The 72089-nt window shown below is 29.9% G+C and overlaps 2 protein-coding genes across 2 annotated transcripts in view; both read right to left on the bottom strand.

The window, feature by feature from the left end:
* Positions 1–24276: 24276 nt before the first annotated feature.
* Positions 24277–66536, bottom strand: LOC113375358 (thyroid transcription factor 1-like). The gene is made up of 3 exons (XM_026615294.1): positions 66528–66536; positions 25718–25804; positions 24277–24684 (listed from the first exon to the last, which is right to left on the bottom strand). Exons 1-3 carry the CDS (start codon positions 66534–66536, stop codon positions 24277–24279), a joined length of 504 nt encoding a protein of 167 aa, XP_026471079.1.
* A 4971-nt stretch (positions 66537–71507) lies between these two features.
* The window catches only part of LOC113375357 (thyroid transcription factor 1-like), a 17721-nt gene continuing 17139 nt past the window's right edge, over positions 71508–72089 (bottom strand). Inside the window, exon 4 of the mRNA XM_026615293.1 lies at positions 71508–72089. This exon is cut by the window's right edge and continues 119 nt beyond it. The gene's annotated coding sequence lies outside the window, so the exon portion shown is untranslated.

Here is a 72089-nt window from a genome sequence, read left to right as displayed (position 1 = left end):
TTCCAATAACTAATAAAGAAACAAATGTTTTAGTGCTGATATTTATGTCAAGTACATTCAGAATAAAAATGATACATTTCAATAGATTTTGTCAAAAAAAATTCTCAGTTTAACCAGTTCAACATATGATTCATTTTTAAACTTTAAAATTAAAATAGAGGGTAGGGTTGCTCAAGTCATACCCTCTAAAGAAATAATGCTATAATATTTGGACCTTTAATATTAAAAAAAGCGTTTATTGAATCTATTTTAGTTGGCTCTTCCTTTTTTACTATATAAAATTAATTTTTCACTATATAGATTTCAGTCAGAGATCAATTTTCTCTAGTTATTAGTTTCCAAGTTGAACATTATTTGAAAGAATACCTAAAATAGAAAAATAATTTCAGAAGGTAACGAATGTACTTACAAAATTATTAAGTCTCTGGAAGCTAAGAATAGATTTGGAACTGTTCATGAAAACAGCCGTTTTGACTAAAAAAAATTGAAATATTGTATTTAACCATTATTTATTTGTATCCAGAATATGATATATTTATATTCAATTATGATTTGTATTCAACACAAAAATCCATAAAACGCTCTTTACTAACCCGGTATGAGTAAGGAATTTTGCATAGGTACGACTTAAGTAGCAAAGTTTAAAGTTTGAAATTAAAACTTCCGGCATAACTTGAAATATGTTTCCGACATAAATATACTTGAACAATCATCAAATAAATATTATAAATACATCTTAGTATGAAGAAAAAATCTGCATTGGCGGGGCCCATATCAAAATTTTTTTGGGGGCCCCCTCGGGTATGCCAGAATTTTCCCATAAAAATCTTCACTTATCATCAATATTCATCCGAAATTTCTACAAACAATTCAAATTCAATACATATACATATTTATTAATTCATTTATAGCTTATGATGACTATATATTTTTTGATAAAGTTTCTGTGAACAATAATGATCTAATGCTGTATCCTGTATCGTCGAAGTATTTAACTTCTCGAAGGAAAAGTTAATATTTTTGCCAGAAAATGTTTTTTTACAACGATAAGCCGAGCCGATTCCTTAAAATTTTCATCCTCATTTCCAAATCATAAACCGTTTGGAATATATCGCCCAGACAGTTTTTTAGCAATTAAGTAGTTGTTGAAATTAAATTGACGATTTTGATAAATCTTTCCATGATCATAACTATCATAGATACTAAAATATTATGAGCCTGTGATAAGACATTATGTTTAAAAATTCTTAAAAAATTGTAATAAATCTGAATTCTTATTAATTGGGTTGACTATTCACATATATCGGGAAGTACAGAGTTTCCTAAGGCTTACACCTGATTAGCTAATTTTTTATCAGTTTTATATTTGAAAACATCTTTCAGTCTCTTTGCGGTTACAACTGGGTAAAGTATGCAAAAATTGCTTCGGAAAAATTGTGTGAAAAACTATTGAATTCGTTAGCAATATAAATAAATATTTAATTTCATATTTTAAACATATTTTTAGAGAGTTTACAATTGGTTATAAAAATTACAAGGAGATGATTTTACTGTATTTAGACGAAAGTTTCACGGAGACAGGTGTTTTGCTAAATGACTTTTCATGATTATTTTGACTTTTGTTATTTGTGAAATAAAATAAAAATTTGTAAGATTCTACTAACTTTTGCGCAAGTTTGGGGCCACCGTGCCCCGTGGCAGAAAAAATAAAACTCTTTGAAATAATATAATAATAATTTTACATTTCTCGCGTTCTTCTTTATTGACATTAAATTTGATTGAACAAAGTTTTCACGATTAATTAGCTTTTTGATGAAACATTTTTTATATTATTTTTATTTGCTTACGGACGTTGGGGCCCTCCTTGGCTCGGGAGCCCCGTATTTTTGATACGGCTGATACGGTGGTAGTTACGCCCCTGAAGTCATATTTATTTCCATAGATGTCTTGCAGCTGAGTCCAAAATATTAGTAGAAATGTAACAAATTACTTACTTTTATAGGAGAGGTCTATAGTATTTTTTTTACCAAAAACTCATCAGTACGATCTCCAACTGATTTCTTTCGAGCAGTTTTTAAATGTTCATATTTATTTTTTAAAAACGAATACAAGATTTTTTTTGTAAAATGTAGACTAAATTTTTTGCAATTTTACTCTGAAAAAGACTCGGCCGATCCTCTCGCAAAACTAAACTCGATTATCGAGTTTTATCGATTAGCTTTAAAAATTTTAAAATTGGTTTAGCCGTTCTTGAGAAAACATGAACGTAATGTCATATTTTGGATTCGATATCAATAAATTTAGAATGACTTAACAAGTTAAGAAACATAAAATTAGCAAGTCGGATTATATTATATGGCGAAAACGTAAATTTCTCCTTCGGGATGTTGCTGAATCGTGTATTACGGGAAACTGGCAACATAAAAATGAGAAGACTCTGATGTAAGGGCCAATCTTACAATTAGATAGACATGAATATAACTAACAACAAATGGTAGTGACAGGAATATTAATTAATAATAACATTAGTGACAATAGTGAAAAGAGTTACTAATTAATAATAACATTACGTAGCGTACATTTGAAAAGTAATAACTTTATTTATATATTTATAACGAATGGATAAACAACTATTGAGTTGTTTTTCCAACATGTCACTATAGTATACAATGTCCCTTTACGGCTGACAATTGTAAATTCTACAAATTTACTAAATGTTCTTAACTGGACAGTTGTAAATAAAATAGAAAATAAATTAATTAAAAAACATGAAGTATTTTTAATACTATGATTTGAAAATATTTATATTTAGAGGTTAATAGGTTAATACAACGCAGGGTTTGAACTCGGAAAATTGTAGTTGCAATGCCTAGACTCTAACGCTTACGCCACGTACTCTCCACAATGACGTAATATGATAGGTAATTTTAAAATTTAATCACTCAAATTCTTTTAACTGGATTGTTTAATAGTATATTTGATATTCAGTATACATAAGTAAATACTTTTTTTGGTCATCTAAGGACCAAATCATCAAATTAGAAGCATGAACCAGATGAATCGATCACGCTTGATCAAAGCCAGTCGATGTAAACCGATTAAACCACTGAATTATACAATCTATCTTGTAACCGTGTAAATATAATATGGTGTTTCGTTTTTTAATTATATTAATTTATTTAATGATATTATAATCAAGTTCAATGGTTTTGGTTCATTAACTATCAATAACATAGTCTTCTAATGAAATAGGAACTATCAAAACATATTTATTAAAGAAATATGCAACTTATTACAAGAACCTAGTACTGAAGGTAATCAGAAACTGAAAAACTAATTTTAAGATGGCAGTTCTCAAATAAATCGGTCCTCTTGCTCTTAGGGATATCAGCACATGAAGCCTGATCCCAAAGTGAACAAATTATACATCGTAATTCACCTTCGCAGGGCTTAGAGCGGAAAAAAAGTTTTACTATAAATGCAAGTCTATTGTTCTTACCGGTGGATTTTTTGTTCTGTTTAGAGGTAGTTAGAGTAAAAAATTAAAAGTCAATTACGTTTGATGGGTTTTAATTACCTTTTTTCTTGGTCTTAAATGAACTACCCTGTAGTGCTTGCGCAACAGTACTATGTTATTTTGTCCATTTTCTAACCATGTCATTTTGTCCGAAAATGAACAAAAATAAATAAATAATCAAAAATCCATAAAATATTTGAGTATTGCAATAAAATTGATCGAGGTCAGTAGTACTGCCATAAGTTCATTGATTTTAAAAAATTTTTACATGTCCCCAAAAAATATGAAAAAACACCTTCATAATAACCTTTTGATGGCGCGATCTATAATTGAACTGGTTATTGCAACTGTGACAATGATGATCAACTTCTGACCGAATTGTGATTATGGCATTTTTAATGCTATACAGTCGCAGAAACGTTAGTAAAACTAGTCAATTTTTAAATAAGACTACTGTGTCCATATATGCACATTTTTTGATTCATTTTTGTCGTATTTCCCTTATATATGACAAAATCTGACATCATGCAGCAGTGATGTCCATTTTTATTTAAAAATATAGATTAAAAATATGTTTCCAATTGAAAATATGCCTATTTTAAGCACTGCTGTCTGAAATGGCAATGGGAAATCTCTCACACTATTCTTCCCTAAATCGAGTTGGAGTTGGAACTCAGCTCACGAACCTGACAAAAGGCTTAACATAAAGATTAAGAAAAACTTAGTTTCTATAAATATTCTTTGCCAATTACAATATCTAATGTTTATTAACTAATTTCCCATTTTTGTCTTTTTAATTATCCCGTTGTAATAAAAACAGGTAAACCGAGCAAGCGTTTCTCAGATTTAAAAATCGTCAACGAATATTTTAATAACGCAGTACGAGAGTTAAATTATTCTGCATAAAACAATTTCTGATTTGATTTTGCATACAGTCGAAAGGTATTCTATTCGTTGAAAGTTTCAGCTTGAAGCACTCGCATCGCATGATATCAACCTGCGGATACCCATGGGAGACCCTCTACATTGCGGGGCGTAGCGCTTTCGCCGGGCGGAGCTAAAATAATACAACGATCGCGTCGAAATGTTCTTAGCGAGTATTCCAATCTGGACGCCCGCCAACAATAATACAGTGAGCAGTGACGTATAAATATGTATTAAGCTTTTGGAAGCAATAATAGGGGATTAGAAGCGGTTTAAATAGCGTTTAATTATAATCTGAGTTTAACCTGCACTTGGTTCACGTGCGAGCACTGTAATAACGCACGTGTGCGTATAAGGTGCGTGCTACGGCAGGGGCGCACGATCTGAAGGACGCTAAATTAGAACGGCCCGTAGCAATAAGTCGATAGTTTGTCTAATGCAATAAGGATTAGTACATTCGAAACGTTTCTGCCTTTGTATCCCTTTTATAGGATTCACCTGATACCTGTGACGGTACGTCTAATTGCAAATATTTTGCGATTACATGCTTCACATTAATTTGATCATGTGCCATCGACATTTCTAATAAATCGACGGATTCGAACCCCCTTGCACACTGAGGGTTTTCAATAATCTTTATGAAAGAACAATTTGCAAGAAATCTATGATTGAATTCTTTAGAATTTTTATCATTTTAAACATGCATGAATAATTATTTTCCTAAAATTCAGATTTTTTTGAAATCTTAATATTATGAAAATTTTGAGTAGGGTAGGGCGGGGCACAAAAATCCAATTTGACTTTGAAGAAGTAGCTATGTTGTGAAAGCCAAACACAACAAATAACACATATCAAACACACAACTATCTGACTATGTTCAGTAAAACTCACAGTTAAGTCATCATTTTAGAAATGTTTTTGTGCTGTTTTTTGATTTCTATTATACCCCATAGGTGGCGTAAATTGGAACAGCCAGGGGGCAAACAGGTACAATGTCTTATTTTAATATTAAATGGATTTTACAAAATAATAGCTACATTATTCAACCAATATAAAATATAAATTTTATGGGTGCATTTTTTACCGAGATAACATTGTAAATAACCTTGATCTGGTATTTGTCAGAAATATTCATGAGCAGAGTTGAAATAACTATTTATTTGATCATATCTTGTTAAGTTGTTTTTTTTTACTTAATTTACTTTTTTATTTACTATTTTTTATTATATACACTTTTGTCCGGGTACAGGCTTAGTTGGTCATTTTTAACCCACCCACGTGTAAGATTTTATATAGGTTATATAAAAAAAAGATGAAAATAACTTAAAATTAATAATACATCTTAAAAAAACAATTAAATAACGTATACTTAAAAATTAAATCAAGGTCTCGTAAACTAAAGAACAGTGCTTATAACCAAAACAAATAACAACGAGAGAAAAATACTTTTTGTTTTTGTTAAGAATCAAGTCGATGGCTGGTTATACATTTTTTTCCCTCTACTTTCAAATATTAAAGTTAAAAAATTCTTAACTTTACTGGTTTTTGAGATATCGGTGGTGGACCTTTTTACTCGCGGTCCTTTAAGCCCCGCTCTACACTATAGCAAAAATTTATATTGTCGCATGCAAATAAATGTTTGTTTAAAAAATTAACAATAAATAATTAAAATAGTAATTAATTTCAAACGAAATTTTCACAAATTCTTAATTTTCTCAACTTTCTCTATATGACCAAAAATTGCATAATCTAAATTGTTTTTAAATTCATTGTGAAACTTACTTAAAAGATACCTTCATCCCCAAACAAATTGTAAATATCATGCATGCTTATTTTCAATAGATTTTGGATACAGCAGCTTTATTTGTCCGAATTATATACTCTGAAATTAGAATTGTTTAATAATTAAATTGGTTATTAATTAAAACTGAAGTGATGGTCTTTTCACATATTCATTTTAAATAACTTTCATTTAATGGGAATCATGAAACGAAATATCATTTTTTCAATTATTTTACATTTATAAGATAGAGCGATAGCGTAACATTAGAAATTAAAACGATCCACTATTTTGCGACGGCAAACTGAAATAAAACATTTCTTCATTGTTATATTTAATAAGTAGTCTTAGATTAAATACACATACAATTTTAGAATATAATATAAAATCATACGATGCAATTGGTATACTTTTCATAACTGCATATACTATTATGTCTTTTTAGTATGAAATGCAAATACTTTATAATATATTATGAAAAAATCATGCTAAACTTTTTGAAATTGCAATTATTTAATAATTGATAAAACCTCATAACATTTAAAAAATAGCAATTCTCAATAATATGCAACCATTTTGCAACATACTCTATTTGAAATATTTATTTGAAAACGGGAGCGATGTTCCATTGCACATTTTATATATTTTTTAGAGGTAAAGAAGAATTTTAAATGTTTTCAAATAAATTATTATAAATACAGTAACTTGCATTATTCGTATTTTGCAGACAAAATATCAAAATTTAAAAATTGGATGACACAATTTAAATATGTTTGTATGAAAATAAATAAGCAAAACTTAATCAACCGCAATTAAAATGAAGGATCTTATTTAATATTTATAAGAATTATATAAACTGAATTGCAAAGTTAAAATTATTTATTTGAAGTGTATAAGTGAGCTAGCGTACTAGTTCGAGCGTTAACATACTAGTTGGAATTAAAATTGAAATCCTAATCATTTTCGATATAAGAAATGAAAAAAAAAATATTTTCGATTTTTCGACAATTACCATAACTTACCCAACGGAAAGTAAAAAAATTGCAAAAATTATAACTATCATTGTAAAAGTAGTTGTACCAACTCATATTTTATATAAGCTGTTGGAGAAAACATGCTTCCACAATAGAGCATTCCATATTGTAATTCTGAATAACATAATGAGAAGTACCTAATATTAGAAACCAATATATACTTTCAGCCGTCTGTTCTTAGCTTATTGATTTATTGAATGCAAATGACATTAGAGAGAATGTTGAGAACGATGTTTAGTTTAAAACAATTAATTTACACTCACGAGACAAAAAGATGCATAAGATGGACAGACTGACAAAAGATCGGCAACAACAGTCCCGTTGGGGATTCCTTTGTTAACGGAATCTTAAAAATGACAGTTCACCATTTATCTGCTCTTTCGATCTCGACGTAATGAACGTGATTATTGTTTGATACTCACACGCCCGTACCTCGGCGTCGTTGTTTTGATTTTGTTTCACAAACGCAGGTCGTTTCTACGCAGTAGGTAAATCACCTACCTACTGGGTAGAATGAAAAGCAAAAAAACATATCAAATAAAGACCTCATTCCCGAAGTAATCAGAAATAAGCGAAACTCGAAATCAAAATGAAATATCTAACATAAACACATCACACGTCACGACGTCACCACGTCACCGCGTCAGCATGTGAGGCCGATGCCAGTCCGCCACCTGACACAATGCCTCTCTCGCGTGCTTATTTATTTAGGACTTAGGTCACTCGTGAGTCGTCACTGGCTGCTGCGTGCATTCGAGAGATGAAATATGTATTTATTATTTTTAAATTTCGAGGGACAACTGTTAAACACACAAACTATCACAATGGCTGGCGTTCATCTCAATTCAAATAAATGCACGCACACGCACACAGCACCAACGAACATTACACACGCACTCACACACCGCACCTACATGGACAATTGAAATATTCTGTTATTTATGAGCCGAACTCATTAAATCTACTAAACCTCACACTTTGGCAGAGCAACCAATTTCAAAAAATCGGTCGCAAAAGCAACGAAAACAATTTTCAATTTTAATCGTTGTTGAATTGATTTTGCAGACTAAAATTAAACTAAGCAATATATTAAAGTATGTATTATGTTATTAATTTTACATACACACACATATATATGTAGGGAAAATGCGGGCAAAATGATATATACGGACAAAATGACACAGTGGCCTTACTCAAAAATTGGATAATTTTTTCAATGTTTTCGCTACTGTACACCATGAAAAAAGGTATAATAATAATTCTGTCAGATGTTGAGCGCCATTTATTGCAATTATCAGGTTTTCGATGAAACTTTTATTATTTATTCATTTTTGATCAGTTTCGGACAGAATGACATATTTGTACAATGGACAAAAAGATATTTTGCAAGCACTAGAGGGTAGTTGATTCAGGCCAAAAAAAAATGAAACAAGTTCTAAAAAAAACGCAAAGGATCTACCGGCAAAAAAGAGACTTGCATTTATTGCAAAAACTTCTTTTCCATTTCGGAGTCTAACGAAGGCTTGTTGCTACATGTGCTGATGTCCCAAAAATGACGAAACGATTTATTTGTGAACTGCCATCTTAAAAATTTGCATCTTAGTAGGTTATTAGATAATATGCCATTTTGCCCGTACTAATAGACAAAATGGTTTTTGTAACTGGTTGCATTTTTCTTTAACACACTTTGTGCGGGCTGGGTACTGGTACTCGATATTAGTATTTTCAGTTAACTGCGGGTGCGGGTATTTGCGGGTACTCGGTCGGACACGTTAGATGCGAAGAGCGAACGAATGTACTTACTGTGAGCGGTTGCAAATCAAATTTTTACAGGTTTTAAAGTTTTTTTTATTTATTTTGTCGAAGAAATTATTATGTAATAACAACTAAATATATATTCGATATATAGGATTGTTTTCCTTTAGAAATATTAATGTTATTTATAAAAGTATCATTAACAAAATGAAATTCAGATGCATGAACAAGTTTTTATATTCATTGTAGCGTATTGTGTATGTTTATTTTTCATTAAATTTTTATATTTATTAGTTAATTAGTTTTTTGTAAATATTCTGATATTCTAAATTGTTTTACCGGACTATTTATTTGTATTTGATAATTTACTAAAAATTTTTTGTTACGCTTTCAGACCCCGCTACGGAGGTCTGTTATGGCGATTTGCCATCCGACGAAAGTGTTATTATAGTTCCTTCTTAATTAAAAGCTTATGTTGCTGGTAATTAATGAACCAAAGATGAGTAAAAATAATTGAGACTGGATATAATATCATTAAATAAATAAATATCATTAAAAACAAAATACCTAGTCATTTTGTACTCACTTTTCCTATATATAACATGAGAACCAACCTAAACGTATTTAAAAAAAATCTGATACAGAAGCGTGACAAAGCAATATATTGTTAAGATAATTGTTACATTCAATACGCAAAACAAATTCAAAAGATTCAAATTTAATAGAATAGTAAGAAAAATTTATAATCATAAGTAAAATAAAGTTTTTGTTTTGAATGTTTTTTGAAATTTCTTATTTAATTAACATATTCTCTATCTACGTTCAATAAATAAGTTTTGCATAAAATAAAGGCCTAATTCAATATCCTATCATCTAATAAAATATCTCAAGTGCAGACTTTAAAATTCTGTTTACAAGCAATATTTGGCAATGTAATACAAATAGAACTTTTTGAATGGCACATTTAATTTTATTATAGTACGAGATATTAAAAATTATATGAAAAAATACGGTTTACGCCAATGTACTAATTTTTAACAATCCTATGCATCAATAAAATTCATAAAAAATAGAGATCTTGGGTCTTGAGCACATCGCGCGTTTGACTTTAGATCACATATTAAAATTTCCAATAAATTTGCTTTATTTTCTGTTATTATTGCTATCACAAAACTAAAATTCGACAAATGTAATGTTTAAATTCTCTAGAATTATTGAATGTGAAAAACAGATTTAAGTCTAAAATATGACTGAAAATATATTAAAGTTCTGGAAGACAAAATTTTATTGATAACAAAAATTTTAAGCAGTTTGTAACACACTCAAACTTGTAAACATATTTTATACTTTAATCGAAAAATTAAAACAAAAATTTTTATATAACTTTTAAATAAAAAAATAAAATTTCTCATAAACACTAAAACCATTGCTCCATGGGGTTAACGTTTTTTTTTTTGATAATGTTTAGAAACTTAAGATTCCTATGAGAGTAATTTATGGTAAAATTTTTATTGATGCAGCGATGTCTGAAAGGACTACTTTTACTTGGTAACATATTTCTATAGTTTCCATTAAAAACTGATGTCACTTGACATCAGGCTGTCGGAGGCGGGTATCGATCCTGGATCTCTTGATTGAAATCCCATAGTTTTAAATTACTAAACCGAGGGGAACTCATTGAGGTCAAAAAGCAGATTGTATATTATCTTATAAAATTTAAATAAGGTTTTACATAATCTGACTAATGGATGTTTGAATCTAAAAAACAATACGCATATCGTGTCGATTGTCGTTTACCAACCTTTATCAATAATTGTCTATCGCAATATTTTTCGTTCCGTGTTCCGTTGTGAAATCAAGGATCAGGAAGCACGCACCCGGGCTACACCCCCGTTTATTGTCAATTTGTGAACATAAAGGGAGCTAGAAGTAGTTAAGAACTCGCAAAGTGTGCCGGTGACAGACGACCATCGCACCCGCAAACACTGACCGACACTCACTCTAATCGATCCCATCTCGCAAGATTGCTCTACTTAGATATAACCGACGAGCTTTTTTCCCGGTGTGAATGCATATTGGGAATTTTTGACATACCTACTGAAAATATAAAAGATAGATAATTTGTTATAAAATAAAGTAGCGATATAGATTAAGTTTTAAATTAATTATGAAAAAGCTTATTGACGACGCATAAAAAATTCTGGCAATTGACACGAAAGTTAAGGTGTTTTTATTAAAAAATAAAAAAATGCGGCAATGTAACGGTTTATGTGCAGAATTATTTTTGCATTTATTTTTAGATATTTAAAAAAACCCAATTTATAATCTCTCAACAACCAATGACTTAGATGATGTGCGGGTAAAACTTTCAGAAAATATTTTTTTAAGACAATTTTATGAAGACTGTTAGCAATTCATATATTGCTATTATTGCTATAAATGAAAAATATATTTATACATTTTTTATTGTAAAGACTTCATAAATACTTGAAATGACTTTATAATTTATACGAGTAGTGCACAATTTGAACACAAATTAATAAACACGCAAACCATAACCATAAATAGGCTACATAGGAGACAGAAAAAAATATTATGAAAATTATTTCAATAAATTAAATTAAGTTTAACTTTATTAAAGTCAGTCATTTCTTCTGGTTTCTTCTTTAACGACGATTTGATTCGGATGGCAATCCATTTTTATTAACTTCCCGTAGGGGTAAGTTATAGTAATCGCAAAAAATCCAAAATGAAAATTTTTATATATCTTTACGTTTCAGAGGTTTCTGAATATTTTAGCATACCTTAGAAAAAATGGATGTATGTGTGTGTGTGTGTGTGTGCGTGTATGTATGTGTGTGCGGATACAAATTTTCGTCGACGATTTCGGGAACACGGATGAATCAATTTGAATAATTCAAAAAACATTTGATTCGTATTGATAAGGAGACGTGCTGATTAGATTTTGGCGGAGGCAGGTCTAGCCGTTCCGAAGATATGGGGCAAAAGGTGCCAAAAACGGTACCTCAGTTTTTAAGAGAACGGAGCGTCCGATTTTAATGATTCAAAAAACATTTTACTTTTATTGACAAGATGAAGAATTCATCAAATTTTCATGAAGGCAGGTCTAGCAGTTTCGGAGATCTAATGCACATCAAATTATCAGATATTTTATAGAGATTTTAACAATAAGTATAAATTTTGTTTACATTCCTATGAGTTCCGTACCAATGTTTATCCTTTAGACAGCGACGCGGCGCTTACGCACTTTATATTTTGTCTCTATGCAGTTAAAGCAGTACGATTGCTTTGAAAAAAAGTTCAGATCTTCCAAAATATGTCAAAATAAAGAAAACATTTTTTTGTAAATCAAAGTAATTTTTTGTCCAATTCATAGTTTCTCAAAAATCTTATTTTTTCGAAGTAATTTTTTTTCAAAAATGTTAATCGTTTTTAAAAAAATAACAATTTTTGGTACGGAAAGTTCCAGCAATTTGCCTTAAGGCACGATGCCTTAATTGCCTTAAGACAGAATTCCACTTACAGCTAGTTTGTTGTTATACTTGACGACGTCCACGACGAAGTTAAGATGATTTATTATAAACGTACTGCTACCACGCTTCAAAATGAAATCACTATTGATTTGTTGCAATATATCCACGGTTGGGGAGCGCCTATTAATCACGTGAGCGAGTTTTTAAGGATTTTTGGAAACCACCCCCCTCCCCCTTGGTGATATTCAAAATTCCCCCGCCTCCGCCATCAAACATCACGTGTATTTTTAGTTACGTAATAAAACTGTAAAATTTTTGATTTTTTGTTGAAAATGTTTGATTTTTTTTTAAAATCAGTTAAAAGATAAATACACGTGTTATCTTACAACCCCCTAAAAACCACACCTGATTAATGGACGCCCCCTTAGATATGGTATGTCCATAAGAAATTGTAACTTATAACTTTATAGAGAATTCGCTTTGGCAATATCATTATTATGGGAAGTTACATCAAAATTCCAGAAAAGGAAACCAGAAACTTCTCCTGGTTAGACTTCGTCCAACGAGTCAATTGTATCATTCACTTTCAACTGGAATTATTTAAATATAGAGAAAATCTGTAGTTTCTATGTTTATTTACGATCCAATTATGAACTCAGGTATTTCATTGGTGGTAATTAAAAATAAATAGACGGATAATTGTTGTTGTTGATTTGATTGTATAGAGCCAAAAATAGTAAAATACAAAATCAATCATTCAATGAATGCTGATGTAAAAACAAATATAAGCCAAATTCTTTAGCCTGTAGTCAATGATATTGAAATAAAAAACTGAAATACATAAAATAAAAAATATAAATAGAAGTTAAATTCGTATACTGAGAGTTTCACATAACACTACTTTAAAAAAATAAAAGCTTGCTTTTATGACGTAATATAGCACTATTCACGATCAGTGCAGTGGCATTTCAAGTAGGTACTAAATAGCAAATATTTCATGCTATAAGAAACAAGAAAGTTTTATATTATGTATAATTTACGAGTATAGCACTATATAAGTACTTGCATAATACTTGATATTCCAACATACACATTTTTTATAACTTATATACATATTTGTATTCATAATAAGCATATTTCAACAAAACATATTTGAGATTCAAGGTTGTAGTAGAAGAAATGAGACACTATCACTTTGCGTCGTCCAATTTTTTGCATGTATTATAAAAACATTAGTAGAATTTTTTTATTCAATTATTCAATTATTTGCGGACAAAATCGGAAGTATATGTAGTTCGAAGATTCTAAACCATTGATTTATTTTCTAGAAATCGCTATCTTTATTAGTGCATCCTATCTTTGCTAAAACAAAGAGACAAAGAAAATAGACAAAAACTATTAATTAATGAAGAAGCGTATGTATTGGTTACTATTTTAAATTAAAATCTTGTAGCATATTTAAAAAAATCCATGAACTACGAGTATTTCAATTGCTCAGAACTTCATTTTGTCTTATTCAAATAAAAGGTTGTAGAGATTTATAATATCTCATTTCCAAGTTACATTTAACGAGGATAAGCTTTCAAATTATATTGATTATTACATTGTGTTCGGGATTACATTTAATATTTCAATAAATCAAGCGTATTAAAACAAATAGCATTTTTTACATCCGATTATGCATCGGGATCAGCCTAGTTACTAATCCTTGATGTGGAACAAATGCAAATACGGTAGCAGCAACCACTTATAGTATGCACTTGAGTGCTTTTGCCGAGCCAGCATGTCGAGCTGGTGTAATGGCTCACATTTAACTAACATGATACGTCTATATCAGAATTAAGGGACAGTAGATTAATTATTTCGAGTAAAAAAAAACTATGACATAGTTATTAATAATTAGCTACGGAAACTGACCTCTATCAAGTAAATTGATCACATTATGAACAAATACTGAAATGTAATGGATACTAGATCTAAACCAATAGGCGTTTTCTAATTATTTTATGCGAAAATTAATCACGTTGTATAAACTAGTCGAAGACAAACTAGTGAGAGGGTGTATGGCATCGTGCCTCAAGGCAAATTGCTGGAATTTCCCGTACCGTAACGAAATGTTCGAGGAATACTGAATGTTTTCAAATAGATTATTATAAATATTGTAACATTGTCTAATATTTATAAGAATTATATAAACCGAATTGCAAAGTTGAAATTATTTGTTTAAAGTATATTATAACTATAGTCAGAATTAAAAATAAAATTTGAATTATTTTCAATATACTAAAAAAATTTTTTTGAAAAAAAAAAGAAAAAAAAGTTGAGACAAAAATATATTTTTTTAAAATCAATTATTTTGTTAAGACAAGCAAAAAGTTCTTTGAATCATCCAAATCGGACGCTTAGTTCTCTCAAAAACTGCAATTTTTTACATATTTAGCTCCGTATCTTCGAAATGGCTGGGCCTGCCTTTGCCAAAGACTAATAAACACTTCTCCCAATCAATACTAATTGATCATTCAAATCGGATACTCAGTTCTCTCAAAAAGTCGATTTCTATTTTCTGAACTCTTTGCTTCGTATCTCCGAAACGGCTGGACTTGCTTTTGCCAAAAACTAATCAGCTCTTCTCCCTATCAATAGGAATCGAATGTTTTTTGAACCATTCTAATCGGTTGATCCGTGCGCCCGAAAACGTGACTGGAAATTTGTATCCATACATGCACACACACACACACATTCATTTTTTCTGAGGTATGCCAAAATGTTCAGAAACTTTCAAAACGTCGAGAAATGTAAAAAATTTTAATTCCAATTTTCGGCCCATTACAATAACTTACCCTACGGGAAGTTAAAAAGTTCAGAATTTCCAAAATATGTCAAAAAAAGAAAAAAGTACTTCCCGTACTAAAAAAAAGTAATTTTGTGTCAAATTAGTTTCTCAAAAATCTAACTTTTTTAAGTAAAATGTTAATCGTTTTTAAAAAATAATAATTTTTGGTACGGGAAGTTCCAGCAATTTGCCTTAAGGCACAATGCCATGCGCTCCACTAGTTTGAAAAAAATCGGTACGAAGAGTTCCAGAAATTTGCTTTAAGTTTGCATCAACCACCCTTTCTCATGTGGAGTACCTTTAAGTAAACTTTATTTCTGCAAGCATGTGCGATTGATTCGAAAATCACAGAATCAATTAGTCTTTTTACCAATACAAATTTCACTTCATCAGCTTCCAACGTTTAACGATTATGAAACAGCTTTTCGCATGACCTTTCGGCTCTAACCAGTAAACAGTAAAAACAAAGCCTGAACGAAATGTATCTACCGTTTAATAGAGTCGGTCTCGGTGTCGCATATAAATATGGCTTATATGGTTCCGAATGTGTGGAGTGTGTACGAGCATGTGTGTGTAATTAAAATAATTATGCAAATAATAAATCACGATGTAAGTGGGCATAGGTCGGCGCATGAAGCGCGAAGAATCGAGCGGTGACCGAGGTCGAGATGTGCGGACAATGTTTGTGATTTCTCTCTGCGTTTCGTTTCGGTGCCGGCCTGTCATAGGCAGACAATAAAACCTATTGACAGGGGTGCAGCCGTACGCAGACCGATCGCATTGCGAAAATACCCATATATTTTATTGGGAACACACACTTTCCACTAAAACATAGTAATTGAACTTATTTTACGGACCGCTCGGTGACTACACGTATGCATATAATAAACTCTATTTAAATACAGTCATTCATAATTGACATTAGAAAACAGTAACTATTTTTATCATTTTAATTAACTTCTCGTCGAGTAAATTATAGTAATCGAAAAAAATCGAAAATGAAAATTTGTATATATCTTTACGTTTCAAAGGTTTCCGAACATTTTGGCATAACTTACAATTAGAAAAAATGAATGTGTGTGTATGTGTATGTGTGCATAAATGTGCGGATACAATTTCTTGTCGACGACTTCGGGAACACGGATCAACCGATTTGAATGATTCAAAACACATTTGATTCCTATTGATGAGGAGACGTGCTTATTAATTTTTGGCAGATTGTTAAGATATGGGGCAAAAAGAGCCAAAAATTGTTAATCTGTTTTTGAGAAAACGGAACGTTTGATTTCAATAATTCAAATACCATTTTACTTGTATTGACAAAGTAAAGAACTGATGAAATTTTTGTAAAGGCAGGTTTAGCGGTTTCGGAGATCGAATGAAAATAGTAAAAAATTACAATAATTTACCCTACGGGAAGTTGAAAATACCTTTTGACGATCAAAAATGATTATTAGACATATGCACATCAAATTATCTGATATGTTATCGAGATTTTAATAACAAGTACAAATTTTGTTAATATTTCTATTGGTTCTGTACCAATGTTTATCCGTTTGACTGCGACGCGGCGCTCACGCGCTTCTATATTTCTTCTGTAAAATATAAACGCGGCATGATTGCTTTAAAAAAAGGTTTATAATTTAAAAAAAATGTTATATAAAAAACAAATTTTATATACAAACAATTTTATATACAAAGATATATACAAACAAATCTTTTCTGTAAGACGCGATGTTCTTCCCCCTGGTATGCTTCTTTTGTGCTCAGCCTTAAATTACAAAGGTACGAATAAATATATTTAAATGATCCTAAATACCTGGATAATTTAATTAATATAACGACATGCTAGATTTCAGTGTATGTAGGCCGTTTAATTGTTCTTTGAAAATTTAACCCCATCGGCCAATACATTTAAGCAAGCGCGTCAAACATTAGCAACAACCAGACGAGATACTGGATTATAATACATATATACAATAACATAATTAATATTTAATTAATGAAATAGTTTTTAAATGAATATATATTTTAAGCGTTATACATTTAGTTAGTAGCCGGATTTTTTTTTATCAGAATTACGTCTTTTTCATTGTATAAATACCATTGTATAAAATTCTGCATAATTTTCTTCATAATCAATTTTAGGTAAGATTGTTTTTAGTGATATATAAAATTTCTTTGGTTCATCTTTTATAAATATAATTTTAGTTGTGTTATAATTAAAACAAGTATCAAAAATAAGATTTATTTAAAAAAAAATCGGGACAAAAATGGGGTAATGTATGGTTTCACCTTATGTTAGTTAATAGTTAATATATATATATATATATATATATATATATATGTGTGTGTGTGTGTGTGTATGTGTAGAATAGGGTGGGACTTAAAGGTCTACGGGTAAAAAAGTTCACCACCAATATCTCAAGTAAACTTAAGAATTTCTTAATAAAAGTATTTGAAAGTAGATGGAGAAAGATGTATATATATATATATATATATATATATATATATATATACCATATATATACTGTGTGTATGAACATGTGCATATACAAATGCAACTTGAAGTAGAATTATATAGTAATAATCCTAGAATTATGTTTCACTCAGATACTTTAGTTGATTAATATATGTACGGGTTGTACGGGTATGGGAGGAAGTCAAGTACGAGATGTAGCCTAATTGCATATTAGAACATTTAGTTATGTTGTCGGTGTCATGTACGTACATACAAACACTTCCAGAAGTGATATATCTTATTGTTCTAAGTCTAGACTTGTACGTTTAACATGAGGACGTGCGCATGTTTGTGTGCGAAATAGTGTGACATCAGAAATAGCTAGAAGGCATTCAAAGGGTTAATGCAACAATTTGAAGCGAACACTAATTCGAATGCGGATTATAATTTTGTACCTCAGTTCTAGCATGTTATACCACAATGCAAATCAGCCATTGTCAATTAAGCAAAATTTTGATATACGCAAGTACTACTGTACACACATAATGATCCGTACTACTAACCTCGATCAAAACCTGCACTACACATCGAATTAATTCGATTCAATTAGTAATATTTAGTTAGTAATATATATAGACTGCTAAGGTGTTCAAAAAAACTTATGCGTTTTGTCATATTATATAAACTTCTCGTAGGGTAAATTATAGTAATCGCAAAATATCGAAAATATTTTTTTATATATTTTTACGTTATTTTTGGCATACCTTAAAAAAATTGGATGTGTGTGCGTGTGTGTGTTCGGATACAAACTTTCGTCGACGATTTCGGGAAACACATCAAAGATCAAGAATCAATTAAAAAAACATTTGATTCATTATATTATTATATTATTATATTAATGGTTAGTTTTTGTTCAAGGCAGATCCAGCAAAAATGACAAAATTAGTAATTCAGTTTTTGAGATAACGGAGGGTCCAAATTGAATGATTCAAAAAAAAATTATTTGTATTGACGAAATGAAGAACTGGTAATATTTTTGGCAAGGCATATGGTCTCGGTTTCGAAAGTCTAGCGGTTTCGGAGATCCAATAAAAATTAAAAAAAAGGCCCTCGAAAGTGATCATTAGACATATGCACATCAAGTTATCAGATATTTTATAGAGATTTTATTAATAATAAATGTTGTTTACATTCCTATGCGTTCCATACAATTCATTAACTGTAAACTGCAACGCGGCCCTAACGCGCTTCGATATTTTCTCTCTACGCAGAACGATTGCTGTGAAAAAAGCTCAAAATTTCCAATATAATGCAAAATATAAAAAAAATTCAAAAATTTCAAAATTCTCAAAAATCTAATTTTTTCAAAGTTTAAAAAAAAATTGAAACTTTAAAAAAAAATTATTTTCGATACGGTAAGCTCCAGCAATTTGCCTCAAAGCACAATGCCATGCATAACTAGTTTTTTTGTTATTTTTACGGGAGTCATAACAATTTGCTGTATTGAGCGTTGATTATTTCTAAAAAAAACGTTTTTAGTAGAATGCAATCCATTGATCATATTTACTATCTTTATCTTATTACTTGAAGCTATTAGAAGAGATCCCACAGTTTTTTTTCTAATTGCCACAATGTCCCTAAAGATCATTTGTACTAGGAAACATATTTTCATCTATATTTCCAAGTGAAAATCGATGTTAATACTGATTGACGTCAAGCTGTTCGAAGCGGATATCAAACCTTGAAAGCCCTTAACTCTAACCACTAAACCACGAAAAAGCCCAATCGATGGGAACATGATAAAGGCATAAGTCGGTAAAGACCGACGGAAACTAATACACGATAGATGTGAAAAATCATTTTTTTCTTAGTTTGATTGTCTAACAATTTTCTTAACTCATCAGGTTTATTTCAAAATTGCTTTCTGAAATAAGTAAGTTTTTAAACTAAACACTTGCATGCTTTATTTTATGAATAACTTTGTAGTATTTTAGTAATTCAATATATTATATTGTCTCCAATCAAAAATGACGCTCAACAATGTATTTTCAACAAATGACGCCCAAAAAAATGAATTATTGGAAGCAATCATCTATTACATTTATATTAAAATATACGTACTTCTTGCTAAATACAATGATCGACATTTTCGATTATCTGAATGTCTTATTGTTAGAAAAACCACTAGATAAAAAGTAGTCTAGATAAAAATTAGTCCGTTTCAATCAAAACATTACTTGTTGAGTAAATGATGTAGAAACAAAAATTTCCTTTCAAATGTATTAAAAATTGTCAATATTTTAAATTATATTTAATTATGATGTAATCATGTAATTCTCGAATAATACTCACAATTATCAGCTCGTCGTTGGTCGAGTCGTTATGCTAATTCACAGACATTTTTCTTAAACAATCAGCATGTTATCAATGAATCATAACTAAAAGCAAAAAAAAAAAACAATAATATCTGTTCGAACTTAAAATCAATTCAAATTGAAACTATTTACCTTATTTTTGATCACTTCAACTATTTGGTTGTGAGAACATTTTTGTCGTGCTTTAATAGAGTCACTATCACTTTTTCTGAAATAAAGTAATATCAAACAATACTTGAATAAAATTTCTAATGAATTAGATTAATGAAACTCATATTTACCAATAATAACACCCACATTTATTCTTTATTCATTATTATATATTTTTTATCAAATACACATATTTATTTTAATATCCAATCTATTTACATTCAAATTTAGTTATTTTATAAAATTATATGTACATTTTTAAAATTAATTTACATTATTTCATAACTGCTTTACAACCAAGTATTATAAGTATCTTCTTCAGAAAACTTGACTATATAATTTTTAAATAGTAATGGATCGGAATCGATAAGAAATAACATTATAGTTGGGTAAGGTCTGAAATATTGTTTCAACCATATAAAATGAATATTTTAGAAATATTATGATGGTAAATGCAATTGGTACATAGATGTACATACACACAGGAAGAATGTCGAAATTTGCCTAAGCAGGATTTGAGAAAATATTACCAAACTTTAAAACCATAAATCATGTAAGATTTCAAAATAAATAAATCACGTTATTATATAAATAAAAAGATTATCCGTTTGAGAGATATTTCGTAAAACTTTTGCAATTAAGAACTAATACGACCTGTGAATAGCGTAATATTCTTAAAACGTTAAAATAAATGCATGAACGTGTAAATATAATTTTAAACTAATTTTTATTATTTAATCTTCAGAAAACGATGTTATTCATTGGAGTGTTTTTATCAGTACATTAAAGTTCATATTATACGTAAACAGATATCAATAGATATTCATTGTGATAGATTTAGTTACGATATTAGAATCAGATTGTAATATGCCATCGTATAAAATGTGTTAAAAAAAAAACAAACAAATATTCTTAATTTAGTAACATTAGCAAATTAAAAACAAGTATCTGTAATTGACATTTTTCTATAATTCTAACTATTTGCAAGAAAAAACGTAATCAATCAATATCAATGTAATGAGTAGCGTTAGATAAAATATTAAACTATTTTTTTAGTTTACCCAATGAGAATCGAACAGAACCAGCCAAAAAATATTTCTGCCGATATCAGAATATAGTATTACAAACCATTTGACTTTACTGTTTTATGTCATTTTGTGCTTGAATTAGATCCTTCACATTTCCGATATATCACTATTTATAAATCATTGTCATATTTTGTGAATCAGCTATCATTCCTTATAATATAATCGCCGCATAAGACTATTTCACTTATTGTTAGATAATAATTAAAACTATATCCATATAACCAGCACAACGTCCTAATAATAATATAATTTACAAAACAATTATAATCAAATATTAAATACACGCTTACGTTAAATTTTGAATTAAATTAAATATCTAATTAATAAATTGTACTATGTGAGTATTAAATGAATAGTAAATTGACCCTGTATAATTTTGTACAAGTTAAGCGTTATATATATATATATATATATATATATATATATATATATATATATATATCAAATATATATGCAGGGTGTCCCAGACCTTGACGACTAGCCAAAACGGAATGATAGCATTGAGCTCAACTGTCTTATAAAAAATATCACGTTATTTGGCAACTATGAGTTTTTAAGTACAACCTAGAGCTTTGGTGAAAATATGACAATTTTTCGACTTTGATGCGTTGGCAAGTTCTATCAAAAGTTGGCGCATTTATTTAGGATCGTAAGATGATGAAATACTTGATAATTTTATTATTGAAAAATTTTAAGTAAAAAAAATAAAAAGCTAAAAATGACACAATTTTTGCTAGTACATTTTACTCACAATTAGTTCAAATGCTTGCCGTACGCGCAACCTTAAACGTGCAAGAGAGATACATTTTCAGGTTTTTATTTTTTACTCAAAATTTTTTTAATAATAAAATGATCAAGTATTTTATCATTTTACAATCCTTATTAAATGCGCCAATATTTGATAAAACTTGCCAGCACACATTAGTATTTTTTTTTAAATGAAGGACTTTCAAAGTCGACCGATTTTAAAAATTTGAAATTCATAGTTCAACAAAAATCTTAATTCTTGAAAACTTGGGACAATTGTGGTATTTTTTCACTGTGGTCCTAAAAAAATGAATTACGGTTACGGTTCCATATTTAAATAAACAAAATTAGTAAATGTTAACCGAAAACTTGTCTTAATTTTACCAAAGCTCTAGGTTGTACTTAAAAGTATATAATTTCCAAACAACGTCAGCATTTTTTTTCTAAATTTTTTTCAGGACAGTTAATGTAAATATTATTACTCCGTTTCGGCTTAACGTTAAGGTCTAGGACACCCTATATATATATATATATATATATATATATATATATATATATATATATGTAAATTAATACTACAGAGAATTACAATTACCTAATGAATATACATTTCTACTAAATTATTAGGACCCTCTTGCTCAAATCGCGAGTTTTGAGCGAGAAGGATTTGTATATACGGTTACTTCATTGAAATTAAAAACATTGCTTTACGTAAAATTTTATATAATTTTCAACTATTTCGAAGTTGTATGCCAAATATATAGGAGTCCGTGCAATTTTAGTGTAACTGTGCGAATAGCATGTAATATTACTGCATCGATTCCATCGAGAACCAGTATGGAAAAAATATTATAGTAAATAGCAGAAGATTTAAAAAAATCAAAACTGCGGTAGGATTGTGTAATTCAAAAATATTTGTTATTATAAATGCAACGTACACAAACCGGCGTTTGGTAACAGACTTTATAGATAGAACTGACCTCGTAAAATGATCATGGCAATCACTGATAAAATCCACGTCTCTTAGGAACTTAGTCCCATTTACGCCAATAGTTCTTCCTTACGTTTCCTTAGTCAATAAATAAATAATCTTTTATAAGCTTGAACTCACAGTTTTACAGAACAATTTAATTGCCTTTTTCCTGTGATAAAAGTTCAATAATAATAATATTTAATAATATTAGTAATAATTATGATATATACACAATATATTTCTTTGTACTTAAAATACAATAAATCGAAATATGTGAATGACTAAGATTTGGTTTCAACATAAACATTATGACATTAAAATAATACAATATAAATAATTGTTTATTAATGCCATAATATTATATATTCAATTAGAAATGAAACAGTAGTAGTATTATAAAACATTATAGTTCTTTTGAAACTATATCTAAAATATATATAATGCAATTTTACTATATCTGCAATATTGTGATTGGTGAACTGAAATTCTAGAGGAATTTTGAATACATTTTACTGAGAAAAAGTGAATACATTCGATTCCCTTGGTTAATTTTCATAAAGTATTTATGAATTCACTTGCTTGGTTCATAGTTATCTGTGACTACTATAAGTATCCTGATACGAGAGTATTAGAATACAGACCTCATTATTTTATTAGATATTTGATCGTCAAATGTTTGTTTTACAATTAATTGCTTCACTATTGCTGTGTGGCGTAAGTAATTTGATATAGGTATTTTAGAGATCCCTGCATTGCTGAGCTCATCATATAAATTACGTTTGTCGTACGGAACTTGTTATCCAAAATGTATCAAAACCATCAAAAGTTCGGGTTAATACAGATATCCTCGATAAAATTTTATAATACAAAATATAGATAAATATTGCAGATATAATTCTCATGCATATAATACTTAAAAATAATTAGTCGACAAACATTTTATATTATATTTCATGAAAAACTCTAAGGACTTGAGTTTATATTTTAACACACGATTTTATAATAATTGATCTGTACTATGCAAAATCATACGCTATTTCATATTATCGGATTTTGATAATTTTTAATATAAAGAATATAAATAAAATAAAACGTTTGCCAGCGTTGTTTATATAATTACCTCGAATAAATAATCAGTACTAAAATTACCACGCTCTCCCTTGAAGAGGCACATATCCCGTGCACTGTTGTTGGTGCCCAGTGGATATGAAGTTATTCTGATTCCTGTAAGCTGCAGCCATGACCGCACCAGACACCAGCCCACTTCCTGACGACGTGCACTGTTGTTGGGATACTGATGAATTTCCATATGACATACTTCCTGGCGAGGCACCGGAATTGTGATGCGAACCAGGATGGGAATTGTTAGTGGAGCCGCGTATCCCATCCTGCGTACTTTGCAGTTGGCCGCCATGATGCAGAACACCAGTTCCGCCTTGAATGACGCCCGAGGTCGTTATCGTACCAGACGACACGTTGCTGCTGCCGCTGGAGCACGGCTTACCATCTTTCACCAGGACGGGCACGGCCACTCGTCGAGGGGAACTTACACTCTGCAATTCAGAAATAAACAATTTGGCCGCTATTTATATAGGTAGTTGTAATTGTAACAACAAAAATTATATGGCATAAATCAATAAGAATCAGGCTGTTAAATGTCAAATTGCTTCTTGGAACCACCATGTAAAAATTTACCAAATTCCACATCTATTTACTTCTATATACAAGTACATAAAAAATAAGATAAAGGTATGCTAAGAAAATTTGATCTTAGCAAATTTTTAGACTATTATCAAATATCGATTGGAATTTAAAGCTATGATTCTAAAATGGGCTCGCCCGTAGGTAAGTGGTTAAGAGAGACGGGACTTGTTTCAGAGGTCCCGGGTTCGATACCCATTTCGAGCAGCCTGTTGTCAGGCAGCATTGACAACGATTTTCACTTGGAAATATAGATAGCAATATGTTTCCAAGTGAAAATAGCCCTCAGCCGGCATTGTTGCACCATACTTGCCCTATTACAGAGATTGTAATAAAAATTTATCATACAAAGATGTGACAACTGTTTGGGTTGCCATCTGTAATAAAACAAATGTAGTTTGTAAGATCTTACTCACAACAGCTCATAGAACCCATTAGTTCTGATTGCTGTTCAAATAAAATTATAAAAAAAATGATTCTAAAATATTAAAAGCAATATGAAAGTATATATTACGTAAAGTATATACAGTAATGTTGGAGTACATAACTTTAAATATAATGAAAATTTAAAATAATAGCTTCTCCTACTTAGTTCCCATATAAAATAAAATTCATGATTGATATTATAAAATATCTAATTGTTTACCTAACTAAATGCGTCACGTAGATCCAGTAATAAGATTTATTACAATTAAGACAATTTTTCTTTACTTTCCTGATTAAGATTTGATATATTTCTAATGATTATTTTGTTTATAATAATTCTAGTAATTGATATTTCTAATAATAGTTCTTTTAATGAAATAAACAGTATGGTATACTAAGTTGCAAAACAAATTGAAAATTAAAATTAATTATGATTGATTAAATTAATATATAATTTACCTGATTATGCGAATTTTGTTCTGCCATTGCCTTTTCCTTTGCTTGCCTCTTACATTTGTACCGGTGATTTTGAAACCATATTTTTACCTGAAACAATAATAACAATTAATAGAAATAAGTATGAAAACAAGTATTAACAAAATATAAAATTAAATGAGAATTTTATAATTTAGCATTTTCGTTTGCAAGGTCCAGAGGTGGCAGGGCCACAGCCAAGCCCGACATCAGGCAGCTTTGATGTCAAATTTCTACTTGAGGTTATAGATTTTAAATATAGCTTCATCGCCTCTCGCGGATATAACTACATGTATAATAAAAATATTGACAAACACTTCGAGTATGGTTAATTAGTCACAATTGGATTAGACAACTGGGTAATACAACGTGAAAACAATTACTGAATGTCATATCATGACAGAATGTGATTAAAAGTATATAGAAAAAAATGTTTGCATATCCTATTTTCATAGTTGTTATTAAATTATGTAATTCTACATATCAAATTACAATTTTATAGTAAATATTGGGCGATTTTTATAGGAAAATATATATACACATTTAGGGCAAATAAAAGAAAATTTTTATACAAAGAATTTTACACCTTTCAAAATACACAATTTGAAAAAATATTTATGAAATTTAAACAGAAGTGTAACAAAATTAAGCATAAAGTATAAGAGCACACAACACATATATCACTTGTTTCTGAAACCATACCAGTACCAGTACCAGATAATGGAATTGAAAATCATAAAATAATTCAATATCGTACAATGATAGGCAGAGAATAGGCATAAGTAGCTTGAAGAACAACAAACGTTCTATTTAAAAAGAAAAACAGGATTATTATATAAGAAACTTATAAAGAATTTTCGAGGGTTCGATACCCTCTCCAACGGTGTACCTTAGATAAACAAATTTTACATCGGCTGTCGCGACGCACCAAGTTTATAGAAGTATCAATAATATCTGAAAAAGGCTGGAAAATTGACATAATAAAAATTTACATGTGCCTTACGAGTGGAAAACTTGTTAGTTAATTATATAATTTTCAATTGATAATAATATGATATAAGGTTTAATGGAATGTCTTATGATATAATAAGTCTTATGAATTTATTCTTTTTTATTTATTGACTTGAATCTTTGATATAATGTAATACAAATATATATTATATATTTATTTGTCACATTAAATTTGTTAATGTAAAAATATAAATCTTGATCTAATAAGATAATAGCTGTACATTCAAAAACAGGATAAAATAATTTCTATATTAAAATATTTATAGCACTAATGGAAAAAAAATTATAGAAAATATTTATAAGTTTATTTTCTATTTTTATATCTATTTTTATGATTAAGCACTTGAATAACTCAATTTCGCAAATAGTAATGCGAAACCGTTTTATTATACTAATATATTGTAGTTTCATTTAGATGGTAAATATCTTAAACTTGCAAAATAATGACATCTAGTGTTGAAACGTCCAGAATAAATATTTTTCAATATTTTGAAGCATACGCTTAAAAAATATTAGTAATATTTTTCAGAAATGTGTTTCAATGTGAAGCAAATAAAACTTAATTTATTCTTCAGTTGAAGTTCTTTCTTTAGTTCTTTATATTTTAGTTTAAATTACATTAGTATTCATTCAGGTTAACAATTTAATTGAATATATATTATTGTAATAAACTGAAGTAGACCGGGGCAAATAAAATACATCACCACAACACCTAACACAAATCAAACACAATCAACTATCGAACTATGTTCAAAATTTCTAATAATAGAAATGTGTTTTTTTTTACTATTTTTCTAAAATTTGTCATCTGTTCTTTTTTACCCCATATGCGGAGTAAAATAGGGCAGCCAGGGGGCAAACAGTTCTAATGTTATTTTTCATTTTACAAAATAATAGCTACAATATTCAACCAATGCAAGACATGAATTTTATAAGCACATTTTTCACTATTTTCAAAAAGATAACACTGCATATAACCTTGATATGGTATTTTGTAAGAAATATCCATCAGCAGAGTTGTAATAACTATGAATTTGATTTATTTTTTGTAAAATTGCTTTTTAACTAAATTTACGTATTATTTACTATTTTTTATTGTTTATGCTAGGATAAAGTTACAGTTGGTCCTCACACCACCCACATGTAAGCTATTGCTTACAGAGGTTATATAAAGACATCTGTTGAATCTAACTTAAAATTAACGATACATCTTATAAAACAAATAAATAACGTATATTTAAATATTACATTAAGTAAGGTGACCATATGTCTTGGATTGGCCAGGAGAGTCCTGGATTTCCATCTTGTGACCCGGGTTTTTCTTAAAGCGAAATTTGTCCCGGATTTTGATTTTTTGTCCCGGATGTCCCGGGTTTTCGAAAATTAATAGTTGAATTAACAAAAATTATGAAAACAAACTAACAGATGCAATTTTTTTTCAAATTAAATATAAAAAAAATTGAATAGAACATATAGATCGAAAAATATAAGATATAATATCATAGATAAAGAAGTATTGCATATAATAGTCGAAGTATAAAGCTCTTACTTAATGTTCGCAATTATGATAAAAAAAGATTCATTTAAAAAAACTTTTCTTATTGTATCCTTGAATAGCATTTGTTATATAAACGACAAACATACACCCCCTCCCCGACGTCCCGGATTAGCATAACTGAAAATTGCCGTCACGGATTTGACTTAAAAAAATATAGTCACCTTACATTAAGGCCCTGTAAACTAAACAAAAGTGCTCAAAACCAAAAAAAAAAAAATTAACATTGAAAGTGCTATACTTAGATAATATTTGTGCTATACTTAGATCTTCAATCATGGCCGTTTATCTCATGATAGCGACGTTGCTTGATCTGAGGCGATGGCTACTAAATTTTATTTTAGATAATAGAAACAATATCAGTGTAAAAACAAGAACACGTCCCTATAGCGATTGATGTTAGATACAGTATGTCGACATGAGTGATTTTTTATATTTTTTCCGAAATTCAGCCAGGTGCGATTGGTCTAACACCACATTTATAAATCATTGCAAATATTCATACTTCGATATGAATCCAACGCATGTGCGCGTAACGAATAATTGATTGATAATTGTAATGGGCAGATAAGAGCCCGTAAAAAATTGCCGAACCAAGTACCTAAGGTCTAAATCGCCTGCATCGAGGGCATACCATTAGGGACAATGCAGTAGCGAGTGCCCTGAACGGCGCGGCGTGAACCGTGCCCGTACTATATATACTATGCGCGTTAAATGAACGGAAAACCAACCAGAGGCCATTGCAAGCACACAACCCACTCGATCGCGGGCCACGCCCTGCCCTAGCGCTAAGCGATAAGCAGCACTCGCTACGCAACCTCACGGCGACGGGACTACGCTCGAACGGCACTGGGACACATGAAAGGATTGTCGTAGTAGTAGAATCATTGATACTCTGCATGTTTCAACTCTTCTATATAGCTTATTCATATATTTATAAGTTTTTTTTGTTGTGTAGTTTGAAAGTTATGATAAATTGTTTTTTCTCGTTTGTGAAAAAAATGCACGTTAATATATGCTCTTACATTTTGTCTAATGCAGCCTTCAATTTTTTATTCAGTTCCATTATTATTCCGTCTATTTTTTATCCTCGTTCCTTTCTATTCACAGATTATGTTTAATTCAAAAGTTCAAAAATAAAATAACTATAGAAATGCCTCAAAGTGGTATAATTTATACACATGTCGGATAGGGCAAGGCACAAAGTTCCAATTTGAATTTCAGTAATTATACTATAAAAACTATACAAGTTACATCAAACCATATAACACATATCAAACAAACTCTATTCAGTAAAATTCCCAGTTACTTCCCAATTATAGAAATACAGTAGAACTCCAATTATCCGAACTTCGACTATCCGAATCGCCGATTATCCGAATCACTTTCAGAAAAAACATTGTCCAAAAAAAGTCTAAGTGCACTATTATTCTTCCACCCGCGAAGCCAGTGTAGGCTTTTATATATTATTTAAAACATTTATTTTATTTTATTTATTATTTAAAACAAGTGAAAATATCATGTTTCTTTCATTTAATTCAATAAAAAAATAGTGCAATATCAAAACGTAACTCTTTTTCTCTCCAATGGCAATTTTTTTAAAAAAAACTCCGATTATCCGAATGGGTCCCTGTCCCAATTAATTCGGATAATTGAAGTTCTACTGTATGTTTGTTATTTTTCTAAAATTTGTTACCTATCCCTTTTTACCCCCGAGGCGGAATAAAAAAAAAACAGACAGGCGGCAAAAAGTTTCAAGTCTTATTTTTTATTTTGAAAGTAATTTTACGAAATAATAGCTACATTATTTAGCCAATGCTAAATAAAAATTTTATGGACCCATTTTTACAATGACCCCAACGTAATAACCTCGGCCTGGCACTTTGTCAGAAATATTCATCAGCAAAGTTGGAATACCAATTATTTTATTTATTTATTGTTATTGTTTCATTATTGTTTACACTTTTACCGCCAGTTGGCCCTTCTTACCCAACCACGTATAAGCTTTTATAAAGGAAACTGTTCAATATAACATGAAAACAACGATGCATGTTATTAAACAATCAAATAACGTATACATGAAAATAACAATCATGAATTTTTTTTTTAAAAATTGGCAATGTGGCCGTTTATCTCCCAATTTAAGGCAAAGGCTGGTTACATCTTTCGCCCTCTACTTTAATATAGTATCATCGAAAAATTTTACTTGTTTCTGAGATAATGGCGGCAAACCTGGGTAGAGAAATATTCATCAGTAGAGAATTTATTTCTTGTAAAATTGTTTTCTTTTTTAAACTTCATTAATTTTTTATTCACTATTTTCTGTTACACACCCACGTGTAAGTTTTTATTGAGGTTATATAAAAAAACTTAAATCTAACTTAATAACAATTTATCTTATAAAACAATTAAATAATGTACCTATCTCGTAAACAAAGCAACAGTGCTCACAATGAAAAAAATTATCAGCGAAAGAAAATATTATTATGAATTATGTGTTAGTTATGGATTTTCAAATATTGCTGTTTATCTGCCGATATCAACGTTGTTAGAATCAAGGTGATGGCTGGTTATACATCTTTTTCCCTCTACTTTCAAATATTGTTGTTAAAACTTAACTTTATTGGTTTTCGAGATTACGGCGGTAGACATTTTATTTACGGTTTATAATAGTAACGTGGTGAATTCTAAAATTTCATGTAGTTCAACTGGCGTCTGTTTTTACTAGTAGTTCTTGACTGCACCATAAAATTTAAATTATAAGCGTATTAGGTGGATGGATATTTACGCTAAATATACGGATATACATACAAAGTACTTCAAATAAATGCACTATTTCACATTCAAGTGGAGCAACTTTTTTTAAAAAAAAAAAAGAAAATAAGCAAGCGCGCGGAAAATAATGGTGGCTACGATGATAATGTGGAACGTAAATACTTCACAACATAAATTTGATAGCGGACAACTATTGCGTTTGCATTGTGTAATAAAATAGCAAATTAGATACAATTTAAATAGACTAATACGAATTAGCCTCTGCGTTCCATATGTGGCCCTTAAAAGCCTTATTTTATTTGTGGAATGATACTATAATTAGTCTATCGTCCCTTAGTTTGCGGTATGCGTCCAACCATGCGTCTAACGTGTCTTCACGGATATTGCACCGGCATTGTGTTCGCGTACAGAACAGTGCCTTTGAAAGATAATTGAAATTGAATTGAACACCATACACCCTCGAAACATGCCCACGATGTAGGCGTACCGAGCTTATTTAGATGCTTCCTTCTTATTCAGATTCAATAGACTGGAAACAAATTTACTTTTTATTGGAAAGATAATTGTTTTCGAACATACTATTTTATTGCTATTCACATAAATTATGGGAATAAAAAAACGCGAAAAGATTTACACACTTCACGATTTTGTTATGTTTTCATATAAAGAACACCACAATTGAAAGCGATCATGTCCATTCTTATAGAAGGTAAATTTAAATTATAGGTTTACCTACTTACTATCAAAAGAAAACTATGTATTATTAATGCAGGTACGTTTAAATCCATTATTTAGTTTTTATGGTAAAAATGTATTCGAACAGACTGTTTAGCTATCCGTACTGACCATCTATGAAACTACAATTACTTAAATAATGCAAATCACATGCCGAATGTCTTATGCAAAATTTTGTAAAATATTTGGGTATTGAAGCACCAGTGAACTCCTTATCAAATCCAAAAGATTACTTATATTTTGAAAACATGCGTCTTTTGTATCTGTCTTTTGTAGCTTATATATTTTTTTAATTTTCTGATTGCTATTTAATCATTGCTAGAAAAAATGGCAGCGATTTTGATTGATATTGAGATTATATGTCGTATTTTACTATAATTCTAGTAAACATTGTGTTCAATATTTTGTATATAATAGGGTAGAGCGGGACTTAAGGTTCCGCGGGTGTAAAAGTTCACCACGAATATTTAAAAAACAAGTGAAGTTAGGAATTTTGTTTAACTAAAATATATAAAAGTAGTGGAAAAAAGATGCGTAATCAGCCATCGCCTCGAATCCAGCAACATCACTATCTCGAGATAAACTGCCATGTTTAAAAATCTATAACATAAGTATATTCTTTCGTTGTTAGTTTTTTTGGTTATATGAGCACTGTTGTTTAGTATTATAAAGACCTAATATTATACTATACTATATATATATATTTAATTGTTTTATAAGATTAATAGTTATTTCTACGTTAGTTAGCCCGAACATGTAGTTGGGACAAAAAGATCAACTAGACCTTTACACATGCACACATGCAAAGGTGTAAAGTTTACACTGTAAACAATAAGGAAAATAAGGAAATAGTATATAAAAAGTATATTAAGTTGAACAAAAGCAATTTTAAAAAAAATAAATTGATGGACATTCCAACTCTTCTGATGAATTTTTCTGACAAAATATTAGGAACTATATTAGGAAGAAAATAATCGAAAAAACACATTTCTATGATTGGGAGTTAAGTGATTTTTTTAAGATAGTTCGATAGTTTGAGTTGCTTATTTAACGCATTATTTGTTGTGATGTAGTTCATTTGGTTTAGACAGTATAATTGCTGAAATTCAAATTGCACCTTTGTGGCTCGCCCTACCCAGGGCCGGTGCTGCCTTGCATGCGATGTATGCAAAAAATGCGGGCGCACGTCTTAGGGGGCGCCAAAACGAGATTCGAAAATGAAATTTATAATATATTATTCTTATTTTTTAGTATAAAATCTAGAATACTTAATAGATTATAATAAACAATCTAACTTAACTATGGAGACACAAAAAGCATCTTCAGTTTGCAATGTGATATCAGTAGAAACAATTCATTACTCTGCAAATTAGTAAATTATTGTTCTGCTTATTGTTTAATATACTTATTAAATTTTTCTTCGTTTGAAGTTAATGTGGAATCGAAAAAGAAATTATCTAGTGTTCAATCCCGTAAGCGCAAACCTACGAAAGTTTAAATTATTGGGCATTATTGACGAAAAATTGCAAGCTGATTTAGTTTGAACGGAACTTCGGGAAGTCAGTGCTTAGGAAATGGTTTATTAAGACCGAGAAATTGAATAGTATCTTTTGTTTTTGTTGAAAATGTTTTGCAGCTGATGAACTTTGAACGTTGAAGACATTTGTGGTTAGGTTTATGGAAATGGAGCAAATATGAAAAATGGAAGCAAAATGTACTTACAAAGAAACAAAAATCGTGAGCTTTTTTATACCTAGTGGTGTCCATTCTAAATTTAATTATTAACTAAGCTGAAATAATGCAGATACAAATATAATTGTGTATTGCTTTCAATATAGTTAAGAAAATATGTAATTTCTTTGCATCTTTTAAAATACGTTAGAAATTTAACATTAAAACAACAATCACAAACAGTAAACATGAATACAATTTGTCCCTTACAATATCAATGAGGAGAAGTTTACGATGCAATTTTGGATATTGTAAATAATGAAAAAAAAATTAAAATTAAGTTTCAAAAATCCAACATAAACAACGAGTGTAATGTTTAAAAATGAAATGAGTAAAATGTTTCAAAACCCAAATATTAATATTACACATATGTTAGAAATACTTGAAAACGTAAAATCTTTAATTATGGCCAACCCGCAAATCGCTTCGATTTTCTAAATAAAATTAAAATCAATGTATTTTATACGCTCTTAGATTATATCTAATTTTTTGTGTACTAAATCCAAAATGATTAAAAATCAATTTAAAAAATTTACCTAAATGTTTATATAAATTTAATGATAAATGTTAAAACAGTTAAAATTATTGGAGGGGGGGGGCGCTAGAACAAATCTTGCATGCGGGCGCTGAGGACCCCAGGACCGGCCCATACGTATATAAAAAATAACTAGTGGGGTGGGTGGCATCGTGCCTTAAGGCAAATTGCTGGAACTTCCCGTACCGTAACGAAATGTTCGAGGAATATTGAATGTTTTCAAATAGATCATTATAAAAATTGTAACATTGTCTAATATTTATAAGAATTATATAAACTGAATTGCAGAGTTGAAATTATTTGTTTAAAGTATATTAGAACTATAGTCAGAATTAAAAATAAAATCTGAATTATTTTCGATATACAAAAAATTAAAAAAAAAAAAAAAAAAAAAATGGTACAATTTTTTTTTTCCAAAATCAATTATTTTGTTAAGACAAGCAGAAAGTTCTTTGAATCAATTGAATCGGACGCTTAGTTCTCTCAAAAACTGCTATTTTTTGTACATTTAGCTCTGTATCTCCGAAATGGCTGGGCCTGCCTTTGCGAAATACTAATAACCCCTTCTCCCAATCATTACTAATTGAATGTTTTTTAGATCATTCAAATCGGATGCTCCGTTCTCTCAAAAACTCGATTTCTATTTTCTGCACTCTTTGCTCCTTATCTCCGTAACTGCTGGACCTGTCTTTGCCAAAAACTAATCAGCTCTTCTCTTTATTAATAGGAATCGAATGTTTTTTAAACCATTCAAATCGGTTGATCCGTACGCCCGAAAACGTGGGCGAAAATTTGTATCCATACATACATACACACACACACACACACACACACACACATCCATTTTTTCTGAAGTATGCCAAAACGTTCAGAAACCTTCAAAACGTCGAGAAATGTAAAAATTTTCAATTCCGATTTTCGGCCCATTACAATAACTTACCCTACGGGAAGTTAAAAAACAGAACAATGTATCGTACAAAATAACACACTTTGAATATAATTCAATACATTCATTAAAAAACTATATTCAAACTCTGAACATTTAGGCTCATTTAAAGAAAGTTATTTTAAAGGCGAGAGTTTAAAAAACGCCAGTCCGTTCAAAAATTTGGAAAACCGTCAGAAATTGCCATCATTAGGAATTCGTCATTGCAAATGTGGAAAAATCGTTTTTGTAATCGCAGGTCAGCAGCACCACTTGAGCTTTAAGTACGCTATCGTCAATGAGGAAACGGGAGGAGGGACGCAGCGCGATCGCGCACTCGCGCACTCGCGCTCTCGAGTGCTGCGCGCCTTTGTCCTCCGTGCAGTTCCGTACAATTGCGCATAGTTCCATACCGCGCTTTATAGTGTTATACTGTTCCACTGGGTCCCACCGCGCAGACAACTACATCACTCGCCAAACTCAAGTGCTTTCACTTCAGCCAGTTCAACATCTGTCAAATTTTGAGTGTGATGCTGAATTTGATTATTATAAAAGCAATATTTTTCTATCGGCGTATCCGTTCAGCGCGTCGCTAAACCGGCGATGCTTAACCGGTGTTACGCGGGACGTGACTAATGTGCTCTAGCGCAATTTTTTAAATACCGATGCTAAATTAGTCAAATGCTTGCAAATACAAAAACTATAAAGTAAAGGATATTTTATAATATTTTCATAATTCTTTTTCTAAATGTAATGAAATTATATTAACCTTTTCGCTAAGAGACTATTCCGACGAATACCACGAAGATTTGTTATTTTCATGATAACTAGAAAGATGTAGGAAAACAAAATTATTCAATATTATAAACATCCGCAATTTTATTTGTTAATGCACTATTATCCGAAGGAGATTTATTACAGCTATGCGGATTAAAATTTGTTTATATGTTTCAGAGATTAAAAAAAACAGCAATATTACTTGTTAATAATTTGCACAAAAATTATTTGCATATATAATTCAATACAGCTATGGGATTAGGAAATTTTGTATGTAATTATTCACTTATTTTTGTATATAATTAGTTAAACTTTAAATGCATATATATTTTCAATTACTTAGATATCACAATCATACATCATTGATTATGAAAAACTATTGTAAAATAAGTTTCATCTATAATCTATAATAATCTATAATCTACAACGAGTAGGTATACTTTATATAGTTTAGAACAAGTAATATCTGCATACATAAATAAAATGTATGCAAGTAAATGTTAAACAAATTATAAATACTGATATTTTCCATTATTTCCATTATTATTACTTACTTAAGACACTGCAAGTTAAGATTTTAAAAATTTAGATAAAGATTTTAAATTAACCCTTTCGCTACGAATGTCAGCTGTGTGTACGGATCTTGTCCATGAACGATTTATCACTATTTTTTTCATTTATTAACTTCCCGTAGGGTAAATTATAGTAATCGCAAAAAAATTTGCGATTTGGTTTCTGAACATTTTGGCATACCTTAGAAAAAATGGATGTATGTGTGTGTATGTGTGTGTGCGTGTGTGTGTGTGCGGATACAAATTTTCGTCGACGATTTCGGGAACACGGTTCAACTGATTTCGATTATTCAAACAACATTCGATTGCTTTTATTTGCAGGTTTAGCCGTTCCGAAAATACGGGGCAAAAAGTGCCACAAACAGTAACTGAGTTTTTAAGAGAACGGAGCGTCCGATTTTAGTAATTCAAAAAACATTTTACTTGTATGGATAAGATGAATAATTGATTTCATGAAGGCAGGGCTAACGGTTTCGGAGATCTAGTGAAAAAAGTAAAAAAAAATGCCATTTGGCGGTTAAAAATGATCATTAGACATAAGCACATCAAATTATCTGATATTTTATAGAGATTTTAACTGTTTTTCAAAAAGTCTTTTTTTCAAAAAAGGTAAATTTTTGTCAAAATTTTATAGTTTCTCAAAAATCTAATTTTTTCAAAGTAATTTTTGTTCAAAAATGTTAATCTCTTTAAAAAAAAAAAAATTATTAGTACGGAAAGTTCCAGCAATTTGCCTTAAGGCACGATGCCATGCGCCCCACTAGTTTATTTATGGCTTTTAATCTTTCGATCATTTTGCAGATTTATCACTATTAGTGAAACTATTCTAGACTTTTATAATAATTTCTCGATCATCAGAAGTGTAATTTTTAATTTTTTAACACATTTTTATTGATAATGATAGAAATTTCTTAAAATATATCGTTGTGCCTGGTTCAGTAGCGCTACTAAAGGGCACGCTGTACCGTACAGCAGTGACATTCCTGCGGAACACTCTCGTAGCGCAAAGGTTAATATAATTTTGTTATAGTTAGAAAAAGAATTATAAAAATAATATAAAATATTCTCTATTTTATAGTTTTTGTATTTAATTAGCAGACTTCATGACATTAAGTTAATGAGATTAAATTAAAATTTGAAAGATTATATTAATAAGATGTATACGGATGGAAATACATTATGCTTAGCTTTGCTTATGATTTTATATATTTGCTATTTATGCCAAAATTAGCATGTTTTAAGACGCATTGTAATCCATAATGAATAATATGACAAACATTAAAATCAACAAGTAACGCCTATATATTTTATCTATTTAGATCAAGATACGGAACCCTCGATGAGCCCAATTCACTGTGTTGTATGTTTCTGCGTTAGATTGCGTATGAGATATCGTAACAATTGATCGATACCTATTATCAAGATTAGATCCATCTGCCTGGTTCAACGGTATTTGTAAAGGGACTTTTAATACAATCACAAATGTTTTTAAATACAAACAAATTTAAAGAGGCAACTTTTGAAAGATGTCTCACAATAATTTTTCTTTCGTACGTTTTTCACCGCCTTAGAACCACCCCTACTTAGAACCAATGACGTGTTGAGTTATACATAGTAATAGTAGAGAATTTGAAAACTGAATAAATAAAACACAATTTAGATAGATTTTTGCATATTTAGATACATTGAATACATGAGATATTTTACGGTAAAATAATATTAGGTTTGACGCCATTGATGTGTTATTATGTGAACTAAAAGTATTTATCAAGCGCCTGGTGGTCATATTTTTTTTACTGTTATAATAGCGTTACCAATATATTGTTCCCACTTTATATTTAACTCAAATCCTCTGAATATTCATAGAGTTTGTGTAATATATTAAATATTTCCAAAAACTTATAATTCTCAAAATAGAAATCTTTAATGTTGGTAGAATTTGTAATTATCATTTCTCAAATAAATCTTGTAATTATACAGTTTTGAAATTAAACAAAAAATGTTTAACAGATCTGAAATAGAGTAATAAAATACAAAATATCATTTGATAGAAAAAAACATTTTTTCATAAATGTCAGACTCAAACAAATAGAGCAGAAGATCGAAAAAGAATCAGAGTAATTATACCAATAATTTAATACAAATATAGTTACTTACGACAATATTATGACATCTAATAGTAATAGTATAAGTGTCTAACATTATAGTTGTTTGTAATGAAAAAACAATAATTATTTGGTTTAAGTATAGGGTAGAGCGGGGCACAAAAATCTAATTTGACTTTTAGCAATTTGACTTTAAGTTTTTCTTGCTATCTTTCTAAAATTTGTTATCTGGTTCTTTTTACCCCTCACACGGAATTAAAAAGTGACGACCAGAGTGCAAAAAAACACCATTTCTATTTTAATTTCGAAAAGGTTTTATAAAATAATGGCCACATTGTTAAATCAATGCGATGTAGTTTAATTATTATTAGGTTGAACAACAAATTTAAAAATCATAATCTAAATATGTATTTTTTTACATAAAAATATTTATCAACTTTTACTATTATAACAAATCTTGTTTTGGTAGGTAATTGTTTATTGTCAGAAGAATAAGCCATCATCATCAGAGTTGGAATAACTATTAATTTGGTTTATCTCAAATAAAATCGCTTCTTTTAACTTATTTTACTTTTTTATTTACAATGGTCTGATGCTATGTAAATAAAAGTTATAATTCATTTCCTAAACGTGAGCCATACGTAAAATACAACCAAAATCAGACTAATAGTGTGAGTGCACATAAAATGTCTTTTCCGCATAAATATTTGGCGACAATTTTTCCATCTGTATCGACATTAAAGAAAATTTCAGTAATAATAGTTGGTTTCTTATCATTTATTCTGCATGTTAAATTTAAATTTAAACGTTTCATAGATTGGTGAGTTATACTACAGTAACAGGCGGCCAGAAAAACGTACTCAACTTTGGAAACAATAAGGTTCTATTTAGACTCTACACAGGGCCGTGCCTGACGGGCGTTCATTGCGTGCACCGCACGCAGGCGGCCGAAATTAAGAGGCGGCCAAATCGTTACAAGTTGTTTACTGGGCAAAAATACAATCGGTTTGTTTTCATTAAGATACGAAGTAAAAACAGTTTCTCTAATCTAATCTATCTAAAAAGAGTTTCTCACAAATAAGAAATGTATAAAAACTGATTAGGTCGTTGTAGTATTTATATACCTAGTCATCAGGGCCGTGCCTGGCCAGCGTGCAGTGCGGGCCGAGAGGCGGCCAAATCAAAAAAAGAACAAATTTAAAGGCGGCCATAACAAAAACCGGTAGAATTAAAAGTCCGATGAATTAAATGGCGGACAAATTGAAAGACTGCTTGATTAAGAAGCGGCCAACTAAAAGTCCGCTGAATTCATTCGCAGCCGTATTGAAAATCCGCTGAGTTAAAAGACCACAGTATACCGTGTGATTAAAAACATGGTTTATATTATAATCAGCCGAAGGCGGCCGTATTGAAACCGAAATCGTATCAAAAGCGGCTTTTTTTTATCTATCATATAGCCCACAGAGTAGCTCCAGGAGGACTTAAAATTTTTAATATTACATATTATAATAATACAAGTATACTAATATATGATACAATAATACATAACACAAAATAAAAGAAACTATCAAATACTTAACGGTAAAACTAAATTATATATGATGGAAATAACATATTCGCGACAAAATATCAAGATTAACTTGTACAGATGGTAATTAATTGTTTTACTGAAGTATTGTGAATATCGATATCGAGAAATAAGTAAGTGAAGTATTAAAACCAATTTTAGATAATTTAGTAAGAAGAATATTATGATCTATTTTATCAAAAGCTTTACTAAAATCAGTGTAAATTACATCGACTTGTCCGTTATTGTCAAGATTCTCAGCTAGAAATTGTTTAATACATATTAGATTAGTAGTTGTGGAACGAGCAGACATGAAACCATGCTGATTATTAGAAATTAAAGATTTTATCGATGGAATTAGTTTATTAAATACAATTTTTTCAAAAACTTTAGCAAAATTTGATAATAAAGATATGGGTCTATTGATATGAATATTTAACAATTAAATAAATAAACGATTCGTCCAATCTCTTAAAACTAATCAGCACGATTCTCAAATGATATCTTTCAAACAGTTTACGAATGTTTGAAAACGATGCAGGATTTTGGGCTAAAACATGCACGAAAATTTGTAAACTTTTCTGTTGATTAGAAACGGCTTGGCCGATTGTTGCACTAAACTGACAGATGGTAGTCGTTATCTAGTTAAATCAAATGACTTAAATTTTTGAAATCGATTTACCCGATTTTCAGAGAAAACGTTGACAAAAAATTAAAAATTGGCTCGTATACACACTTTTTTTTAACTTCCCGTAGGGTAAGTTATTGTAATGGGCCGAAAATCGGAATTGAAAATTTCCGAAGAAGTTCCAGCAATTTGCCTTAAGGCACGATGCCATAATTGCCTCAAGACAGAATTCCACTTACAGCTAGTTACAATTTGGTTACAATTTGGTCTCGAACGATTCAGAATGACTTGGAACATAGAGAAAATATAAAAATTACAAGTCGAGAACATATTTGATATTTTCCTATTATGTTATTTTCAAGGGCGGCCAAAAAATTCTCGCACGCAGGCGGCCACATACCCAGGCACGGCCCTGACTCTACATACGAAAACCTAAAAAAACATCTTTTTTGCCAACCTAATAATCGACAAGTGCCATTCCTTTACCTGTGCGATCCCTTATCTGTAAATATGTTTTTTTTTCCTCCTTTTAAAAAGGAATCATATTTTAAACGCATTTATATTTTTAATCGGATCTGCGGTCGACGCTGCTAACACAACAATAGTAAGACCGGAAAGGTTATGTAAAGCACCAAAAGCTTGAGCAAACATTGTACACCCTGTTGAAAAAAGATGGAATTTGCGAACTTCGTAAACGGATTATATTATGCCCAACAAAAGAGAAATTCTTTTTAATGCCATTAAAATTACACTTGAAGCATGTGATATAATATCGATTTAACATTAATTAAGTACCCGGTGGGGTAAGCTATTGACATCGCCCGATTATCAGAACAGATTCTTTGTAATATTTCCAAGTTTCGCAATACATTGTTGAAGACAGATATGAAAGAAAGAAAATTTTGACAAGTAACAAGAAAGAGACATTTTTTTAGGTTTTTCAGTTTAGATCAAAGCATCACATAAATTTATGTCGCAAATCGAACCTTTTACCTTCACATTGAATAAGAACTTCTTGATTGATCTAAATTAAATGAAGAATAGCGATCTAAATTTAATCATATTTTATGTACTTTTTTTATAGTCATTGAAAGAAATACTAAAAAAAATTATATATTGCACTCATACAGTTTGTGATTTGTGTGGTGTATTTTTTTAAATTTGGAATTCTTGATTATAATAGGCATAATGCACATTGTATTCAAACACAAAGTAATCATACAAACAATGCGAGCTAATTGAACGTTCCTGAAAATCAAATTCACCATATTCTAATATTAACAAACTTTTTCTACATTACGCGGCTATGGTCATCTCAGCTATGTAAAATGTAACAGATACAAATATTTTGTTTAAATTTGGTTTATAAACTTTAATATCTACATGTAAATTCGAAATGTTTCAAGAATAAAATTGAAGACAATAGGAAATAATACAAAATATGATCATTAATACATTAATCGCCATGTGTCTGGCGCGAAAAAGTTCTTACATGATCCATGTCAGGCCTAGATATCTGCCATACGCGATTTGGCAGAAGGAGGAAAATGTTTTAATATAAGGCCATGACAGTCATATGTGTGACATAAAAAATAGTGCTTTTCCAGAAATTTCGGAAATTTTTTTTTCTTTGATACATTAAGTTTCCTTGATACATTTTATTACTACTAAAGCTACCATGATCAATGTGAAATTGTTTCTGATATTATCGTGGCGATTAACCTGTTTATAACAAATTTCTCTGGATCATGAAAATAAAATAATTTCATTTATAACATTTTGAGAAATATTTTAAGGATTTTTTTAAATCCATAAGCAGTTACTATTTGCACCAGGGGTAAACCTTCTTACTTTAATAACATATTAAATTAACCAGAATTGATATCAGAAATATTTGGATCAGTTTGATGAGTTTTGTATATTGTTCTCCATATTGACGCATTGTTGAGAAAGGTAAAGATAATTTGAAACACAAATTACGATAAAGATTAACTTTGTTGCGCAAAGCCCGCGCGAGCGCACCGGAAAGGAAAGCTTCGCATACTCTGCGCGCGCAGCAGCAAGGTAAATACAGTAGTGCTTTCTGAAGTATTTGCTATTAATTGTAGGGCTACGTAACCATGACCACGATGACGGCCTAATGAAATTATGTGATATTTAGAGCGTTTGGTTAATATACTTAATGTCTGTATATAACAGAAAGCCAGTATGTTGTCAAAGACCTGACAAAACAATTTAATTTCCTTCTACTTTCAGATAATTGTGCAAAATATGAATAGATTCTATGTTTATACAGATAAGATTTTATAAATATTTTTAAGTACAAAAATTTCATTGAATTTATTAACTAACATTAACTAATATTTTCTACGTTTTGAAGGCACGATGTGTCCGCTTGTTCAGTAACAAAATAAATTAAATATTTTTTAGGAAAAAAAAAATTTGTTCAGAAAAATAAAGTTGTAATTAATAGCTATCAAAAAAAACTTATATATATAGGGTAGAGGAAGGCTTAAAGGTCCGCAGATAAAAAGGTCAATGTACTTTTTATCTGTACTTTTGTACTTTTTGCTCCGTATCTCCAAAACCGCTAGACACGCCCCCGCAAAAATGTAACGAATTATTCTCTCAATACGAATCGAATGTTTTTTGAATCTTTCTAATCGATTGTGCCGTTCTTTCAAAAATGTCTGGATCTGCCTTTGCCAAAAACTAATCAGCAAATTTCTCTATGAATACGAATCGAATGTTTACTGAACCATTCAAATCGGTTGATCCGTGCTCCCAATATCGTAGATAAAAAATTGTATCCAAACACACACGCACAAACATACATCTATTTTTTCTAATGTATGCCAAAATGTCCAGAAACCTCTGAAACGTAGATATATAAAATGTTTATTTTCCATTTTTTGCGATTACTATAACTTACCCTACGGGAGTTTAAAAAATAAAACTATAATAAATATACAACACATACTAATCATTTGAATCAAGCACTACAAGAGAGAATGTATTGACTCATAGACAGAACGAAGATGCTTTATCCGTTGAAAATCGAAATTGAAATCAAATTGTTTGTTTATTTATTAAGTTTATTATTAAAAGTAATCGTGCAAGTGTATTTAAATACCGTTACTTGAATCTTATGTAATGCGTATATTGTTAGATATAAAACAAAAACAATTATATATATTTGCAGCCATTATAAATTCATATTGTGTGAAAATGTATATTTGAAGAAATGACAAAAATATTTATAATTGTTTTTTTTTTTCAAGGCAGCAGTAAATGAGAAAGCAATACACGTGATTTAAAATAATAATTTAAAATGAAAGTTATGGATAATAAATTATAAATTTCTAGCAAGACACTATATTATATATATATATATATATATATATATATATATATATATATATATATATATATATATACGCACATAGTGTAAATATGTATGAACCACGCAAGAATTATCATAAAATAATATTGATTTAGCTCAGTGTGTGCCGTCGATCCATTTGCTTATTTAACTAGTACTTTAAATGCGACAAAATATTCAGCCAATAAACAAAACGCGTATGTAAAAAATATATTATATATGCAATTTAAATTATGAGAAATATTTATCGCAATCATCACTGGTAAATCATTTGTCGTCTAGCAACAAAATTAATGATTACAAGTAAACATAAATTCAAAATAGAATGATTGATTTACAATATTGTTTTCTGTTTGTGAAACGCAAAGCTTTCAAATTATTGATCTTGAATCATTGAATTCAAAACTTCACATAGAATATATGTAATAATATGTAATTACATAAGTTGATTATTTTTTTGATAATAATATACGATAAATCATGTAAGTTTTATTTTTTTTTTAGTAATTTTAGTAAGGCAGACCATTGCACAAAACTTTTCTGTACGACTAGTTTTGATTAGCATTTATAGTGAAGTTAAACGCACTGAATTCGATTAATCCATGAATTCCAAAACTAGTAATACTAGAGCGGCTTGTTGTAAAAGTTTTTTTTAAAAATCAATACATCTTGAAATCCAATGATTATATTTTTACGAAATAATAGTCGATGTAACTATTTCTTTTCTGAATCAAATAAAAATAATTCCACAACTGTTTATAGATTATAGGTTCGTTATCACGTTCACTTGATTCTGTACATAAATTTTTGTGCGTTACAACTAGCCCCAAGGTTTTGTTTCAACTCACCCCAGATGTGATTTTTTACATTAATCAAGAAACCATTCATAGGATATAGCAATGACAAAAATGGTTACGTATTATCAAAGATTGAAATAAAACTAGAAATAAAATTAGATATAAAAAATTTAATAATGTGATAGATCAGTTTTTTTATTAACTATCAAAAACGACTGACCTGCACAGTTCTGTTTATTGCGTCGGACTGTTGTACAGATATACATATCCACTTTACAAATCCAATTATAAAATTATATTTATATCCACTTTACAAATCCAATTAAAAATTATATTTAATAATATCGTTTAATATTCTGTTGAAAATCGCCTGTTACTAGTTATTATTGGAAAAATGGATAAAAACCTTATGCTTTGCTTGAGTTTTCCCTTTTCTTTCTCTTTCGTATTTTGTTTCATAATTAGCTAAACTAGATTTTTTTGATCTGTTATTCTTCAATCAAAAAGGACGAAAAATACATGCGACAACCGTACCCACAAAATTTGTCACAATCGTATCTAACACACACTTCTGAAAACAAATCATCATTATGACGTGACAACTAAATTATCTTTGCAAAAACTAACAGCTAGTAAATAACTACTAATGTTCAACTGACAGCATAATAACAAAGTGATCTGTATACAATTAACAGTTATGATTAAAAAAGCTCGAAATTGAAAACTTACTTTTGACTCTTTAAAAGCAATGCGCTCTACAGATCATGTAAGGCACTGACTGAAAGCAATAATGAGAACTTGGCCGAACGATCATAATTCATCTTTCTTCCTTAAAAATCAGTATAGTTTAGCTGTTATGACAACTGTCACTACCGTACCTTGGCACAACCGTACCGAAGTCCTACCCAGTAGTTGGTAAAATACACAATGATTTTAATAAATAGATATACATATACATACACATATATATCACGTCCGCCTGTATATTTTATGAACTGTTTGCCTGTGCGCCTTTCGTCCGCTGAATATGTGTATCGACAAAAGCAGACCTGTTAAACAGACTCATGTGTCATTTGTCCGGGTTTTATTGAACAATTATAAAGCGTTTGTCAGCTATCATTAATATTTGCGCTGATATGTGTTATGACATTTGAGTTGTTTATTTATGCGACAGCGTTCATTGAGCAAACCCCCGCACATATTTACGCGCACGCTTAAGCGGCGCGCGAAGGGCGTGGGAACTGTCATAATCATACATACGTCGCGCTACCGAACGCTGGGCCGACCCCGGCCTAACACCGGATTATACCGGATTATTGAAAAATTCGAAGCCAAACGCCAAATAATACCGTAAAATGCTTAATGAGAACTCTGCCTTCATAACAGATTAATCTGCATACGCCCACGAACACTAATCCATACATATGCACGGTCATATATGAATGAACTAACCAAATTATACCAGTACAGTTAATAGCAATATTATTATTGGGGTTTATGCATAATAGCAAGTCCTGCGTGAATTATTATGAGCTATGCGATTCCTGAAAGTTTATTAACATCCCGTAGGGTAGTTATCGTAATGGGCCAAAAATCAAAAATGAAATATTTTGCATATCTTCACGTTTTGAAGGTTTCTGAACATTTTGGCATACCTCAGAAAAAAGGGATGTGTGTGTGTCTTTTGTATGTACGCATTTTTTCGTCCACGTTTTCGGGCGCACGGATCAACCGATTTCAAGAGTTCAAAAAACATTCGTTTCCTATTGATAGGAAGATGTGCTGATTAGTATTTGGCAGAGGCAGGTTTTTGAGTTTTATATTCCTCGAACATTTCGTTACGGTATGGAAAGTTCCAGCAATTCGCCTTAAGACACGATGCCATACACGACTAGTTTTGTTTTTTTCATCAAATATCTAAACGATTTCTCTTTCATACTTGCAACAATTTATAATTCAAATCTTCTAAAGTTGTTTTGATATACAGATAGAAAAAAAACTATTCATATTTTTGTTACTACTATTTTTCAAAGTTATATTATGTGATGCTATAACTATCGAACTATAAAAATGCTTATCCTTAGCAATTGGTTTTGTTCGCTACATTCAGTAAGTTAGTATGGAATAATATAAAATAATCAAAAACATCGTATTTAATTGTAATTGTTCGTAATTGAATATATAATTGAACTTAAAGATTAAAATTTGTCGAAAAAAAAATTGATTTAGGGTAGAGCGGAGCCAGAAGGTCGAATTTGACTTTCAGTAATTACACTGTTCAAAATCAAATCAAACAAAATCAAATAAACTACATCACAATGCATAACAAATATCAAACAAACAACTAACAAACTATATTCAATAATATTTTTAGTTAATTCCTAATTATAGAAATGTTTTTAGCGATTTTTCCAAAATTTGTCATCTGTCCCTTTTTACTCCGTAGCCTGGGTAAAAAGAGGCAGCCATGGGGTAACACTTACAATGCCTTACTTTAAATTTTAAAGGAATTTTGCGAAATAATAGCTAAATTATTCAACCAATGCAAAAATAATTATGGCCAAATTTTTACAAAGATCACAATGTATATAACATTGATCTGTATTTCGTCAGAAATATTTATAAGCAGAGTTGAAATAACTATTAATTTATTTTATCTCTTGTAAAATTGCTTTTTCTAACTTAATTTACTTTTTTATCTACTATTTCCTTATTATTTACTTTTTTACCAGGGTAAAGGTTTAGTTGGTCCTTCTTCCCCACCTACATGTGAGCTATTATAAAGGTTGTAAAAAGCATCTGTTGAATCTAACTTTAAATTAACATACATCTTATAAAATAATTAAATAACGTAAACTTAAAAATTATATTATGGTCTCATAAACTAAACAACGGTGCTCACAATACTTTTGTTATAGATTTTCGAACATGGCAGTTTATATCCTGATTGAGTCGGAAAAAATAAAGTGGTGGGTAATTAAACATCTTTACCCACTACTTTTATATATTGTTGTTAAAATATTCTAACTTTAATTGTTTTTGAGATATTGGTGGTGGTACCTTTCAGATACCTTCTAGATACCTTTTTCCCGCAAACCTTTAAGCCCCGCACTACCCTAATTACTTTAGGAATATATATTAAAGATATTCTAGGCTGATCTTATGGTAGGCGATTCAATGAGAAGTACACGTAGATACATGTACATGTAATTACAAGTTATTACAAAATATCTATATTAACTGAAAATAAATCGATGAATGTAGAATTGACTCAACGATCGGCCAAATACTCACAATTTCGATCAATTCAAAATCTACGAAAAAATTCTAACTTATTGTTTTTGAGATATTGGTGGTGGTACCTTTCAGATACCTTCTAGATACCTTTTTCCCGCAAACCTTTAAGCCCCGCACTACCCTAATTACTTTAGGAATATATATTAAAGATATTCTAGGCTGATCTTATGGTAGGCGATTCAATGAGAAGTACACGTAGATACATGTACATGTAATTACAAGTTATTACAAAATATCTATATTGTGCAAAATTTGGAATGCAGTAGAATAACGCACTAAAATAACCAGTTATTCAATTTGCAAAAGTTTGCTTCTGATATTATGCGATATTGTTAGTTATTTATTTAAAATTAAGTGAAGTCATAAGACAAAAAAAAACAAACACATCATATAGATTGTTATCAAACACTTGGTTGAATTTAAATTAATGTTACCAGAGAGAAACCGAGGAAAGTGCAAATGATAAATATTTATTGGGGGTTTTATTAAAACCAATTGTTCACTAAAGTATCTACATCAGTACATCCATTACTTTACAGACAAGTATACTTTATTAATTTAGTTAGTACATGAAATTATAAAAATAATCAAATAAGTTAATAGTTGATAGAAAAAAATGACTAATTATTGTATCTATGTATTTTAAAATGTGATAATCATATAATATATGCAAATATTAGAATTAATAACTGAGTATCAAATGAATGTCGTTAAAGACTACATGATTTTCGCATTTTATTTCTTCTACGCTAAAACCTTTTCAAATAAAATGTGGTCTCTATTATTATTTATATGGTCTCTATGCTTGCCTAAATCAACATAGAAAAATCTTCGGCAACCATACAATGATGACGTATTTCTTGTTTTCTTGAAAATATTGGTTGCTTAAATTCAAAACGGCGAAGTGTTAGAACATATAATATTGCAATAATAATAAATAATATTGATTATTAAAAGCTGTTTTGTGTGGGAAGGATAAAGAATAGATAGTTCATAATTATAAGATCAAGTTTTTAAAATCCACAAATTAGATCTGAAAATGGTTTTTGTGCAAAAAATGAAATTACAAACGATTACATTGCTAGCTATTATAAAATAAAATGTTTGATTCACATTCGGTAGTTAATTCTGGTTAATTATAAACTAATCAAAGTAAGTATCAACATATCGTATATAGTTTTTAAAGAACTATTTTTTAAAATAATATCAACCCCCTATAATAGCTCGCATATTATGGGGAGAGGAAGTGCGCATTGAAAATTAATGATGCCTGATTTCCCGTGCGCGGTTCACGATTATAGGGGTAGTCGGGAATCATAAACTGAGTATAGAGTTCATTTATTTTTAAACTTAGACCCTCATAGTGGGAAATTTTAAGATGCTTTCGGGTGTTAAATTTGTATTTCGGTTGGTTGACCGGCTAATTTGTCAATTCTAGAATGTTTTATTAAAGGCTTAGCTTAACGATTAAAATTATGCGAGAACTTCGCATTATTAGGGTAGGGGCACAAAGGTCTAATTTGACTTTCGGTAATTATACTGTGAAAACCAAACTAACTAATTAAAATCAAATAACACATATCAAACAAACAACTACCTAACTGTGTCCAGTAAAATTTTCTATTTTTCACAAATTTGTCACCTGGTCCTTTTTACACTAAAGGCAGAGTAAAAGATCCAACATTTTATTTTTAATTATAAAGAAGTTTTAGAGAATAATAGTTATATTATTTTTTCAATGCAATGCAACAAAATTATAAATCATAATCTTAGTATGTATTTTTAAGCATAATGTATAACCTGCCATCGCCTTGAATCTTACAACATAGCTATCGGGAGATAAACGGTAATGTTTAAAAATCCTTAACAAAAGTAGTTTCTTGCGTTGTTATTTTTGTTTTGGTTGTGAGCACTGTTGCTTAGTTTTCCAGACCTTAATATAATTCTTAAGTATAACGTTAAATAATCAACGTGTAATATTATGGATTGTTAATTTTAACACGTGGGTGGAATAAAAAAAAACAACTGAACTTTTACCTTGGCAAAGGTGTAAACAATAAAAATTAGTAAACAAGAAAGCAAGTTAAGGTAAAAAAGCAATTTATATATATATATATATATATATATATACATTTATTTATATATTAGAGTGGTCTTTAATATGGACATTTTCGAATTTCCTTGCTCCCAAGGGCTCAAATGGTTCCAAATTGATAATTTTCTGAAAGTGTTAACTCTTAATATTAACTTCTAGATAGTGCGCAATTCAATCAAACTTCGTATGGAAATAGCATGGAAAAAAATTTAAAAATTAAAAAAAAAAAAAAATTAGGTATAACTTAGCGACAAATGAATTAAAATAATAAAATAAAAGTCAACATTCGTGTAATTTTTTATTGAAAATTCGGCGCTCTGCAAAATTTTTGAAATTTTTTTCAAGGTATTTCCATACAAAACTTTGATTGAATTGCGCTCTATCTAAAAGACAATATTAAGAGCTATAACTTTCGAGAATTGTTTTTTATCAATTTGGAACCATTTGAGCCCTTGGGAGCAAGGAAATGCGAATATGTCTCATGTATGTACTCATGTGGTAATTAAATAATCACTAAATCTCATATGATTCAAAAATATATAAGAATATCCCTCCATAAAACCTGCATTTCTTCTGCCGCCACATTAAATTTCACACAGACTATTCAACAAGAAACATTTCTTCAATCCTGAAAACAATTTTATTCCGACGCATTCAGCTTATTATTCGTAATCATATTACAGATACACCTTTTGTTTAGATCTCAAAAGTCATGTGAAAATTTTGTGGTCCACATGACGCAACGTAATATTCTCACGTAAACATTATGCGATATATTTACTGTGTGAAATAAAACGTCAAACATCCATATTTCATACAATAAATTTACACAGCTGATTTGCTTAATAGGTATACAAGTGCGCAGTGTTCGTTTCACTTAACCTGCTCTCCATGGATTCCATTAGCGAACAAGTGAAGCGGCAACTACTAGTTGCGCGAGTACACGCTTGACGCATTGGCAGATTGGCGGATTGACGGATAGCGAACATTCCCGGACGATTCTGCTACCGTTCCCGAGCTGGACGATGATATAAATCAGTTTAACGTATTTTGGCAATTATAGTCGAATCATAATATAATGTAACTAGTGGTGTATGGGATCGTGCCTTAAGGCAAATTGCTGAAACTTCCCGCAGCGTAATAAAATGTTCGAGAAATATTAAATGTTTTCAAATACATTATTATTAATACTGTAACATTGTCTAATATTTTTTATAAGAATTATATAAACTGAATTACAAAGTTAAAATTATTTATTTAAAGAATATAAGTGAGCTTTAGAACTTTAGCCACAATTAAAAAAATAATAATAATAATAATTTAAAAAAAAACTGTTTTGAAACAATTTTTTTTTCTAAAATCTATTATTTTGTCAAAACAAGCAGAATGTTTTTTGAATCATTCAAATCGGATGCATAGTTCTCTCAAAAACCGAAATTTTTTGTACATTTAGCTCTGTATCTTCGAAATGGCAGGATCTGCCTTTGCCAAAAACTTATACCCTCTTCTCTCAATTATTACAGATTGAATGTTTTTTGATCATTCAAATCGGATACTCCGTTCTCTTAAAAACTCGATTTCTATTTTCTGCACACTTTGCTACGTATCTCCGTAACGGCTGGACTTGCCTCTGCCAAAAACTAATCAGCACATCTCCCTATGATAGGGAGCCTATCAATAGAAATCAAATGTATCGGTTGTTCCGTGCGCCCGAAAACGTGAACGAAAAATTGCGGACATACAAAACACACACACACATCCATTACTTCTGAGGTATGGCCAAAATGTTCAGAAACCTCCGAAACGTAAAGATATGCAAAAATTTTCAATTTCAATTTTCGGCCCATTACTATAACTTACCCTACGGGAAGATAATTATGAACTTTTAATAATATTGCAGTGGCGGGATTAGCTCACAGAGTAGCCTTCGCGACCTGGAAATTTTATTAGAATTGCAAATACGGATATGTACGTAAAAATAATCAGACATATGTATAAAGATTTTAGAATTATAATTAAATGAATTTAAAAAGTAGAAAAAGTAAGAAGAGCTTACAAGATGAAATTAGTGGAAATAACAGACGCCTTGTGCGAACTTATTAACTGTTCGTGGCGGTTTTAAATTATTGTCATTAGAAGAAAAAAAACAAAATTTTGATGGTGTAGAGCGGGCTTAAAGGTCGGCGGGTGAAAATGTCTACCACCGATATCTCAAAAACAAGTATAAAGCTTACATATATGTGAGGACCAACTGAAATTTTACTTTGGCAAAGGTGAATTATTATATAAATAGTAAATCAAGTTGAAAAAGGCTATTTAAAAAGAAATAACTAAATTAATATTTATTTCAACTCTGCTGAAAACTATTTTTCAAGAAGAAAATATACTGCAATCTTTGTGCAAAAAAAGTTAACCATGAAATTTATATTTTGCATCAGTTGAACAATTATTTCGTAAAATTCTTTAAAAATGAAAATATACTCTGGGCGTCCCATTTTAGTCCTCCAATTGAGTAAAAAAGACAAGGCGACAAATTTTTGAAAAAAAGGAAATAAAAGAAAAAGGAAAAATATTTCTACAATGATGAATTAGCTAGGAGTTTTACTCAACAAAGTCAGATAGTTGTTTGATATGTGTTATTTGTTGTGATATAATTAGTTTGGTTTTCACGATGTAATTGTTCAGAGTCAAATTGGACCTTTGTGCCCCGCCCAGCATAATATGAGCTGAATTTTAGGTGTTAACTGCAAATAATTTTGGTCGATAAATTTTGTTTTCAGAATAAAATGCTGTTGATTTTTAGAATAATACAATAGTAGGTGATGAAAGGTTGAAAACAAAAAAATAAATCATTAGGCTAGTTCAAATATGATGTAATATTTTTATTTAGTTTCAAAATCTAATTCAAAATTTAAGATAAAAAATGTGACCGTAATATATGACTAATATTAATATTTCCAAGAAATATGCAGTACTATAGTTATGAATTTTTTGTTTTGTAATAGTATGCATTCCCAAAGTGGTTAGATTTGCAGAACCCTTTCTTAAGAAAAAATTAGTGACCATAAGTATCAATGATTGCCTAACAATGCTGTTAAATTTACACAATGAGCAGGAATAAGGACAGTTGTGTATTGTGAAATCAACATTTAGCTACTTCTACGAACGTTTATAATGCATTAGAAATCAATAGAAATGTCCGACTTGCTCAGAGATGCACTCAAATCTATTCACCAGCACGACAGTTCCAACAGACAAACAGAAGCGACGCCAGAGTAAGAAAAACTGCTACTGTGCATACACTGCTTTTATTCACTTAACTGTGCTAACATTCATATTGCATTGTAATTTACACCATAGTAATAATTTATTGCCATATGTGAACACGATCACAATTTCTTTCTATTAAAGGCAAAAAATGGACATATAATCCGAACACAGTATATGCAATTTTAATAAATAATTCGAAGGAACCATGATCTTGTATAGATTGTATTACAGTAAAAATTTGTTTATACCGCGCTCAGTTATACGAATTTGCGATTATCCGAACTATCAACCGCGACAAATGTATGTACAAACCTATAAGCCAAATTTTTGCATGAATGCTGCAGTAGAAATAATTGATTTTCGTTGATATCTATGTATATATGTTACTTTTAATAAATACACAATATTATTCTTTATTCATTCGATTATCCGGATTTTCGATTATCCGAATGCCTATCGACAACAATTGTCCGATTAATCAAGATTCCACTGTATATATAATTTGAATGATAATGGCATTATGGCCAATTAAAACTCAAAAAGCATTAATTTGATACTTGATAAAATCACAAAGATACAATGTATATTATACAATTAATATTCTGAATACATTAATGATACATTGATACATTAATAATCTGAAGTTACATTGCACAACAAGGTTTACTATTCTTTGACAAAAATAATAATATCAAATAACAAAAGACTAAGATAACAGGTGGGTTTACAGATCCGCGGTTAAAATACCATAATCTCAAAAACAAAAAAGGGTGGTGTTTTTTTAACAATATTTTGAAGTAGAAAAAATAATTACTAACTAGCCATCGCTTTAAATCGGTTGAGTTTGATCTAACAAGATAAACGGATATATTTTCAAAATTTTAACGAGAGTATTTTTTTAATTGTTGGTAAAAGCTTACATATGTTGAGTAGAAGAAACAACTGCCAAAATTAACTTAAGTTAGAAAAGCAATTTTACAAGGAATAAATTAATAGTAATTCCAAATCTGCTCGTGAATATTTCTGAAGTACCAAACCAAGGTTATGTTCAGTATGGAAAATGTGCCCATAAAATTTTTTATTTCGCATTGATTAAATATTGTAGCTATCATTATATAAAATTCCTTTATTTTTAAAAATAAGATATTGGATTTGTTTGTCTTCTAGTTGTATACTCAGCCTATGGGACAAAAAAGGTCAGATGACAAACTTTAAAAAAATAGTAAAAAACATGTCTATAATTAAGAATTAACAGGAAATTTTACTGAACATAGTTCTATGATATATATGTATATGCAACATAGTGCGTTGTATAATATGTGTTATGCAGTTTGGTTTTTCAAAAGTCAAATTTGACCTTTGTGCCCCGTCCTACCCTATTAATAAACTTATCGACTAAATTTATACTATTATATTTACATATAAAGTCACAAATCCCTACACATCTATTCAATTTTTTTATTTTTTTAAATATATTTTACATTTTCCAGATACCTCATTGAAATACTTTTTCCTATTCACATAACCTATGAATATTCTGATAAACAATAAATGTACATTTTGCTATAGAATAAAAGTAAAATATTATAATATCTCGAACAATTTTGATTCGCGTCGTACCCTGATTTATTAAATCGCAAAACAAAAAGCGTACCGCTACCGAAGGGTGCGTTCAATCGTTCGTGAGCCCGTGAGAGATTATTATTATTGCAGTCGATTGCAGTTTAACTCGAACTTAACAAACCGAAGCGAAGAATAACAACCCTTGGTATTTGGTGGAAGCCAATCAAACAATCAAATAACAAAACACGTGACCGGGCACAAGGTCGGTTATAATTGGAGGCGTTTTATCTATCAATTTCTGCGTTCAAAAATAATCAATACGCAACGAGTTGTTTTTTGTCAAATGTGATTTTGATCATTAGGGACTGGATGTTTATCTGAAATCACTGTCACGAAAGGTTAAAACTTGTTGGGTAGTAAGCAGTAACTTTCAATAATAAAATCAAGTATTTTACCATTTTGCGATCCCGAAAACTTGTCACAATACTTAGATGCATTTTTTAAAAAATAGCCTTTTAATGTCAACCGATCTTTAAATTTTTAAATTTATAATTCAACAAAAAGTCTTAATCCTTGAAAAATTAGAGCAATTGTATTATTGCTTATAATTGTAATCCCAGAAATGTTATTACAATTGTATTATTGTTTATGATTGCAGACCTGTTAAATGTTGCTTCTAAGTTTTATCAAAGCTGAAATTCACCAGGTGGTACAGCACGTTTGGGAAGATTTTAAAAGTTCAATGTTTAAATAAAATGTTCGTTTTTCAGCTTTTCCAGGATACTATAACTGTTAATTGGGATGCTTTACGTTATCAGTTGGATAAACTAAATGATGCATTTTAATAGAAAAGACTAGAATTAACCCACAAGCAAGGTATAGTACTGCATCGAGACGTCGCAAAACCTCACATAAGTTTGGTCGTTCACCATATTCTCCAGACCTGCCATCATCGAACCATTATTTGTTCTGCCAACTAAAAATTTTTTGGCTGGTAAAATCTTCACCTCAAATCAGAATGTCAAAATCAACTTTGACCAAATTTTTGCCAATATCGACTAAAAAATTGATGATCTCGGAATTATACTAATACCAGAAATACGACAAAAGATTTGCTTATTGTACGAAAATTACGTGTCAAAATGTCTATAACGAAGATACTTTCCGAACCCAATAATGAACAATTTTTTAGCAAGCAACCAATCTTTAATTAGTTTGTAAAACATTTTTATAACTAGTTATGTTTGAAAATGTATAATATATCTAGCAAAAAATAATCAAATCGTAAAACGGCAAAAGCATTGCGCTTGATTCACTAGTAAAGTATTTTTATAGAAGAAATTACAGTGACGTTACTGAGACAATAGGTATATATATCGATAATTTGATAACTTGGATTCAAGAACAAGGCTCGAAGAGCAAATAATTCTGAATCAATATATATATATTGATTAATATAAACAACATTGCGCGGTGAGAGGTTAAAATATTGAAAAACTTGCAGATATTTTGAAGATACCCGAGATCAAACTGTGATATAGTTTGGCAAATTTTAATAGATACATTATAAATAACCAATTATTAACACACAATAATAAAAAAATGATTTTCGTAAGTTCAAAGCATATTGATTACTCGAAATAAAACTTAGCAAGATCATTACTTGAATTAAAATTAATTGATAATGATGATAATTAAAAGTAAAATTGTAAGCAAATATACCTGGGTATGCATTACTAACACTGTAATACCTACAATTTAAATAATATTTCATATTAGTTAGTAACATAATCAACTTATATTATTAGTACTTTCAACTAAATCGAAGAATAGTAACAGCTTCTTTGAAATGCGATAAAATTAAAAAGCATCGGCTTTTGTTGTCCCAAAAGTTTGTAAAACTAACGTTTTTGTATGTCCTATTGTCGTTACAACCTATGACACTATCGAATTTTAAAATATAAAGAAAGACAGCTTCCGAGCAGCTGTCAATTTGGCACTTCATGCTCGCCTCATTAGGTACAAATGAATTGCCAAAAGCGTTAAGAAAGCATGTAAGAGTTTTTATGAATTGGACGACTATTTAATATTTCATAACAGCTAGTTCGAATGACGAATATTTTGTACGAGTCAGTCATAGACCTCATAATACATAGATATATTATAAGGTCTACGAAGTCAGTATAATGCTAAATATTTTATGGTACTTCTCTAATATAGCTGTTATTCTTACAGGATTACAATCTGTGAGATCTCAATTTCTAATCATGAATACTTTTTTGTACATGCGCAATATGCATAGGTCATTCATCTTCTGTAAATAAATTTTAATTTACTGAACTATATTATCTTTTCAAAAAGATATTTCAATATATAAAATGTATGCTAGATAAAGGTGTATAAGTACATAAGTTGTCTACCTTTCTGTATTATACTTCTTCATTAGATATTTCACATCAGTACATTTATATGTAATATAAAAAAAGAAAAAGGTGTACTGTATTTATGCAAAAAATAGTTCTGAACATTCTTAAAAAAATCACATAACAGTATTTAGCCAAATGAAAAGGGTTCCAATTACTGCTATAGGTGAATCAGTATATAGTTTGGCATGGCGTGTTTGGCATACCAAACTAATTTTAATTTATTACATAATAAGAAAAATCTATAACGATAGAAAAATATAGTGCTTGAAGGAAGACTATAATATAAACTAAACACAGATAATTCACTATAATTTATAACAGTATAATCTACTTAAATTAAAGACCTATTATCAATGTCAAACGCATAATGAAATGCAAAAAGTAATTAGGAAATTATACATCATTCTTTATCGTCTGTAACTATTTCCCTTTTATTTGCAAACTGTCCACATACAAGTGCACGCCACTTGCTACGTAATTACATGTTTATACACATAAATAAAACTCGAAAATATTCTAGACGTGTGCTATATTTAATAACGTTCAACAATGGTACAAAAACGATGGAAGAGCAAATATTATTTCACTACCCTAAATGTCATCTACGTGGCACATGCACAAAATCAACCCTGTCGAAATCGTTGACAATCCGTGGGGCTGCACGCACTAATTGCTTAAAAATCTCCAAGAACGATTAACAAATGCAAAAGCTTCGAACAAGCACCGGCACGTGCCAAAAGTTAAATTATGAAATATTTAAATCTACGACTGGCAAAAAGAGAGATTAATATTAAATAAGTGAGTGACAGAAATCATGACAGATTATTTATGAACCGAAATATAAAATTATAATTATAAACTAGTGGTGTATGGCATCGTGCCTAAAGGCAAATTGAGGGAACTTCCCGTAACGTAATGAAAAATTGGAAGGAATATTAAATGTTTTCAAACAGATTATTATAAATACTGTAACTTATATATGATTACAGAAAAGTAAATAAACAAAACCTAATCAATCGAATTTGAAATGAAAGAATCTGTATAATATTTATAAGAATTATATAAACTGAAGTGCAAAGTTATAAAAATTATTTATTTGAAGTATAAGTATAAGTATAGTATAAGTATAAGTGAGCTTTAAAACTTTAGCTAGAAAAAAATTAAAATTCCAATTATTTTCGATATTCAATTTTTTTGAAAATAAAAGCACAAGCAGAAAGTTTTTTGGATGACTCAAATCGGATGCTTAGTTCTCTCAAAAACTGCCATTTTTTGCACATTTAGCTCGGTATCTCCAAAACGGCTGGACATGCCTTTGGCAAAAACTATTCAGCACATCTCCGTATCAATCAAAGGAAAAATAAATCAAATATTTTTTGAACCATACAAATCGGTTGATCTGTACGCCCGAAAACGTGAATGAAAAATTGTATCCATACATACACACACTCACACACATCCATTTCTTCTAAGGTATACCAATATGTTCAGAAAGCTTCAAGACGTAAAAATGTGTAAAAATTTTCAATTTCGATTTTTGGACGATTACAATAACTAACCCTACGGGAAGTTAATTAGTAAAATTGCTGGTACTTACCGTTCCGTAATTTAAAATAAATAAAGTAATATTTAAAGCCATAATTATTTTTTTTGAAAATTTTGAATTTTTTTCAAAGCGATCGTGTTGCTGTATTAAAGACGATATACCGAAGCGCGTAAGCGCTGCGTCGTAGTCTAATGGTTTAACATTATAAATCTTGCTACAGAACCAATAGAAATATATTATACTCATTATTAAAATCTAAAATATTCGAGTTTTTTTTCTTTTTTATTAGATCTTCGAAAGCGCTGGACCTGCTTTCCGAAAAAAATGATCAGTACTTCATTTCGTTAAAACAAATAAAATGTTTTTTGAATCAATCAAATCGGACGCTCCGTTATCTTTTAAATTACCATTTTTGGTACATCCGCCCCACGTATACATCATTTTTTTCATAAAGGTATACCAAAATGTTCAGAAGGCTTGGAAACGTGAAGATATATAAAAAAATTAATTTTCGATTTTTTGCGATTACTGTAACTTACCTAGCGGGAAGTTTAAAAAAAAATCAATATTTTCAAAAAAAATTGAAGCCTTTTAACTTCTCGTAGGGCAAGTTATAGCAATCGCAAAAAAATCGAAAATGAAAATTTGTATATATGTTTACGTTTCAGAGGTTTCTGAACATTTTAGCATACTTTAAAAAAAATTGATGATATATGTGTGTGTATGTGCTGATACAAATTTTCGTCGACGATTTTGGGAACACCGATCAACCGATTTGAATAACTCAAAAAACATTCGATTCGTATTGATAAGGATACGTGCTGATTAGATTTTGGCCAAGGCAGGTCTAGCCGTTTCAAAGGCACGAGGCAAACAGTGCCAAAAACGGTAACTCAGCTTTTAAGAGAACGAAGCGTCCGATTTTAATAATTCAAAAAACATTTTACTTGTATTGACAAGATGAAAAACTAATTAAACTTTTGGAAAGGCAGGTCTAGCGGTTATGGGCTCTCAATAAAAATAAGTTAAAAAGATGTCATTTGAAGGTCAAAAATGTTAATTGGATATATGTACATCAAATTATCAAATATTTTATAGAAATTTTAATAATGTGTACACATTTTGTGTATTTTTTTTAGGTTGCGTACCAAGCTTTTCAATTACGGTACGGAAAGTTCCAGCAATTTGCCTTAAGGCATGATACCATGCACCCCACTAGTTAAATTTTAAATTACTAAATTACTAAAAATTTAATTTGTAGGCACGATGCCATGTTCCACTATTTTTCCAAAATTTTTATTCAGCTTAGGATGAGAAAGATTTCATATGTGCCGTGTAATATCTCAGCGTCTATCCGTCGCCGTGTTTTGAGCAGAAAAAGAGTGGAGAGTCGGGAGCCGTCAATGAACCGACATCGACATTCTACAATCTACACCATGAAGTGCTTGGCAAACAGAACCCGGGCGTCGACTAGTAATCACTTTTGTACTGCGCGGTAGCTCGCTACTACCTATATAAATTTGCACTGGGTAAATTTGACGTGCATTCTAAAAAGTATAGTCAGGTCTACGCACACTTTACGAAACGCATTAATTAACATGAATTTAAAAAAAAATCAGTGTTGGTAGTAGTATATTTAACCAGCATTCAAAATATGTTCATGCAAATTTAACCAAACTATTCTCTGTAGATGAAACCGAATAAGTGATAAGTTTTCGTAGGATAATTATAGTAATGGGCCGAAAATCGAAAATGAAATCTTTTTGCATTTCTCGACGTTTTGAAGGTTTCAGAACATTTTGGCATATCACATAAAAAATGGATGTGAGCGTGTGTTTTGTATGTCGGCATTTTTTCGTCCACGTTTTCGGGCGCACGGATCAATCGATTAGAATGGTTCAAAAAACATTCGATTTCTATTGATAGGGAGATGTGCTGATTAGTTTTTGGTAAAGGCAGGTCCAGCCGTTACGGAGATACAAAGCAAAGAGTGCAGAAAATACAAATCGAATTTTTGAGAGAACGGAGTATCCGATTTGAATGATCTAAAAAACATTCAATTCGTAATGATTGGGAGAAAAGGTGATTCGTTTTTAGCAAAAGCATGTCCAGCCATTTCGAAGATACAGAGCTAAATGTGCAGAAAATGGCAGTTTTTGAGAGAACTAAGCGTCCGATTTGAATTATTCAAAGAACTTTCTGCTTGTTTCAACAAAATAATTGCATTTCGAAAAATTTTTTTTTGTTTCTATTTTTTTTTCAAAAAAAAAAAATTTTTTTTTCAAGAATTTTTTTTTGTATATCGAAATCCAGATTTTAATTTTAATTCTGTTCCAATATACTTTAAACAAATAATTTCGACAATGTTACAATATTTATAAAAATGTATTTGAAAACATTTAATATTTCTCGATCATTTCGTTATGGTACGGGAAGTTCCAGCAATTTGCCTTAAGGTGCCTTAAGGTGCAATTTGCCTTACGATGCCATACACCACCAATTTTTGTTTTAATCGTAATTTAAATTTTCACCTAATAACCTATGGGCCGATTCTGCCATAAAATAGACGAATGTTATAGCAAAGCTATGTTACGTTCCAATTTTCATACAAAATGTTAATAAATACTGTCATAAATATCATGCATTTGCCGTGCGATCACCCTGCAGTCTACTACTAACTACTTTTTGAAATTTACAAGTGCTAAGATTTATATAATGTTATTAACTGCAACTCTCTTTAAAATTTGATGCAAATTATAAGAGCATTTTGTGAAGGGTAAAAGTTTACGCAAGTTCTAACAAGCACAGTTACTTCTACGCGCTCTTGTCTACCAACATTAATCAAGATCTAATTTATTAGAAATTCCCACAAATGTTTTTGTATTTTGATTGCGTGTGAAAAAGCTTTCAAATTCATAAAACTCTATTGGCATTTTCTATATTTTGATATTTTTAACAAATTAATTAATTTGTTATGTATTTGTAGCACCCAAATCATAATTGATTAAATCTATTTCATTTCATCAATACAATTTATTGAATGTGACTGCATTTCTATTTTATATGAAATTGCGTTTTTAATTAGATTTATCAATTTTAATTACTCCCCATGCCGAAACGTTCCAAATTTTCTAAACGTTTTCACTCGAAAAGAGCAAAATAAATAATCTAATATGGATCTGCAAAATAAGTAATTAAAACAGGTCACATATCTGTGAAATAAAACATTATTATATATGATGCTCAAATATTAATGAATTATTAAAATTGATATTTATTTATAGTAGTATTCTATATTTTGTTATATATTTAGTTTATTCAAATATATTTATAGTAGTATTTATAGTATATATAGTAGAACACGATCTTCGAAATTTATTTTTCGTCAAACAACAACAAAATTTTGAAATATTAGCGACTATCAAATATTTGTCGACAATACTTGGTCATTACTGCTATGTTGAAATCTTAATTATTGAAGTCATGGAGAAAATTGCAATCACTTTTTATACCACTTTTTTATTTAATTTTAATTCCCATTAAACGTTCATTTCAAATTGTAATCTTTTTTGTTACATAAAATGGCAACATAATAATTTTGACAAATTCATTTAAATTAAGTAGGGATCAACAACAAAGAAAATATAAAACAAATACTTTTATGTGAAACAATATTGACTTTGGAATGACAAATATTGAAGCTGAGCGTTTAACTACTACTCTCGGGCGTAACTTGTGGGGAGATTTAATGCGTGTGTGTTTTATGTTTTGTCCAGACAAATTCTAATTATCATCCTACTATGTCATTTCTATTTGTCAGTAAAACGAATTTATAAATGGATGCTGAAATATTTCAACAAATGTTTAGTAATCTTGTGAAACAAACAATATATTATAACTTATTGTTAGTCATGCATGTTGCACAAATTACAAGACATATAAGTAAATATAATTCATTCATATACAAACTTTGAATCGCATTTTAAGTTAACTTTTAGACCATAATTGTGTACTAAATTATGAATTACAAAATTATTTTTTACGATTCAAATCATGATCAATAAAAAACAGCAAAGTGCGAATACAAATGATCACTCGAACGGTGTAGTCAAATTTCTTATTACACTAAAGGTGCTGATTAGTTTTAGGCAAAGGCAGGTTTAACCGTTTCGAAGATACGGGAAGGAAAGTGCAAGAAATAACAATTCAGTTTTTGAGAGAACGGAGCGTCGAATTTGAATGTTTCAAATAGCATTTTATTTGTATTTACGAAATGAAGAACTGATATTTTTGAAAAGGCAGGTTCAGTGATTCCGGAGATCTAATAAAATAAGTTAAAACTGGCATTGGCATTTGTCAAGGATATCCTGATGGTTTTGACACACCATAGAAAAACGAATGCAGTATGTACATTAGAGCGGGTCGATTTGTATGGGTCAAAAAAAGTCGCTTAGGCACTCATGATTTCAAAGGGATCAAAATAAGATACTTTGCTGAAGAACACAAAAGGTGAAGAAACCACAGCTCTAAAATGAATTCTGATGTCCTGTGTATTGGCCCAAAGATAAGGGATATAATTTGAAAAATTCCATTTTGACCTATTTAGAGTGTCCTAATTGCCTCCAAATGTATAACCGATCCCCACTAACTTTGGAAGGCCAATCCACCCATGCCCCCCCTGAGAGGTTACTCAACATTTAACCCTCATTTTTGGGTCAATGCACGGGACATCAGAATTCATTTTAGAGGTGTGGTTTCTTCAGCAAAGTACCTTATTTTGATTTCTAGTATCCGAAAATCATGCGTGCCTAAGTCACCTTTAAATCGATCCGCCCTAAGTACATACATATTCAGATAAAACAATTCTAACAAGAATTTGAGAAAACAGATCTATCTATTCAATATAATTTAGCTAATACAACTAAGGACATAAATAATATTCGATTTATATTGATGGAGTTTAGTACCCTAAATATTTTATAACTGATAATTGCTATTAATAATATTAACGTATATAACTGAACGTTTTAGTATAGTTTATTATTACGTACAAACGTGCAACTTTACTATGATATAAATTGAAACTTAAAATACTGTAATACAAGAGAGAAATCATAATTAGAATTCGATAAGTATCATTAGTTTTTTAATGAGCACATAGACTAAAAGTGTTGGTTATTTTTTATCATTCACGATATCGATTTCATCCGACAATAGCCTTAGAAGCTCTACATTAAGAAAGGCGTGAGCTATGTGGTATATTCTTTATTCATACGGAAATATAAGGGTAGTATTGTGATACGGTGGTATCAAGAATCAGATATCAAGTTACATACGAGCTTATACACTGCGATTGTCATTTTTTTCTAAGGGAAGAGCCGTGACTAAGCCAAGTACGTGCCTCATAATGTGTCCATCGAACAAGCGCAGTAATTTTATAAGTATACAAACTTGAATTAATTATTAAACTTAAAAATATTAATATTATATTAAGAATATTCTTATATTTACTAATGCAATCATCACAAGGAAGAAAATAATAAAACTAAATTATTTGAGGTGTTTAATATTGTTGCAAAATTACAAAAATACTTTTAATTACGAAGTATACTTTTATACTATGATAGCACATGAATAAACCTCATAACATAAACAAACATTCAATTACTTTCAATCTAATAAATCAATGGTGCTCAATCGTTCAAGCTTCATTCTTCTCTTGCGTATTCTGCAAAGAGTTGTCATTTTTAATATTTAATTCTTGTTTGAAATTTTTTTAATAGAATTTTTGGATTAAAATGATTACGTATAATAGAATATTTGAAAACTAATGGTCTTAAAACTTTCGTCGGAAAGCAAGCTTCAATGTCAAAAAAAAAATCGCTCAAAAACAAAATTGTATAAAAATAAATCGCACAAAAACAGATTTCACTAAGGCACATATATAAACATACGTATATACATACATGAAAACTGTTGGGATCGGAAAGTAATATATATATATATATATATATATATATATATATATATATAAATTAAAATTAACATATATAAATTATTAAAATTTAACGGGTATAATGGGTAGTACTGCAGCTCCAACTCATTTCAGGTAAAAATAGTGTAAAAGATTTCCCATTGCCATATCACACCGCAGTGCCCGAAATGGTTTTCAATTAGAAACGTAATTTTTATCTATATTTTCAAGTGAAACTGAACATCGCTGCTGCACGATGTCAGGTTGTAAAATGTGTTCAATTGTGATGACACAAGAAGACACATAATTAAAAAACAGCATATCAAAATAGTTATTTTACCAGAGCGCCATTTTTCTGCCGTGAGCAAGAATTAATAAAAACTTCCCAGATTTCCCAAAAAAGCTGAAACTAGTTTGCCAATGCAAAATGTATATTTAATTGTGAATTGTAAAAAAAAAAAACATTTTAGAAAATGTGGTGAACAGACATTTATAATGAATAAATTTTTCTTCTAATTTTAGGAGTTTTTTAATTGTTTAATTGTTTTGAAACATTTTACTTATTTATTATGCTATTTATTCTATTGAGCAAATCATGCCAAGAAAACTAAAAAAAAATAGCTTTTCATTTTCAATCATAACATTCGTATTTCATGTTGAATTTTTGAAATTTTACGTTAATTTAATTTTTTATTATTTACAATATCCAAAATTGCGTCGTAAACTTCACAATTACAATTAATTTTAGAATATGGACACCACTAGGTATAAAAAAAGCCTTAATATTCTCGTTCCAAAGTAAATTTTGCTTTCATTTTTCATATTTGTTCCATTTCCATATCCCTAACCACGCATGTCTTTCAAAGTTTATCAGATGCAAAACATTTGCAACAAAAACAAAAGTATCCCGATTAGTCATTATCCAGATTATAATTTGTTTATATCACAGTTCAGGTCGAGCGTTCGACGGGTTAAGATCGAGGTAAAAATTAATACAAATAATATTAGATAACAAATAATAGACGTGGTATGAGTCACAGGCTCGGGCCTGCTGATTTACGGCTACCGGCAAACAACAACAATGGTGTAGTGAGCACAGAAGTCGAAACTGGAATTAAAATAAGTAATGCAGTGCAATTAATTAATAATACGGATTATACGGGATATGATATTTCCGAAGGTATTGTTCATAGTAAAAATGAAATTCTAAGTGAGAATCATGTTGGAAAATTAGTTTTTTTTTTTTTTTTTATAATTTTTATTTGGCCTCGCTTACTCTGAGCATTTAGCCACCTACAACATTTATTTACATTCTATACTAATTTTTTATATCAAATTCAATTTATATACAGATTCTATTCTTCTTATACTATATACTTTCTCTCAACTTATCTTCTTCACTAAATTCTATTCTTCTACATAGTTCAACTTATCTTCATTCTTCCCTTTTTTTTTATCTTCTTACTTCTTTCTACTATTTCATTTTTCTTTATTTTCAATTCTAATTCAATTTTTATACATTCTAATACCTTATACATTCTAACCATTTTTTTTACATTCATCTTACAATTGAAATTCTGACACATTTTTTATATTTTTACAATTGGAAGCGCCAGGGATCGAACCAACGATCTCCGGCATGTGAGTCGGACATGCTACCTCTGAGCTATGTCCGCCACAGGAAAATTAGTTAATTCGAATAAAGTAAATAGCGTTCAAACGGATCTAAATGATAAAAATAGTGATAGTAAAAGTATTAAAAAAAGTGGTGTAGTTAGTAGTAATAAATCAGAAATAAGAAAAGATAGTAAAAAAATGGATAAAATAAATAAAATAAAATCTGAAAGGAATGCGTTAAATAAAGATGTAATTAAAAAAGTTATAGTGGAATTGAATGAAGAGGAAATAAAAGAAATAATAAATATTAATAAAAACAAAGCAAGTGAAAATTTGAAAGAAACAGTTAAAAATTGGTTTGATATGGTAATGGAAGAAGAAACTAGTGAGGCAGTTGGTGTAAATGAATCTCAGGAGAATAGTAATGATATGGTTGTTGAGGAAGAAGGCGATATAAATCAAAAAGAAAAGACAGCTGTAAAAGAATTCGAGGGAAATCATAATGATATTGCAGTAAAAAAAAATTTAATAAGAGCTTCAACATGTTAAATAGTGGAATAAATTTCTACAGTGCATTAGATGAAGGGCCTTATGAAGTTTATGCAGAATCAGAAAATCAAAATCTAGGTAACTACCATAACGTTGCGTTGGGAAGAATGATTTATAAAAATTCCCCAGCATTAAGCAATAATATAGAAAATTTCACAAAAATTGGCAAAAACAAAATTAAAATAACATTCAAAAATTACGAGTTTGCAAATAAAATAATTAGTGAAAAATTTTTGAGCGAAAACAAAATAAAAGTATATATTCCTAAACATAAAGTATGTAGAACAGGTATAATATTCAATGTTGATTCTGACATGGATGAGGAAGAAATTAAAGAAGTCATTAAATCAGAAATTGAAATAATTGATGTTAAGTGTATAAAAAAAAGAAATACAAGCCATAGTTTTAACAAATCGCAAATGGTTAAAATTATGTTTAAAGGAAACTATTTGCCAGATAAAGTTTCGATATATTCTGTGAAATTGCAGGTGAGTCCATATATCCAAAATGTTGTCCAATGCCACAAATGCTGGCGGTATGGTCATATCAGACTACAATGTAAAAGCAAAACTAGATGTCGCAAGTGTGCTAGGGAACATAGCACAGATACATGCCTCATTGAAAAAGATTTTGAATGCGCTGTGTGTCATGAACAACATGAAGCAAATGATAAAATTTGCGAAGTGTTTCAATATCATAAAAGAATTAAAGAATTAATGGCCTTTCAGAATATATCATATTCTGAGGCTAAATTTATTCTTCGCAATCAAAAATATGCAGAATCAGCTAAAATAAATCATTATAATCCGGATTTTAAAAGTACGTTTCCTAGAGTTAATGAAACGGGTAAATTTGGAAATAATTCTAGGCATAAGAATAAGTACGAATTGCTAAGCCATTTTCAAGAGCAAGAAATAAATATAGAACCAAATAGGTTAATGGCTATGAATAAACCTAGGCAAATAATTGAAAGAAGGCAAACAGTAAATATCAGATCTGGCAATCAAATGCATAATAGGAATTTAAATCTAGCATTGGGAGTGAAAAACAGTAGCGAGAAATTTGGTAAAAATTTAAATTTGGAAGCATTTAAAAAAATGCAAATAAGACATGAGGAACTATTGAAGAAAGTGAGGGAAAAATACAAGAATAAAGAAGATGTTGTTATAGAGGAAGTCCTGGTAAAAGTTAAAAATGATTTTGATTTAATTCTCGAAAAGTTAAACTTTGAAGTTTCTAGGAAAAGCATTGATCAAAAAAATACAGTGGGAGATGACAATAGTACAAAAGCTTAAAAAAAAAAAAAAAAATTACAAATAGTTGAATAAATTTAAAAAAACAAATTAGTAAATCTCATAATGAATTTTTACAATGGAATATTAGATCTTTTAATGCAAATAAAGAAAGTTTAAAAATTTTTTTATATATCAACATAAATTAAGGCTAATGAGTACATGGAAAATGTGCAAAAGAAAATTATACAATCACAATTACAATTTATTTTATGGAAACAAACATTCTACAATTCAACTGTAGGTCTTTGATACATAACAAAAGTAATATTGAACATTTCTTATTTGAAAACAAAATACATATTGCTACATTTTCAGAAACATGGTTGAAGAGCGATAGGAAATTTTCGCTCAGGGGATATAAGACTGTGCGCAGTGACAGAAAGGATGGGTATGGTGGTACTGCAATTCTAATTAAGGATAAAATAATTATAAATAAAGTATTAGCTTTTAATACGGGAACAATTGATATAAATAAATTCCAAATATCTGGCATAGAATTTTGTGCAGGAAAACATCAACTATCTATAATTTCGGTATATATTGTACCTAACTATAATATTTCTGTTAGTCAATGGAATGATTTATTAAGTCAGATATCCAAACCTTACATAATTTGTGGTGACTTTAACGCTCATCATATGGCATGGGGGTGTAATTGGAATGATAAGATTGGCAATAACTTATTGGAAGTTATTAATGACAACAATTTAATTATATTAAATAACGGGAATCCGACTTTGAATTTTAAGAATAGTTCGACAGTAGTAGACATTACATTGTGTACTCACGAGGTGGCACATAAAATTGTATGGAATGTCAGGAATTATTCTCTTGGATCTGATCATTATCCAATAATTATGCAACTAAGAGAATCACCTATTATAAATAGAACTAGGGAATATTGGAACTGCAAAGCTGCCGACTGGACAAAATATCAAAAAGTAATCGAGTATTACTCAAATGATTTTGAAGTAAATGATCCGGTTGTTGCTTATACAGAATTTATGAACATAATCAATATTGCAGCGGAGAAAAGTATACCAAAAAAGAGAATATGTTCCAATATTAAACACTTTAAACCTATTTGGTGGGATAATGAGTGCGACGAACTTATTAGGAAAAGAAGAGATGCAGAAAAAAATTATAGGCAGAAATCTAACTACCATAATTATTTAATATATAAAAATATTAATGCTGAAGTCAGAACGATATTCAGCAGAAAGAAGAGAGATAGTTGGCATGAATATACTAATAATATTAAACCAAATACGTCTACCAGGGAAGTATTTAGGACAATTAAATGTTTGAAAAAATATATAGAACCTGAAAATTTACAAGAAAACGTTAACCCAAGTATGATTGAGAATATTATTGATTCTTATGCTCCATCTAGTGTTAGAAATGATTATTTCAATGTGGATAAAAAGGTTTTTGGACGCGAAACATTCCTATTAGTGAAACCTTTTACATTGTGGGAATTAGAAATTGCTTTAATTAAAGGTACCGATACCGCACCAGGTATGGATGGAATATTTTATTCTATGCTCATAAACTTGCCAATGGTGGCAAAAGAGATTTTACTAAAATTGTTTAATAAATTATGGACAAATCCGGAAGTAATTGGAGCCTGGAATAAGTATATTACAATTTTAATCAAAAAACCTAATAAAGATGCGAATGAGATCTCTGCGTATAGACCGATTTCTCTTGCATCCTGTGTTTCAAAGGTTAAGGACAGAATGATTAAAAGAAGACTGGAGTGGTGGAGTGAAAAATATGGAATACTACCAAAAAGTCAATTTGGCTTTAGGAAGGGTATGGGAACACAGGATAGTTTAAGTAATTTTATTAGTGACTTACATATATCCTTTGCGAAAAATAAGTATGTTGTGGCACTCTTTAGTGACATCAAGGGTGCATACGATAATGTTTTACCTAAAACATTATCAGAATCTATGTCAAAGATTGGATTACCATGTAATTTTATTAGGGCAGTTACTAATAATATCTTTGAAAGGGAAATATATTTTAGAATAAATGGTAAAATAATTGGACCAAGGAAAATATATAAAGGGTTACCACAAGGAGGTATTTTAAGCCCTTTATTATATGCGATATACGTAAGAGATATAGAAGGGATCTTGGAGCCAGGAACAAAAATTTTGCAGTATGCGGACGATGTGGTTATTTATGTAGAAAAAGCAAGCCTGCAGGAAGCTTGTGAGGTAATGAGTAAAAATATTGATCGTTTTCATGAGTGGCTGGAAGAGAAAGGTCTGGAATTATCAGATAATAAAAGTTCAATTGGTATTTATACAAGACACAGAAATATTAATCATGTGGATAAAATAAATAGTAAATATCACATCATTAAAGTACAAAAATATAACAAATTCTTAGGAGTTATATTTGATCAAAAGTTATCTTTCAAGCACCACATGGATTATGTGCTTAAAAGAGTAGAAAAAAGAATAAATATTTTGAGAATGACCAATGGTACATGGTGGGGATCACACCCTATTACGTCCTTGAACCTCTATAAAACACTAATAAGACCCATTTTTGATTATGGATATATTGTATTTAATAATTCGATTTACTGTAGGGTATTGGACAAAGTGCAATATAACTGTTTGAGAATTTGTATGGGGGCTATGCGATCCACTCCCACTAATGCTCTTTTGGTGGAAAGTGGGGAGATGCCTTTATACCTAAGACGACAGTTCATTTGTGACAAATTTATACTTAAAAAAATAATAATACAGGATAATCAAATTATAGACAAAGTAGGTAAAATTTCTATAGACACTACAATATATAAGTACTGGAAAAAGAGAAAAAAACCATGCCTAGTTAATAGCTATTTGTATGTAAATAAGATAAGAGAGGAAGGTATCAATTATACAAAACACCCATATTATAATACACTTTATCTGGATATATATAGCATTTCTGATGATATTTTTAATATAAACATGACAAAAATAAGAGATTACAATGTAATTTACACTGATGGATCTAAGCTTGATCAGAATGTGGGCTGTGCAATATATTTGGAAAATTTGAACATTAAGTTGGGATATAAACTGCCTGATTTTGTTTCAATTTTTACTGCGGAAATTTTTGCTATTAAAAAGGCAATAGAGTTAATTCAAAGGCACAAAATAATGAAGACAGTTATATTCACCGACAGTAAAAGTAGTATAGAAACTCTACAAAATTTATACAACAAAACTCGGCTATCAGATATATTGTTCTATGAAGTGTGGTTCGATATTAATAGGCTGATGAGAATAGGGTATACCATTAAAATAATATGGATTAAGGCTCACTCAGGAATCAAAGGAAACGACATGGCTGATAAAATAGCAAAACAAGCAACAAAAAATGGATCTATTATGCATGTAGCAACATACAAGGATTATGTGAAACGGTGTAAAAATAGAAATTTTAAAGAGTGGCAAAAAGTATGGATCGATCCAAATGAGACTAGAGGGGCCTATTATAGAGTATGCAATCCAACAGTGGGAAGCAGAATGTGGCAAGAAAGTTTCAAATTCGAGGATAGAAGAACCTTAGTAACATTAACGAGGTTAAGATTAAACCATGGAAGCTTTCCATCACACCTGC

This window comes from Ctenocephalides felis, unplaced genomic scaffold (assembly GCF_003426905.1).
Source record: "Ctenocephalides felis isolate EL2017-DRISC unplaced genomic scaffold, ASM342690v1 CF-g0.4_SCAFFOLD_01886, whole genome shotgun sequence".
Taxonomy (NCBI): domain Eukaryota; kingdom Metazoa; phylum Arthropoda; class Insecta; order Siphonaptera; family Pulicidae; genus Ctenocephalides; species Ctenocephalides felis.
Note: the sequence above shows the minus strand (reverse complement) of the source record. Positions and strands in the feature narration are given on the sequence as shown.

What these genes read in the sequence shown, in the direction of transcription:
- LOC113375358 (XM_026615294.1), bottom strand. An exon ending in AACAAAATTCGCATAATCAG is followed by an intron (nt 24,685 to 25,717) that starts GTAAATTATATA and finishes TCTGAATTGCAG; the next exon opens with AGTGTAAGTTCCCCTCGACG.